Source organism: Haematobia irritans, chromosome 2 (genome assembly GCF_050003625.1).
Source record: "Haematobia irritans isolate KBUSLIRL chromosome 2, ASM5000362v1, whole genome shotgun sequence".
NCBI lineage: Eukaryota > Metazoa > Arthropoda > Insecta > Diptera > Muscidae > Haematobia > Haematobia irritans.
In genome coordinates, this window is record NC_134398.1 from 171,553,849 (window position 1) to 171,625,937 (window position 72,089).

The following is a 72,089-nucleotide window of genomic DNA, read 5'->3' on the forward strand; positions in this document are numbered from 1 at the left end:
CATCTTATTCGATACTCCTTGTTTATGGACTTATAATACTTGTCGGTTTCCAATTTTGGGTACAAATGTCTAAAATTCCAAGAAGTCGTGCGTTCTATATGAGATGGCTATATCAAATCTATGACCTATGTAACAACAAATCTGTTCCAAATTTCAGGACATTACTGCTAATGTTTAAGGCAGCACAGTGATTACAATAGTCATACAAACGGACATCTTTAACCCTGGACAGTCATCCTTCGTCAGAATGATGACGCGTAATTTCATTTTCGATTTAAAATGCTTTTTGGTCGATTGGGAAATGTTAAATTTAAGTTAAACCAATACAACCATTTTATGAATTTTTGTGTTATACTAATTAAAAACAAATTGAATAAGGAAATGAAATCAATTTTGGTTCTCATTTTTGTTCACGATGCAACTTATAGCGTCGTGAAATAAGCCGTAGTCAAAATGACGAAGCATGACGTTTGTGTACAAAAAATAAGGATGACTTTCCAGGGTTAGATCGTCTTAGAATTTCTTCTTAATCAAGAATACATATAATTTATATAATCGTAAATCGATATTTCGATGTGTTACAAATGGATTGGCAAACTTATTATATCTCCCTCGCAATTCTATGCTGTTTGGCAAGACCCTCACTGTATTTTTGTGTCACCCATCCACGAATCGCTAATATTTAGGGAATTCCCTCTATGGGAAATATTCACCAATACATTAATGAATGTATTATTAAGTTATGTAAATAAGACTGCCTTTTCGGAAAATCTCCTCCCATGGTAAAATGAAAATGATGAATTACAGGAAAATTTATTTACTCAACTGGTAGTAAATTCAAATATTGGACATTTAAGAGTGTGACTTTAGGGCCACACAAACAATCGATCAATTTTTAATGATAATGTCAATACCAATCAATTGTTTTTGTTGGCTTTAACGTTTTACTGCATTGTGTTTCTTGTTTGCCGAAGATTTGGTAGGAACACGAGATTTCCAAATCAGTGTCACACTTTACCATGTGATAAATCATGATCATAAAGTAATCACCAAGAGCTTGCTGTAGCCGATTCGAGGGTTATTTAATGACTGTTGCTCAAATTAACTTTCGAAATTTTTAATCGTCCAACAGATTGATAAGAAATCATTTGAATACAATCACATCGATTATTCGATTAGCTATCGAAAACTAAATGGAAAATAAAATTAATAATTAGGCATCATACTTTTTATGCTAAGGCAGAATAAAACTAAGAAAGAGCTAAAGTCCAGGCAAGTCAACTTTATAATACCCTATTTGTAAAATTCACGATACGATATATTGGGTAGTAGAAAAAAGCCTTTTCAAATTTTTTTATAGATGTTGTCGTTTTTCTCCAGTGCTATCAATCACATACCATATGACATGGTAAATGGGTAACAAATTTCAACGCGATCGGATGAAATTTGCTCTTCTACAGAAGTGTTTGTGCACCCAAAGAAGGAATATAATCACCTCAAACATGTTTCAAGAACAAAATGTTATTTTTGGATGGTGTCCATGTAACATGTTTGTCTCAATCATTTTATTTTCTCGGAAATTATGTATCTGATTTCGGCAAACATGTTATGTTCGACGAGAAACCAATTTTTTGCGACAAACATTTTATATTTTTTGCGACAAAATAACATTTTGCTCTTGAAACATGTTTGAGGTGATCATATTCCTTCTCTGCGTGTGCGGTATCAATTGTATAGGTTTGGCGAAAAACCGCATTTCCATATTTAAGAACATTAAAGGGTACATGGTTATGGGAGCTTTATCACAATCTGAACAGAAATGTCTGATATCGGGAGCTATAGTTATAAGGGGCATATTTTTGAAAATTGGGCGAAAAATATATATGGGAGCTATATCTAAATCTGAACCGATTCGGATGATATTTTGCACATATAGTCATTACTATAGAAGATTAGAGTAAGACAAATTTGAGTAAGATCGGTTGATAAATAAGTCCCTTCCCAAATTTGTAAAATTCGGGCGATACATATATATGGCGGCTGTATCTAAATCTGAACCGATTTCGATGAAATTTGGCACACTTAAAGAGTGGCCAATTGGATTAGTTTGTGGCAAATTTGACGCCGATCGATTAATAAATGAACACAATCTGACCCCATTTATCGAAATCGGGCGATACATATATATTGGATACCAAGCGCTAGATATTTTATGGGGTATAAAATCACTATTTCTGGTAGGCACATTTTTTGGCAGATCATAGATATTATACACTGACCACTATGTGGTTTAGGGTATAAATATTTGTTTGTAGTTCAGTTTTATTATTTTTTTTTTCGAAATTTTCCACAGGCCAATGTATTTTCCCTTTTTTAAGTGTGTCTCAAAATTTTTATGAACTAACTGTGCCCAGCAAAAACTGGGTAAGCACTAGTGATGCATTCAGTAATACCGGTAATCAGAAGCATACTACTTGCAGTATTACCCGGGATTTAAAAATAATAACTTACCTGTGTAGACAAAAAGTGATTCTTTCTATTAATCACATCTTGAGGTCTGGGTTCGGCTCTACAGTGGGCACAGTTAATAGTAGCGATAAGTAATGTCAAATTACATTTCAGAAAAAAATTACCAATTAAAAATATACCTTTGTTTTCTAAAGTTGTATAGTACATAATTTATATTACAAAGTAATATCATTGAATAGATCCATGTCGTGGAGCGTGGTATAGTGTGTTGGATTACAAAACAACAGGAGTGAGTTCGCACTTTTTGGGTATCTTTATGGTAAAGATATTATTTTTGGAGAGCTGGTACTTATTTTCCGACTGCTGGTATACTTGCACGGAACTACTTTCCTCCAAAGTCATGTCCGTGTAAAAGTATTACTACTGATATATGTACGAGGAAGTTGTTACCAATTTGGCGCTGCTATACTTGTATTCATACCTGGTAATAGGAGTTTTTGCTGGGTATATATCGAGCGATAAATCAAAAATAAAGTTTTGCGAAGTTTCCTAAAAATTGCTTTAGATTAAAAGGGTATAATAAGTTTGTGCATTTGTACGTAACGCCAAGAAGGAAAAGTCTGAGACCATCGTTTAGTATACCGATCGTCTTAGAATTAAATTCTGATTCGATTTAGCGATGTCCGTCTGTCTGTCTGTCTGTCTGTCCTTCCTTCCGTCCGTCTGTCGGTTCATGTATTTTTGTGCGCAAAGTATAGGTCGCAGTTTAAGTCCGATCGTCCTCAAATTTGGCATAGGGTGGTTTTTTGGGACAAAGACAATCGCTGTTGATTTTGGAAAAAAATCGGTTCAAATTTAGATATAGCTGCCATATATATTTATCCCCGATCTGGTCATAATTGGCGTGTTTATCAACCGATGTTCTTCGAATTCAGTACATCCGAATATTTTATGAGTCTCGAAAAATATCATTTAAATCGGTTCAGATTTAGATATAGCTCCCATATATATCATTCGTCCGATTTACACTCATATGGCCACAGAGGCCAAAGTTTACTACCGATTTTCGTGAAATTTTGCATAAAGAGTAGAATTGACATTCTACCAATGTTTGGTCAATTTGATTGAAATCGGTTCAGATTTAGATATAGCTCCCATATATATCTTTCCCCCGATATGGACTAATACGGCCCCAGAAGCCAGAGTATTACCCCAATTTGGTGGAAATTTTGCACTAGGAGTACAATTAGTAGTATAGTCAAGTGTGCCAAATTTTATTGAAATCGGTTCAGATTTAGATATAGCTCCCATATATATTGTTCGCCCGATTTACACTCATATGACAACAGAGGCCAATCTTTTACTCCGATTTAATTGAAATTGTGCAATTATCAATGTAGCTATGCGTGCCAAATTTGGTTGAAATCGGTTCAGATTTAGATATAGCTCCCATATATATGTTTTTCTGATTTCGACAAAAATGGTCAAAATACCAACATTTTCCTTGTAAAATCGCCACTGCTTAGTCGAAAAGTTGTAAAAATGACTCTAATTTTCCTAAACTTCTAATAGATATATATCGAGCGATAAATCATAAATGAACTTTTGCGAAGTTTCCCTAAAATTTCTTCAGATTTAAATGTTTCCCATATTTTTATACCCTCCACCATAGGATGGGGGTATATTAACTTTGTCATTCCGTTTGTAACACATCGAAATATTGCTCTAAGACCCCATAAAGTATATATATTCTTGGTCGTGGTGAAATTCTGAGTCGATCTAAGCACGTCCGTCCGTCCGTCTGTTGAAATCACGCTAACTTCCGAACGAAACAAGCTATCGACTTGAAAGTTGGCACAAGTAGTTGTTATTGATGTAGGTCGGACGGTATTGATATTGGGCCATATCGGTCCACTTTTACGTATAGCCCCCATATAAAGGGACCCTCAGATTTTTTATTTTTTTTATTTTTTGACTGGTTAAAATTTTAATAGACGATTTTAATGTGTGGAAATTTTGGAAAGGAATTGTTACTAAAATTAAATTACCGAGCTCCTTAATACAGCTTTTTATGCTAAAAGACTACAACTGCAAAAGAAGATTATAAATCTGCAACCTGGAACTAAGAATTGAACTTGATATTCTATGCAGGTAATGTTTAACAAAATTAACTTTTAATTGAACAAAATTAAATTCGAATTATTCTGTTTACTTTCAGAAAAACTAATTTAGCTTACAGGCTGCTGATTTATTGGAAATCTAGGCGCATCTACATATTAGAAGGAACATGCTAACATGGTTATTATTATAAGGAAGATATATTATATAATTTATTTTTTCACCCTATAGTTGTTATTGATAATAGTTATATTTGTAAGTTATGTTAGAACAAAACACAAATGACAAGAACCAAATTTATTTGTTTATTGCATAATTCAAAAAATAATAAAATATTAAATATGTTTTATAAGAAACACATATTTTCTTTTATTTCAAAAGAAAAAAAAAACTAAATACGATTTTGGGGTCGAAATATATAAATTTTTTGATCGAAATTTATAGCCAATTTCAATTAATTATTTAATTGAATGAATCAAATAGTTGATTGATTTTTGCCGCGAAATTAATGAAAATTTTAATTGATTCAATTAAAACTGTGATTGAATTTTATGTTAAAAATCAATCACGTTTTTAATTGATTCAATCACACAATTAATTGATTCCGTGACAAAAGTCAATTAAATTTTTAATTAAAAATCGTGTTGGTTTTCAATCAAAATGGGTGATTGATACTATCGTTTTCGTGATTGAAGACATTTCAATTAAAAAAATGATTGAATCCGCGATTTTCGTGATTGAAATCAAAAATTTGGTGTTAGTAAAGGGTGATTTGTTAAGAGCTTGATAACTTTTTTAAAAAAAAAAACGCATAAAATTTGCAAAATCTCATCGGTTCTTTATTTGAAACGTTAGATTGGTTCATGACATTTACTTTTTGAAGATAATTTCATTTAAATGTTGACCGCGGCTGCGTCTTAGGTGGTCCATTCGGAAAGTCCAATTTTGGGCAACTTTTTCGAGCATTTCGGCCGGAATAGCCCGAATTTCTTCGGAAATGTTGTCTTCCAAAGCTGGAATAGTTGCTGGCTTATTTCTGTAGACTTTAGACTTGACGTAGCCCCACAAAAAATAGTCTAAAGGCGTCAAATCGCATGATCTTGGTGGCCAACTTACCGGTCCATTTCTTGAGATGAATTGTTCTCCGAAGTTTTCCCTCAAAATGGCCATAGAATCGCGAGCTGTGTGGCATGTAGCGCCATCTTGTTGAAACCACATGTCAACCAAGTTCAGTTCTTCCATTTTTGGCAACAAAAAGTTTGTTAGCATCGAACGATAGCGATCGCCATTCACCGTAACGTTGCGTCCAGCATCTTTGAAAAAATACGGTCCAATGATTCCACCAGCGTACAAACCACACCAAACAGTTCATTTTTCGGGATGCATGGGCAGTTCTTGAACGGCTTCTGGTTGCTCTTCACTCCAAATGCGGCAATTTTGCTTATTTACGTAGCCATTCAACCAGAAATGAGCCTCATCGCTGAACAAAATTTGTCGATAAAAAAGCGGATTTTCTGCCAACTTTTCTAGGGCCCATTCACTGAAAATTCGACGTTGTGGCAGATCGTAAGTCTATTCATGATGAAATGTCAAAGCATACTGAGCATCTTTCTCTTTGACACCATGTCTGAAATCCCACGTGATCTGTCAAATACTAATGCATGAAAATCCTAACCTCAAAAGAATCACCCTTTATATGATCTTTAACAACCGTGCCAGAATTGGTCCATATCGGTCCATAATTATATATAGCCCCCATATAAAACGTTCTCCAGATTTGACCTCCGGAGCCTCTTGGAGGAGCAAAATTCATCCGATCCGGTTCAAATTTGGAACGTGGTGTTAGTATATGGCCGATAACAACCATACCAAAATTGATCCATATCGGTCTATAGTTATATATAGCCGATGTCCAATCACACAAAAATTGGTCCATATCGGTTCATAATCATGGTTGCCCCTCGAGCCAAAAATAATCTACCAAAATTTTATTTCTATAGAAAATTTTGTAAAAATTTTATTTCTATAGAAAATTTTGTTAAAATTGTATTCGGTTCATAATCATGGTTGCCACTCGAGGCAAAAATAATCTACCAAGATTTTTTTTTTCTATAAAAATGTTGTCAAAATTTTATTTCTATAGAAAATTTTGTTAAAATTTTATTTCTGTAGAAATTTTTGTCAAAATTTGCTTTCTATGGAAAATTTTGTCAAAATTTTTATTTCTTTAGAAAATTTTGTGAAATTTTTATTTCTATAGAAAATTTTGTTAAAATTTTATTTCTGTAGAAAATTTTGTCAAAATGTGTCTATTTTGTCAAACTGAATTACAAACGTATTTGATCGATCGTTTTTGATTTAATATATACCACGTATGGACTTACATACAATTTAGAAGATGGTGTTAGGAGGTTTTAAGATACCTTCCATCGGCAAGCGTTACCGCAACTTAAGTAATTCGATTGTGGATGGCAGTGTTTAGAAGAAGTTTCTACGCAATCCATGGTGGAGGGTACATAAGCTTCGGCCTGGCGGAACTTACGGCCGTTTTAACTTGTTTTTGTTTAATATATACCCCGTATGGACTAACTTACAATTGAGAAGACGGTGTTAAGAAGTTTTAAGATACCTTGCCATCGGCTAGTGTTACCACAACCCAAGTAATTCGATTGTGGAGGGTACATAAGATTCGGCCTGGCCGAACTTACGGCCGTATATACTTGTTTACTTTGAACAATTTGTAATCGCAACCCAGTACACACTCATCATACACAAACCACCGGGTAATGATCATAAATTTCCGAGTCATAGCACAAAACGAAGTTAATACCGATTGCCATTCAACGAGTATCGATGGGTCATTGAAATTTCCACAAGATAAGAAGCCAACGATGTTTATTTACCCAATCGTTTTTTGGTGCTATGCCTACAACTACCTCTGTTGTCACTAAAAATTACAACAACAAAAACTTTCATTATCGCTATGGGTTTTATGAATGCCTTTTAGTTTTTGTTGCTACTTTTCAATAATAATCGTCCCCTTAGCACTTCTACTTGGGTTATTGTCTTAGATTAACAATAGCAATTATCGAAATTATTAGCACATATGAAATTTTTCTAATAATACAAAAGTGTAAATATCGTTCAGATGTTAACGGGTCTCACTGGCGTCCAGTCCACCGTTTAATAAAAACGAATTTTAAAGCGAAGTATACAGTTTTTTTTCGAACGGTGTGATTCGGAATACAAACAAAAAGTCAATTTCGATATATATTGCTGCGAGAAAACGGTAATTTGAGAAAGTGAAAATACAACTGTTTCTTAGAAGTTGGAATATCCGAAAGGATAAAAAAATATGTTATGTTATTGTGCTTGATTTAAAATACGATTTCATGGGGCACGGAAACCAAAAGTCAAATATGATAAATACAAATCCACATACAAGTTTACACACAAAAACATACTTAACCAATCTGTGTCATTTCCGATATGCCGCAAAAATTCTATGAAATTTGTCATTCATAAGAGAATTCCGAATTGTTGTTAAAATTGTAGTGAAATTGTGAACTATATGGCTACTAAATACGCCCATTATATCTAAATCTAAAATATAAATTTTGCAGTATAAATATAGATTAAAAATTTCATTTTATAATTTAATAAAAATTCTATAGCAATTACATAGAACCATATTTTATCAATCTTAGGATCTGCTAAAATCTCTCAATTTTTACTGGGCAATAACACTTTTTCTCTTTTGTTATTATTTATGTCACTGTTGATCTTCAATATTTGAAATACAAATTTTTTATTTAAAGTTTATTTTAAATTATTTTTTCTCAGTGTACACTATTTGCCAACTTACGCTTTTCCCCCTTTTATTCTTAAAAAAAAAAAATCAGCAAAATGCAAAATTTCTGAAATTATCATCAATTTTTAGATATCGCCTAAATCAGCTCGCATAATTTTGTTCACAGAAAAAAATTTCTAAAACTTAAGTTTATTGCAAAAAAAATGTCATTGTTAAACTGATGCTAAAACTTAAGTTTATTGCAAAAAAAATATTTTATTTTTAAGGAAAATTTTCCCAGACCAATTAAATTTTCTTTATTCCCATTATGTGTCAAAAATGTTGTGAACTACAAGAGGGTATAAAATTCAAAAACTGTACAAATAAATTCAATGTTAACTAAAGCAAAAGAAAATTTTCGTACACTTCTCAAAAATAGTAAGAATGAACTACGGGGCGGTAATCATTTGGAGCCCATGATTTTTTTCTTTAATTTTAATTCATTATTTTTTTATTTTTTTAATTGTTGACTTTTTTCTCTTACTTGCTTGATATAACCTAGACCAAATTTTAAAATTTATTTAAAATTTTATTGTATTACCCAGCAAAAAAAATTGGAAGTTGTTCCATAAACATTTCTTTCAAAGCCCATCCCAGGATCCCCCATCGAGTTTCTTCAACTTTCGATGCAGTCCTTTTGGACAATTCCACAAACATTTCTTCTAAAGCGCATCGTGGGATCCCCAAATGATTTTTTTCCACTTCCGATGCAGTCCTTTTAGACAAGTGCACAAACATTTCTTCTAAAGCGCTTCTTGGGATCCCCCAATGATTTGTTTCTACTTCCGATGCAGTCCTTTTGGACAAGTATTAGAAAGAACGCAATCAGGGTATTTTAAGTGCAAATTTTGGACAATTAAATTAAAAAAAAAAATAGAAAACTAATAAAAATAAAAAAATAGAAAATTAATAAAAAAAAAGTTAAAAAAAAATAATAATAAAAAATAAATTTCATCCCCGCTGGGATTTGAACCTGTGCCGTTTGACTTTTTCGCTTCCATGGAAGTTCTTTTGGGAAGATTTTGCAAATTACGAGAATTTTTAATTTTTTTGTTGATTTGTAATGAAAAAATATATTTATACGAAAATATATGCCGAAAATAAAAAATAAAAACAATGCATAACATAAAAAAATTAATTTTTAGAAAAATATTTGATAAAAAAATTACTTCTCGAGAAGCAATTAGAATGTTATTCCTTGGTGTCGTATTACGATCATATCAAACACATTTGAATTGACCTTTCGACGCTTTATATTCAATGGCGTTTGTGGCTGAGTGTGCTAAGTTCTGTTATGGTGCCAGCAAACCCAGGATCAACCCCTGGTCGGAGCGAAAAAGTTTTTCAAATTGTAAAAATAAGATAATAGGAAAATAATAGTGTAATAAAACATATGGTTGAAAAAAAGTGAAATTGGTTGAAGAAAAAATTTTTTTTCGCTTTTTAAATTTCTTCATTCAAATTAACTTCCAGGGTACAACTTCTAAAGTAATGCAAAGGATCCAAAAAGGGAGTACTTCCGTCCTATGACACGCCCATGCAAAATTCATTGGAGATGATCCAAGTTTGCACTACTTCCGGATCACAGATTGGGGATCCAAACTACTTTTTTGGAAGCTCTTTTTTTGCTGGGTATTTAATATAAACATTTATTGTTATTTAGTTTACTAATACTAATTCTAATTATTACATCTCAATTACAATTAGTGACTTTTTATACCCTTCACCACTACTGTGGTACAGGGTATAATAAGTTTGTGCATTTGTATGTAACGCCAAGAAGGAAAAGTCAGAGACCCATCGTTTAGTATACCGATCGTCTGAGTCGATTTAGCGATGTCCGTCTGTCTGTCTGTCTGTGTGTCTGTCGGTCTTCGCAGTTTAAGTCCGATCATCCTTAAATTTGGCACAGAGTTTTACTTTGGCTCAAAGACAATCGCTATTGATTTTGAAAAAAATCGGTTCAGATTTAGATATAGCTGCCATATATATTTATCACCGATCTGGCCATAATTGACGTATTTATGGACATACTGTCCTAAAATTTCGTACAGCCAAATATGTTGGCGCTCTCGTAAAATGTGTACAATATTAGCCAAATCGGTTCAGATTTGGATATAGCTCCCATATATATCTTTCGTCCAATTTGCGCTTATATAGTCTCTAAAGCAAGAGTTTTGCCCTGATTTGCTTCAAATTTTGCACAAGTAGTATATTTAATAGTATAATTAAGTGTGCCAAATTTTGTTGAAATAGATCCAAATTTAGATATAGTTCCCATATATATATTTCATCCGATTTGGACTTATATGGCCTTATATGGCCGGATATAGCTGCCATATATATTTATCACCGATCTGGCCATAATTGACGTATTTATGGACATACTGTCCTAAAATTTCGTACAGCCAAATATGTTGGCGCTCTCGTAAAATGTGTACAATATTAGCCAAATCGGTTCAGATTTAGATATAGCTCCCATATATATATTTCGTCCGATTTGCGCTTATATCGTCTCTAAAGCAAGAGTTTTGCCCTGATTTGCTTCAAATTTTGTACAAGGAGTATATTTAATAGTATAATTAAGCGTGCCAAATTTGGTAGAAATCGGTTAAAATTTAGATATAGCTCCCATATATATCTTTCGGCCGATTTACACTCATATGACCTCGGAGGCCAAAGTTATTCTCCCGTTTACATGAAATTTTGCAGAGATAGCAGAATTATTATTCTAACTATGCATGCCAAATTTCGTTAAATCCGTTCAGATTTAGATATAGCTCCCATATATACACCCAGAGAAAGAATATGATCATCTCAAACATGTTTCAAGAGCAAAATGTTATTTTTGGATGGTGACCATGTAACATGTTCGCTGCAACCATGTTATTTTCTCCGAAATTATGTATCTGTTTTCGGAAAGCATGTTGCCGAGATAACAACATTTTTGCGACAAACATGTTACATGGTCACCATCCAAAAATAATATTTTGCTCTTGAAACATATTTGAGGTGATCATATTCCTTCTCTGGGTGTAAGTATGCCGGAGTTGGTGAAATATGGTAGAATGTCTCATATTTTAGACCCAATATCAATGGGACTCGATAGTTTCCACAGATAATATATTTAATATGATATTTAAGTGTGTCATCTTGATCTAATTTGTTCAGATTTCAGATAAAGCTTACATATATTTTTTCTTCCGGTTTATACAAAACACCACATTTTACACAAAATTCTGTGATGATTTACTAACAGTGCGTTTCATCCCAGGGCGTTAGCCGATTTAAATTTTAATTCTAGAGATTTTGTAGAAGTACAAAACATTGTCTCCAAATCGGTTAATATATAAATATTTGTATATAGGAATAAAACCCTTCATAATAACTGCCAACAAATTTGAAGGAGTTGAGTTGGTAACACAAATTTTGGTGTACATAGTGGTGAAGGGTATAATATAGTCATCCCCGGCCGACTTTAGACTTTACTTACTTGTTTTTTACTAACATAGTGGACCATCCCAGGGCATTAGCCGACTTAAATTTTAAGTCTATAGATTATAAATTTTGTTCAGATGGAGTCAGATTTAAATGTATGTATTTGGGACAAAAACCTTTATATATAGCACCCAACATATTTGACGGATTTGATATAGTATCGAAAATGTGGATTTACAAAGTGGTGCAGGGTATAACATAGTCGGCCCGCCCGACTTTAGATTTCCTTACTTGTTGTTTTTTTTATGTAATTTCCACGCCTATCAATGGTTTGATATGATAATGATATCTTCATATTACAAAATACGTTATCGTATTCCATAATAACACACTTGTGTGAATAATGTAGAAAGTTATAAAAAAAAAAAACCAAAAAAAAAAAATGAAGCCATCGCATTTACCTCCAAAAACTGTAGGTGTTAAACCACATACCATAAGGACGGACATGCAAACCGTTACACCAATGTAGAGCAATTGTACGAGAAACTATTCCATGATCTTCCCAGCAATTATTTTCGTCTTATATGCACATATTTTAGTAAATCTCTCAGCCTAGATAATTGATATCTTAATTTGAACAAACAAAATCTTCGTCGAATACATAACAATAGCCCTTAACACTAATTAAACATCATTAATACATGAATTCGAATTAAGGACTCACATCATACACACGCCCAACACTGATTGTGTTACCTTTTGTAAGCATGAAATAATACTTGCGATAAATCGTAAAACTGAAATGAAAACAATCAAGCAAACAATCAAATGACATTAAATATTGATTAGAACATAATGACCGACCATTGATTGCAACATCGTCGTTATCGTTCATACATTAAGGCCCAGCAATCAAGAACCATTCAATACCCAACACCTTGATTGTATGCTTATACAATGAATGATTCCCATTACCGCTTTTAAAAGAACCAAAGTTGTTTAACGATGACTATTTTACCAGATAAGATAAGATCCCCTTCCAGTAGATAATGTTTTCAGTGTTTGTTAATCAAGAATTTAAAGAAACCTGAAGACTTCATTCAAATATGAATTGAATTGTTTGTGGTTACTTTATTGTCGCAAGATAATATTTTTTCATTCGCCTTTGGATGCCACTAAGTTACAAATACATCTTTCAGGTGTGATCTAAAATCTAAATCAAGTCTGCCACCAGAGATGTGATAATGTTTAGGATAAGTAAAGCGATAACTTGTTATGTAAGGTTCAAATATAGTAATGAACTGATTCAATGTTTAACTCAATTAAAGTGATGGTTACAACCACTTGGAGAAGCTTTCAATACGCTCAGAAATGTCGCCAATACACTCAGAAATGGCTGAGAATGTTTAAGTGTTCGATCGAAACTGGGATTGAATGGTCATGTGAATTTTGTATGCCAGGCGGGCATGAATCAAAGTTGCCACTCGGCACAAAAAAAACTACCAACCAAAAAAATTGTACTTTGTTAAAATTTTATGGTGTTTCTTTTCTGAAAAAAGTGCTTTGCCTTCATTTTGTCTGTACAGAATGCGCATTTTTAAAACCTAAAAAAATGCTATCATTTCAGCGGGCAGAAAAGAATTCAAAGAAGGAAACAGGGCAATCGCAGCACTCTCGTTTGTTGGCAGTGCTGAAAATGCCCGTAATTTGCCTCTAATGGTGGCGCTATTTTCACAACAGAATTAGAAGCCTTTTCGCACTTTTGCCTGTTTTTTTAGAAAAGAATCTAAAGAGTAAATTTTCCGGGCAAAATGCAAAAAAAGTGTGCATTTTTTACAAGAAAAGAAAACGCCATTAGTTTTATAGAATTTTGTTTTAATTTTATTTGTTTAGAAAATTTTAAAAGTTTTATTTCTATAGAAAATTTTATTAAAATTTTATTTCTATAGAAAATTTTATTAAAATTTCATTTCTATAAAAAATATTATTAAAATTTTATTTCTATAGAAAATTTTATTAAAATTTTATTTCTTTTTTGGATTATTTGTTTGGCTTGAGGTCATGGACTAAGCCAAACAAATAATCCCAAAATTGTAAAATTCTAAAGGTCAACTAACAAAACTAAACAAAATTTTATTTCTATAGAAAATTTTTAGAAATTTCATTTGTAAAGAAAATTTTGTCAAAAATTTATTTCTATAGAAAATTTTGTCAACATTTTATTTTTATAGAAAATTTTGTCAAAAATTTATTTCTATAGAAATTTTGTCCAATTTTTATTTCTATTCAAAATTTTGCCAAAATTATATTTCTATGGAAAATTTTGTAAACAATTTTATTTCTATAGAAAATTTTGTCAAAGTTGAATGTCTATAGAAAATTTTGTCGAAATTGTATTTCTAAAGAAATTTTTGTCAAAATTTTATTTTTATGGAAAATTTGTGAAGTACATACCTTTTAGTTTGAGAAGACAATTTTTAATTTCTTCAAAATTTTATTTCTGTAAAAAATTTTATAACAATTTTATTTCAAAAATAAATTTATAAATAATTTATATATAATTTTTCAAAATTTGAATTGTATAGAAAATTTTGTCACAATTTTATTTCTATAGAAAATTTTGTCAAAAATTTATGTCTATAGAAAATTTTGTACAAACTTTATATCTATAGAAAATGTTGTCAAATTGTGTTTGTATTGAAAATTTTGTCAAAATTTGTGAAGTACATACCTTTTAGTTAGTTTCCTGCTTCGACTGAAAACCATCTCAGTAATGCTGGTGACATTTCTGAGGGTTTCAAAGCTTCTCTAAGTGGTTTAACTGCAATGTGGAACGCCGTTCGGACTCGGCTATAAAAAGGAAGTCCCTTGTCATTGAGCTTAACATGGAATCGGGCAGCACTCAGTGATAAGAGAGAAGTTCACCAATGTGGTATCCCAAAGAACTGAATAGTCTAAGTGAGCCTGATACATCGGGCTGCCACCCGACCTAACCTACCTATTAGTTCGAGAGGAAAATTTTACAAAATCTATAAAAACATCAGGAATTATACCAAGATACCAGTGCGCTGGAATTCATGGCAACCGTGGCATGAATTCCAATGCATCATATGATAATAGTTGATAAAGAACTCCCATAGAGAATTGTTTAAAAGCATTCCTAAAATATCCCAGTACACAAAACTTGCAAAAATTGGTTTGGATCTCCAACTTGTCATCTGGATGTAGTGCCAATTTCGTTCACTTCCAATGGATTTTACATTGACTTTTCACAGTAAAGAAGTGCCCCGTTTACACATCTTTCAAATTGTGTTAGAAATTGCCATTTGAATGACGAAATTTAAAAACAATTTTGGTTAAAAATTTTTTTTGCATTGCGGCCATGCTTTAATAATCGGAGGAACTTACATAACGGTTGGCTGATAAGTTCCCGGTCTGACACATAGATGGCGTTGCTAGTATTAAATGCATATTATTTTTATATAGTACCAACCTTCAAATGATTCGTGTCAAAATTTGACGTCTGTAAGTCAATTAGTTTGTGAGATTTTGTGAAACAACTTTTGTTATTGTGAAAAAAAATGGAAAAAAGGAATTTCGTGTTTTGATAAAATACTGTTTTCTGAAGGGAAAAAAATACAGCGGAAGCAAAAACTTGGCTTGATAATGAGTTTCCGGACTCTGCCCCAGGGAAATCAACAATAATTGATAGGTATGCAAAATTCAAGCGTGGTGAAATGAGCACGGAGGACGGTGAACGCAGCGAACGCCCGAAAGAGGTGGTTACCGACGAAAACATCAAAAAAAATCCACAAAATAATTTTGAATGACCGTAAAATGAAGATAATCGAGATAGCAGAGGCCTTAAAGATATCAAAGGAACGTGTTGGTCATATCATTCATCAATATTTGGATATGCGGAAGCTCTGTGCAAAATGGGTGCCGCGCGAGCTCACATTTGACCAAAAACAACAACGTGTTGATGATTCTGAGCGGTGTTTGCAGCTGTTAACTCATAATACACTCGAGTTTTTCCGTCGATATGTGACAATGGGTGAAACATGGCTCCATCACTACACTCCTGAGTCCAATCGACAGTCGGCTGAGTGGACAGCGACCGGTGAACCGTCTCCGAAGCGTTGAAAGACTCAAAAGTCCGCTGGCAAAGTAATGGCTTCTGTTTTTTGGGATGCGCATGGAATAATTCTTATCGATTATCTTGAGAAGGGAAAAACCATCAACAGTGACAATTATATGGTGTTATTGGAACGTTTGAAGGTCGAAGTCGCGGCAAAACGGCCCCATATGAAGAAGAAAAAAGTGTTGTTCCACCAAGACACCGCACCGTGCCACAAGTCATTGAGAACGATGGCAAAAATTCATGAATTGGGCTTCGAATTGCTTCCCCACCCACCGTATTCTCCAGGTCTGGCCCCCAGTGACTTTTTCTTGTTCTCAGACCTCAAAAGGATGCTCGCAGGGAAAAATTTTGGCTGCAATGAAGAGGTGATCGCCGAAACTGAGACCTATTTTGAGGCAAAACCGAAGGAGTACTACCAAAATGGTATCAAAAAATTGGAAAAATAAAAACGAATTTTGACAAAAAAAATGCGTTTTTCTTTAATAGACCGGGGACTTATCAGTCAACCTGTTAAATTTGAACCGATTTGGAATAAAGTATTTCCAGTTTGTTTGATCATAAAAAGCTCAATTTGAAACGGCTTCTTATCGGTGAAAACCTGATTCGGTAACTGACAAGTGCCGTTGATGCAATTCCTTGGCACTTTCCAGTCTAAATTTTTGTTTTGTGCATCGGGGAGCTCTTGCACTTTTTTCAACTTCAATGACTTTAGTACATGATCATTTTTCAATATGTGTTGCATCCGTTCTTGCGGATGTTCAGGTCACGAGCAAGTTTTGTACCATAGGATTTCGATAAAATCTGGTCTTCATTTTGTGGATAATTTTAGGTGTTATTACCGTTTTTTTTTTTTTTTTCTTTTGCACGCAATGCAACAACAACGAACAATGATACAAGAAACAAGCGACTTTTTCACATTTAAATGCTGGAGGGCTTTAACCAAAGCATACCAGTGGTTTTCCAGCCAAATATTTATAATGTATGCCATCACGCTGAAATTCCATCACGAATTGAATTGAATGCAACATATCAAAATGCTTTTGTAAGCTTGTATACAATAAAATGAATTGTTACTGGAATAAAGCGGTCAACTGTCAAACGATTGGTTTAGAAATGTTGGCAACCTGAAGTTAGTTGCAACACATTTCAGCCACGCTGTATGCAGTACCCAGCAAAAGTTCTTCTCAAGGCACAACTTTAAAAGAACTTCCAAAAATTCTCTCCCAAAGATGTTCTTTATTTTAACTGCATAGGAAGTTCATTTGAGTCAATTTTTTTATAACTCGCTGTTTTCATATTTTTAATGGGAAATTTATATATTTATTTTTTTTTTTTTTTTGTATAGCTGATGGCCTTAGCAGCCAATGCTACTTTTCCCTTTTTTATCATACATTTACTGTATGATTAAAATAAACAATAAATAAATAAATAATATTTTTTGTGTTTGAAATAGGTTATAAACAGATTAAGAATTAATAAAATGGTACAAATTATTTAAAATTAGCCGAAAAAAATGCTGAATCCTTTGTAGAAAAATTTAAAATTTTTGAAAATATTTGATTACAAAAGTTCCAGACAAGCGTTATAATGCATTAAAAATCATAAAAAAATTAAAAATTATTTATTTGTCAAAATATCACAAAATTTCTTAATTCATATCCAAAACACTGAATTCGCTTCACACCTTAAGAAGTGATGCAAATTCAGTGCAGCGACTGTCGAAATGGTGGACATCCGTCCACCACGCCCATGCTAAATTCATCGCTTCTGCGTCAATTTGGCACCACTTCCGGATCAAAAGAAAAAAAACATTTTCACAACTTTTTTAGCGACGCTTTTCGCTAAACATATGCGGTATGCTTACACACAGAGTGCAGCTGCCCAGCAAAAAAATTTGGAAGTTCTTCCAAAGGCACAACTTTAAAAGCACTTCCAGAAGATGCACTCCCAATGATGTTCTTTATTTTAACTACCCAGGAAGTTCTTTTAATTCGATTTTTTATAACTTGGTTTTTTCATACTTTTAATGGGTAATTTTAACTTTTTTGTTTGATGCCAAACGTTCCACACAAGCGTAAGAATGCATTAAAACTCATAAACAAAATTTTAAAAATTACTTATTTGTGAAATATCACAAAATTTCTTAATTCACATCCAAAACATTGAATTCGGATCACACCTAAAGAAGTGATGCAAATTCAGTGCAACGGCTGTTGAAATGGAGGACTTCCGTCCTATGACAAGCCCATGTTAAATTCATCGCTTCTGCGTCAATTTTGCATCACTTCCGGATCCAAAAAGAACATTTTCATTACTTTTTTGGTGACGCTTTTTTTGCTGGGTGGGTATAAAAAGGATTCATTATTTAATAATGATAAAAGAATACTAATTTCCGAAAAGGTTTTAAAATTGAATGGTCTAAATATAATAGTTTGATATATAACTACTGATAATTCTGCCTTAACTACAACATATGAATGTTTTGTATTTGTATTTGACATTGAAGTTAATCAAATCACAGTTTATACCCCACATCAGTCTATACCACATAGTGTTTTATCCCATTTCTCTAAATTTAACTCACCACTATTAATTACCTTAAAATCAGTAGTGCATACTCCGATAAATATCATTTTATAAAGATAACAATGCTACATTAATTAAAAGTAAATAAATAAAATCTCATTAAAATTCTTATGCGATATCAATGAAAATAATCATAATAAAAATATTTTTATCTCACTCGAAAATATTCACTCATCGTCATTTATAGCAAAGAAAAAAATCACATACCACAAATTTTTAATACCCCTGGAGGTCCAATATCAATATCATAAGCTTAACTTGTCAAATTAAAATCGCTTTTAAATGAATATTGAGACTGGTGTGAGGGCGATGGTGAAAGCTATGAATAAAAGCTCCTGTAAATAAAGTTTAATCATAAATAATATTTAAATCCATTGAAATGGTATTTTATATATATTTTTGTTTGCTGTTATATCTGCTTCCATCAATGCATTTCAATGACATTAAAGAGACATTTTTGTTGTGTCTTTATCGAATGCTGAATGCCGTTGCATTTAATGATGCTGAATGGATACTCTTGAAATGTATGAGTAGTGGCAGTCGTTAAAACTGCAATTTAAGTATACAATAAACGGATGAATAGCATTGAAACTTTGGAAAATGTTAAAAATATAATAAGTTGAAATGAAAAAAATATAAACGACTGAAAATTCGGCTGGGCTGAACCTTAAATATCCATCACCTGCAATCAAATGTTATAGTTGCCTTTGGAAAACCAACGTTGTAGCAAGCTACTTAATAATATATAGAATTTTAGATAAAACAATTTTGATAAAGAATTTTGATAAAACAAGCTCCATTAAAGAAGATCTTTTCAAATCGAGATCGACATCATTTAAAACAGCTATTCACGTACAAGTCAAAATTCTAGTTTCAAATCCAAATTAAAAAAAATACTTCAACATGAGAAATATTTTCTCATTAAACAAAACACAAGGTCGTGGGTTTGATTCCTGCTTCAACCGAACACCAAAAAAGTTTTTCAGCGGTGGATTATCCCACCTCAGTAATGCTGGTGACATTTCTGAGGGTTTCAAAGTTTCTCTAAGTGGTTTCACTGCAATGTGGAACGCCGTTCGGACTCGGATATAAAAAGGAGGTCCCTTGTCATTGAGCTTAACATGGAATCGGGCAGCACTCAGTGATAAGAGAGAAGTTCACCAATGTGGTATCACAATGGACTGAATAGTCTAAGTGAGCCCGATACATCGGGCTGCCACCTAACCTACGGGGTAGACAAAAAGAAGACCGATTAAATACGTATATTATTCAGTTCTTGATCGGTATATATAGGGGAGCCCATAAATAATTGTGAACCGATATGAACTGTTGCGTGGTATTTAGAGAGCCAGAATTGATATATGAGGAGTCGGTTTATGTGGGGCTACATACAATTGTGAACCGATATGGATTAATTTGTGTGTGATGGGATCCATATGAACTAAGTTTGGCTCTCCAAACCAATTTGCACCAATTTTTGCATGAGCGTTAGAGGCCACATATCAACACCACGTACCAAATTTCAACTGAATCCGATTAAATTAGCTTCTCCAAGAGGCTCCTGAGTTCAAATCTGAGGATCGGTTTACATGGGGGCTATATATAATTATGGACCGATTTGGACCAATTTTTGCATGAATGTTAGAGGCCATATACAACCAGCACGTACCGAATTTCAACTGAATCCGATTAAATTTGCTTCTCCAAGAGGCTCCGGAGTTCAAATCTGGGGATAGGTTTACATGGGGGCTATATATAATTATGGACCGATATGAAGCAATTTTTGCATGGTTGTTATAGTCCATATACTTACACCACGTATCAAATTTCAGCCGGATTGGGTGAAATTTGCTCCTCCAAGAAGCTCCGTAGTTCAAATCTGGGGATCGGTTTACATGGGGGCTATATATAATTATGGATCGATTTGGAGCAATTTTTGCATGGATGTTAGAGGCCATATACAAACAGCACGTACCGAATTTCAACTAGATCGGATAAAATTTGTTCCTCCAAGAGGCTTTGGAAGTCGAATCTGGGGATCGTTAGAGACCATTAACACTGAAAAAAAAGCATACTCGGTTCCAAAGATTTTGTCTTTACTATAAAAAATTTGGTATTGATTCCGAGCCAAAAAAGCGGAGAATACAAGTAAGGATACTTTTAAGACACAATTCTCTTTTAAATTTAGGTTTTGTGTACTTGCTTCTAGGAAACAAATTTTAATTTTTCGCTTTCTCAGCTTTTTTCTTCATATGCTATCAAAGTCCTTTAAAAACTAGTTAACGGCAACTTTATTTTCCAAATTAGGACTCGACTTCCAGTAGAAATTATGCTATGTTTGAAGTAAAAAACTTCTTTAAAATAAAGTTTTGAAAAACATGTCCTATATTTGAACGTTTCTTTGTAGTCAAGATGCAAAAAGACAATTTCATTAAATTTAAAGAATTTTTCTGAATTATTAAAGTAAAGTTGACCTTAGCCTATAAATTTTTTCTTTCATGTTACGATACCCATTTTTAAGTCAAATCACTTAATTATAAGGACAATATGACTTCATTGAAAAGTTTATCGACTTTTGGACAAGGAAAATAACTTTATTTTAGAGAAATGCGTCTTCTATGCTAAGCAAAATTTGTATTCGTATTTTAAAGACATGAAATCTTTAACCTCACGACAATATTCTTTTCAGTGTACTAACACCACGTACAAAATTTCAACCGGATCGGATTCTCTAAGAGGCTCCGCAAGACAAATCCGTGGGTCCGTTTATATGGGAGCTATACGTAAATGTGGTCCGATATGGCCCATTAGCAATACCATCTGACCTACATCAATAACAACTACTTGTGCCAAGTTTCAAGTCGATAGCATGTTTCGTTCGGAAGTTAGCGTGATTTCCACAGACGGACGGTCATCGCTAGATCGACTCAGAATGTCACTATAACCCAGGATATATATATACTTTATAGGGTCTTAGACCAATATTTCTATGGGACAAAATTAATATACCCCTCATCCTATAGTGGAGGGTATAAAAAAGATTCAAAATAATCAAAATAAGTCTTAGCCTATATAGGAAGTTTTTTTATACTGTTAATTTCAAATTTCCCTTATTTCCAACACTTACGAGTTTAACGGAAGGACGTATGATTCAAAAATTCGTGCCCTAAAATTAAAGAAAAATATTTTCGAAACACTCCTGTGGTGAAGGGTATATACGCCAAGAAGGGGATTTAAATTCTGAGTCGATGTACGCCTGATTTGGGGAAATATGGCAGAATATTTCATATTTTATACCAATTTTCACTGTGAATAGATTTAACGTTATATTTAAGTGTGTCGAATGTCATACACTTCAGGTCATATTTAGATAAAGCCACCATATATACATTTTTCCGGTTTAGGCAAATTTGGCCCAAAATACCCACATTTTACACAAAATTTTGTGATGGTTTCCCTATATTTTAGTCAAATTCTACACACTGTAATGCCAGATTTTCCACAGAATGATTGAGATTTAGATGTGTAGATGTCGCCGGATTTGGCTAAATAATATCTAACAACCCATAATTTACCACCTATCTTGAATAAATCTAGCCAATATCTTTGTAAAATTGCCACTGCCACTCTAGCAAAAATTTTAAAAACACTATCGCCTAATACCTCATTCACAATATATTTCAAAAATCCACTTTAACTAGATGTTAACAGTCATTTGCCTTATAATAAATTTGTGCATTTGTATGTAACGCCAAGAAGGAAAAGTCTGAGACCCATCGTTTAGTATACCGATCGTCTTAGAATTAAATTCTGAGTCGATTTAGCGATGTCTGTCTGTTTGTCTGTCTGTCCGTCTGTCTGTCTGTCTGTCTGTCCGTCTGTCTGTCTGTCTGTCTGTTGGTGTATTTTTGTGTGCAAAGTACAGATCGCAGTTTTAGTCCGATTGTCCTAAAATTTGGTATGGGGTCCTGTTTCGGCTCAAAGACGATCCCTATTGATTTTGGAAAAAATTGTTTCAGGTTAGATATAGCTGCCATATATATTTTTCACCGATCTGGTCATAATTGGCGTGTATACCAACCGATCTTCCTCAAATTCCGTACATCCGAATATTTTATGAGTCTCGAAAAACTTGCAAAATATCAGCCAAATCGGTTCAGATTTAGATATAGCTCCCATATATAGCTTTCGCCCGATTTACACTCATTTGCCCACAGAGGCCAATTTTTTGCTCCGATTTAGTTGAAATTTTGCATACGGAGTAGAATTAGCATTGTAACTATGCGTGCCAAATTTGGTTGAAATCGGTTCAGATTTGGATATATCTCCCATATATAGCTTTCGCCCGATTTACACTCATATGACCACAGAGGCCAATTTTTAACTCCGATTTAGTTGAAATTTTGCACAGGGAGTAGAATTAGCATTGTTGCTATACGTGCCAAATTTGGTTGAAATCGGTTCAGATTTAGATATATCTCCCATATATAGCTTTCGCCCGATTTACACTCATATGACAACAGCGTCCAATTTTTAACTCCGATTTAGTTGAAATTTTGCACAGGGAATAGAATTAGCATTGTTGCTATGCGTGCCAAATTTGGTTGAAATCGGTTCAGATTTAGATATAGCTCCCATATATATGTTTTTCTGATTTCGACAAAAACCAACATTTTCCTTGTAAAATCGCCACTGATTACTCGAAAATTTGTAAAAATGACTCTAATTTTCCTAAACATCTATTACATATATATCGAGCGATAAATCATAAATAATCTTTTGCGAAGTTTCCCTAAAATTGCTTCAGATTTAAATGTTTCGCATATTTTTTTACTAACATTGTGTTCCACCCTAGTGCATTAGCCGACTTAAACTTTGAGTCTATAGATTTTGCAGAAGTCTATCAAATTCTGTCCAAATCGAGTGATATTTAAATGTATGTATTTGGGACAAACCTCTATATATAGCACCCAACACATTTGACGGATGTGATATGGTATCGAAAATTTAAATTTACAAAGTGGTGCAGGATATAATATAGTCGGCCCCGCCCGACTTTAGACTTTCCTTACTTGTTTTTTACTAACATTGTGTTCCACCCTAGTGCATTAGCCGACTTAAACTTTGAGTCTATAGATTTTGCAGAAGTCTATCAAATTCTGTCCAAATCGAGTGATATTTAAATGTATGTATTTGGGACAAACCTCTATATATAGCACCCAACACATTTGACGGATGTGATATGGTATCGAAAATTTAAATTTACAAAGTGGTGCAGGATATAATATAGTCGGCCCCGCCCGACTTTAGACTTTCCTTATTTGTTTTTTAATAGATTTCGAGCCTAAGGTATAAGCTTGAAATTAAAATAACTATCTTAATAAAGGTTACAATTTTTTTTAATTAAAACATCCTTGCAATAATTATGAAATTTTGAAATTATGCAATTGCAAACGTGGGTTATGTAAGGTACGGTATATTTTACCTTTATAAAGATTTACTCAGTCTACAAGCCTATCGGAATGCCGGTTTACAGATATATGACCATCATAAATTAGGAAGAGCGACCTTCTTTTTAAAAATTGGGAGCCCTTTAGAATCTGGGCTAAAACCTACGACTATGTATGTCCCACAAGTCAACTATTACTACTTGGTACCATAGTCATTCACATTATACTTCCAAAAACCAATTTAACTAGATTTCAACTGTCATTTGCCATATAAAATCCTCTTTATATATAAAAAATATTGTAAAAAAAAATTCACGGGAATTCCCGCACTTAATTCCCGGGAAAGCGGGAACGAAAAATTAGCAAATTCCCGGGATCCAGTTCCCGGGAAAAAAACACTAGTGCATTTGGCTAATATTTTTTAAGTACAGACTTCGTTTTTTTTTCTGATTGTAGATAGCATATATCGAAAATATGTTGAGGAAATCAAACCAATAATAGCCGAAAGTGAATTGACTGTGTCTCAGAGTTAAGGTTCTTATCAAGAAAAAAAAGAAAATCTTTATAACCCAGAAAATGTGTATACGATTTAACATGTTTTATCGTGAGAACAAATATCAAGGTTAAATAAAGAAAAAATAAATTATATGACAATAAATACATAATTACCTATATCAACTAGAGATGTGTACGTGAGTATATGTTTTTCCCACGCTCGCAAACGGGTCTGGTTGCAAATATTACATATTCGCTCACCAAATTCGCCTCCCGTTAACTCCACTGACATGTGGTTTAAGATTGAGTTACATACTATGCGTTAATGCGTCCGATGATTGAAGAGTTCAATATTCCTTTAAAAGCAACAACTTGATTAGAGTGCTTCAAAGTGAAAATATCAACCCTTCCATCAACGGACGCATCAACGCATTGTATATAACTCAACCTTTATAGTTGAAAAACACATGTCGTACAAATCAAGCTCTAGAATTTCATGCAACGAAACGATGGATATCATCTCACGGTAGCACTCCGAATTTACAGTTACGTTACGATTCGCAATATCTTTGAAGAAGTACAGTCCAATGATGCCAATAAAATTCAATAATTTGCATGCGGTGTTTATTTGAAAGACGATTTGGGGTTAAATTATACATCAAACTGAAGATGTTTGACAGTTAAACAAAACATGAAACCAGCGTCAGCTATTTAAACCAGTGTGGCCAAAACGAAAATATCTTAAAATTCACCCATTACAGCACTGTAGGGTATTATCTGCACTACAAAAGTTGCATACAAATTCACATTTAGTATGGCGATTAAAGCTGTTCTACACGCAAAAAATAATTCTTTCCTCCCAAACGAAATTTTAGACAAACAAAGTTCGTTTCTCATTTGCTTTTCGTTGAAAGGAAGTGTATTTAGAAGAAAAGTATATACTTCTTGTGATAAACGTTTATTCTTTTCCAGGATGTAAAAACAATTTCATAAAGACTTACTGAAAAAAAAAATTTTCTGGCTAATTGCATTTACCCTCACATCTTTCTCACTTCCACGAAGTTTTTTAGTTCTTTAACACCTTTTTCTGTAATACAAACAATGTAGAAGAAATTATACGATTTTATACATTTTTAATTTTTTTTACCTTTCGCCTGGACGGAGAATCGAACCGCGGACCATGCAATTTGTAAGCCAACACACTATCTACTGAGCTATGTAGCTGTTATTGTCATCAATAGACAATTACCCATATAAGTTATATTTATATAGCATAGCTTGCGGCGCCCACGTGCCGATTAAACAAAGTTTATTTCACAGAAAAATACATTTAGTCGGGCACCATGGAGCAGTGGTTGCTACGTCTGACTTGCATGCCAAGGGTCGTGGGTTCGATCCCTGCTTCGACCAATGTTTTTTTTACATATATTCCAGATATGTTAGGAAGATTCCGAAAAAATTTTCAACATTACATTGTAGTATATTAAATTTTGAACTGTAAAATGTGTCTTATTAAAGACCTAAAGTCAGAAAAGAATAGTGTTTGATATAAACGAAATGGACTATGTTGTTGGTTCAAAAATAACTTTTTTTATTAAAAAAAATTAACATTTTGTAACAAACGAATTTTTTGGTGATAAAAGTGTATACTTTTCGAAGCAATTCAAAAAACTCTAACAAAAGAAAAACGTTTTCGGTACACGTTTTCCAAACGTTTTTTTTCTTTACGTGTATCATCAAAAATGCCCATTTTTACTTTTTCGCTATAAAAATCGTCAAAACGACGATGAATCAACAATAGTGCCTATAGATTATGTTAGTTATAGTGGCAGCACTTATATTAAAACTCATTTATTGATTCCATTGTTACACCACAAGTGGTGAAATCTTATAATTCTAATTTGTATACCAGACGGATGCTAACTATTGTATCTTGGTCACCAGAGCTATTGAGTAATATGGTAAAGTATAAAATCTCAGCTAAATCTTGAAAGCTTCGTCACCTTATACTAGATTTTTATGAGTTGCCATGCTTTCAAGTCACGGCTACATCTCTAATATCAACAAGTCACGAGTTTTTTGATACCCTAATAATAGCAATCATACGTTTTATGTTGTTCTTGTTGTTATTTAATGATAATCGAATGTCTCCAAATATTAAAAATTATCGCTAATGAAAATAATTCCTATTATAACATTTAAATGGCACTTGTAGCAATCATGAACCGGTAATGTGTTCATTTTATTATTGTTTTGTTTTTCTAACGAGCAAAAATTTAATTTTCTAGCCCCTCATATGATCAGTCACGTGATTTACGTCACAGTTGTAGACCATTTTATTGATATACAACATCGTAATCAATCAATTATGATAGGAGTGAGTTTGCTTATCAAATGGTTAGTTAGGGCCATGATAACCTCGACACTTTCACATAAGCTTTAGCCACTTGCAGGTGATAAGGATTAACGGTATCTTTGTGCTAAAACTGACTACAAATCCATTTTAGATTATGTGACATTAAACGTTAAAATATAAGTTAATAAATAAGACATTAGGTATGTGATTTATATGAAAATCGTAAATTATTTTTTATCAACCTTTCGTGGAGGAATTTGTCACTTGTCTACATTGCATGCTGGTGAAACATTTTTCTTTTTTGACTAATGTATTGAAAAGTGCAATCTACACCATGTGTTGTTTTTGATGGTCAAATTTCCATTAATTTCATTTGTGGAATTTTTCGTTGAATTAGAATTATCGGAGTAGATTTGTCATTTTAGTTGAACTACGAACTATAACACAAATGTTTGTGTTTGGTATGCAGATATGTAAGTATAATTATAAGGATTGTTAGAAGTTTAAAATAATTTATGCTATATGAAATATGTTGAATAATATTCATTTTTGTTTAAAGCACTCAGAAAGGCAATATAGCGGGGATTACTGTACCGATCGTCACGTTTGATCTACATGTCTGGGACCTACAAGTCACCTTTGAAATCCAATGTATAAAAAATACCCTTATTTGCCATTCCTAAATGTCCTCTTGGGATTGTTCTTCTTGAATGTTTTTTTAATACCTATAACTGTATAAGATAATTTTTTTTATATATTTCCCAAAAATATCAACTTTATTAAAAAATATACAAGTCTTAAATTAACTACAAACTATTTGGTTTTGTTTAAAGTAATTTTTATACCCTCCACCATAAGATGGGGGGTATATTAACTTTATCATTCCGTTTGTAACACATCGAAATATTGCTCTAAGACCCCATAAAGTATATATATTCTGGGTCATTGTGAAATTCTGAGTCGATCTGAGCATGGCCGTCCGCCCGTCCGTCTGTTGAAATCACGCTAACTTCCGAACGAAACAAGCTATCGACTTAAAACTTTGCACAAGTAGTTGTTATTGATGTAGGTCGGATGGTATTGCAAATGGGCCATATCGGTCTATTTTAACGTATAGCCCCCATATAAACGGACCTCCAAATTTGGCTTGCGAATCCTCTAAGAGAAGCAAATTTCATCCGATCCGGCTGAAATTTGGTACATGATGTTAGTATATGGTCTCTAACAACCATGCAAAAATTGGTCCATATAGCCCCCATATAAACGGACCCCCAAATTTGGCTTGCGAATCCTCTAAGAGAAGCAAATTTCATCCGATCCGGCTGAAATTTGGTACATGGTGTTAGTATATGGTCTCTAACAACCATGCAAAAATTGGTCCACATCGGTCCACTTTTACGTATAGCCCCCATATAAACGGACCCCCAACTTTGGCTTGCGAATCCTCTAAGAGAAGCAAATTTCATCCGATCCGGCTGAAATTTGGTACATGATGTTAGTATATGGTCTCTAACAACCATGCAAAAATTGGTCCATATAGCCCCCATATAAACGGACCCCCAAATTTGGCTTGCGAATCCTCTAAGAGAAGCAAATTTCATCCGATCCGGCTGAAATTTGGTACATGGTGTAAGTATGTGGTCTCTAACAACCATGCAAAAATTGGTCCATATCGGTCCATAATTATATATAGCCCCCATATAAACCGATCACCAGATTTGACCTCCGGAGCCTCTTGGAAGACCAAAATTCATCTGATTCAGTTGAAATTTGGTACGTGGTGTTAATATATGGCCTCAAACACCCATGCAAAAATTGGTCGAAATCGGTCCATAATTATATATAGACCCTATATAAACCGATCCCCAGATTTGACCTCCGGAGCCTCTTGGAAGAGCAAAATTCATCCGATTCGGTTGAAATTGGGTACCTGAAGTTAGTATATGGTATACAACAACAATTCAGGAATTGGTTCATATCAGTCCATAATTATATATAGCCCCCATATAAACCGATCCCCAGATTTGACCTCAGATGCCTTTTGGAGAAGCAAAATTCATCCGATCTGGTTGAAATTTGGTACGTGGTGGTAGTATATGATATTTAACAACTATGCCAAAAGTGGTCCATATCAGTCAATAACCATATATAGCCCCCCTATAAACCGATCCCGAGATTTGGTTTTTGAGCCTCTTGGAGGACCAAATTTCATACGAGTCAGCTGAAATTTGGTACATTGTGCTAGTATATAGCTGTTAACAACCATGCCTAACTAGGTCCATATCGGTCTATAGTTATATATAGCCCTCAGATAAATCGATCCCCAATCACACAAAAATTGGTCCATATCAGGTTCATAATTGTATATAGCCCCCATATAAGCGACCCCCATATTTCAATTCTGGCTCTCTACGTATTGTCTAATATATACCACGTATGGAATAACTCACAATTTAGAAAACGATGTTAAGAAGTTTTAAGATATCACAACCCAAGTAATTCGATTGTCGATGACAGTCTTTCGTAGAAGTTTCTACGCAATCCATGGTGGAGGGTACATAAGATTCGGTCTGGCCGAAAGTACGGCCGTATATACTTGTTAATTTTAGCTTGGCTCATAGCTAAAATTCCTCTTTCAAAATTTTATTTTCAAAATCCTCATAATCTTCCACGTCAAACATACTGCTTCCAGCAAAATTCGAAATTGGAATATTTATGTAAAAAATGAAGTTATTCTCCAATGAATTCTCAATGTGATTAGATGACGCTACTTAAGCTTGAGGGATTCAGAAGAAGGCGGGAAGCTTTTATGATTAGCATATAGCTGGGAGGGAACTGAATATGAACCCGAAGAAGTCAGATATATTATCTTTACCACAATGACAAAAAAGATAACCAGCTCCAAGGTCTTTAAACATAAGGTGGCTGCCCGATTTGTTGTCAGGCTCACTTAGACTATTCAGTCCATTGTCTTTATTTAAATTATTTTAGATTTGATTCCGAGCCAAATAACATAGAAATTGTAATTTGAGTTCATTTTAGATGTAATTCACTTTTAGATTTATATTTTGCGTACTTGGCACTGGAACATACATCTTACTTTATTAATTTTAAAGCCCTTCAATGTAGGATGAATATAAACTAATTTAGTAGGATGGGAATATAGTGATTTAGTCATTCCGTTTGTAACGGACGATGCCCGTCTGTCCGTCCGAAATAATGTATGGGCATCAAACTTGGCACAAGTAGTTGTTATTGATTTAGATCAGATGGTATTGCAAATAGGCCATATCGGGTATCTTTTAGATATAAATCCCATATAAACCGATCACCAGATTTGTCTTCCGGACCCACCTGAAAAACAAATTTCATCTTATCCGAATAAAATTATTTACTCACGCACACTCACGCACGAAAACGTCGGGACTCACGAAAAATATCGTGACGAAAAATATCGAATAATTTGATGATTAATTTACCTTACCGAAGTGTCTGATAACATGAGCATTATTAAAATCGAGAGTGTTATTAAACTCTTAACATCTCAGGTGTCACTAAAATTATAATTGAATTTAACTCTTAAGCGTTTTATGTTGGTGGGTAGTAATAAGTTCGTGAGTGTAATTCGTTATTCACGCACACTCACGAAGATATTATTTTCGTGACTCACATTCACGCACGACATTTTGGTTTGTTAGTCACGCTCACGCACACTCACGCTGTTGTTATGAGCGTGACTCACGACAATTTCGTGTCACGTGCACACCTCTAGGCTATATATACGAGTCTACCAAAAATGACAGATTTTTTACTGTTTGGTAGATTGGTAGAATTCTTGATGTTTTGGAAGATTTTGCAAAATATTCCTCTCCAACTTTGAAATGCTTCATAAATTTTCTATAGAAATAACATTTTGACAAAAGTTTCTACAGAAAAAAATTCTGAAGGAATTTTCTATAGAAATTAAATTTTGACAAAATTTTCTATATAAAATTTTCTATATATTTCTATATATAAAATTTTCTATATATAAATGTTGACAACATTTTCTATAGAAATAAAATTTTGACAAAATTTTCTATGGCAATAAAATTTTGGTATATTATTTTTGGCTCTTAAAGGCTCAGCAAGCCAAATCTGGGGATCGGTTTATATGGGTGCTATATATAATTATGAACCGATGTGAACCAATTTTCCAAATTTCAGCCGGATCGGAAAAGAGGCTCCGCAAGCCAAATCTGGGGGTCCGTTTATATGGGGCTATACGTAAAAGTGATCCGAAAGAAAAGATGATAAAGTTAATATACTCCCATCCTATGGTGAAGGGTACAAAAATTGTAAAACAAAAATATAAAAATAAAAAAATGTCGATTGTGCGAAATCTTTAATAGATTTTCTCTGTCATATTTTTGAAATTTTAACTAAAATATAGTAATATCCTTGAACTAAAGCAAAGTTAAAAAGACTTTAGTGGCCTCAAGAATTCATTCTGTTTTGAATGAGCATAAGATTCGGCCTAACGATCTCACTGTGGTACTCGTGATACAAATATACACAAATATTCTCATATACAACTGTTAAGCTAATTCTCCTCAATTAACCAAGCCCTCGTATATCGTCACATATCAAGACATCTAAATTTAATAGCCGTAGGCTAACAAAATAATCCTTACAATGAAAAATTGAATAGCTTGACTGACCACACACACTCTCATTCAGCCATTTACAATTGATTGAAAATTTCCTGATTTCCTCATCCTTCCTTCACCATCAACAACTTTATTATTAATGCATGCTACACATCCGTCCACTATTATCCGCTTAATATTGATTTTCTTTTTCGTTTTTATATTTTCCTATTTCAGTGATAAATTCCACAAATCGCCGCCATGGGTGATATGTTTCGCAGTGAAGAAATGGCTTTATGCCAACTCTTCATACAGCCAGAGGCGGCCTATGCTTCCATAGCGGAATTGGGTGAATTGGGATGTGTGCAATTTCGTGATGTGAGTATGAGTATAAGGAGAAGAGCAGAGAAAGATATGAGTGGACTTGAGCATTTGCTGTCCAGGCTGTTAGCTAATATTCCGACAAATCAATCATCAAATATAAGTGATTTTGATGATTATGAGATGGCAGGGAGCCAAAATGAATTTGCTAGCAAGCAGAGGGCATAAGAGAAGGGTTAACGGTGGGAGAAGCTTTCCTATATGATTGAGGGATTGTAATCATTTGTGTTTTACTAGAGGCTTATTATTAATATCAGATGTCTTAATTTATCTGTCCCTCTTTTTTCTCACTCTCTCTCTTTGTTTAGCTCAATACCGAGGTGAGTGCTTTTCAACGTAAATTCGTTACCGAAGTCAGACGTTGTGATGAATTAGAACGACGTATCCGTTATGTGGAAAGTGAATTACGCAAAGATAACATTGTCTTGCCTAAACTCAAGGAAGAAGATGAACCCTTGGCTCCCAATCCCAGAGAGATAATTGACTTGGAAGCCCATTTGGAATCAATTGAGACGGAATTGCGAGAACTCAGCCAGAATTCGGTTAATTTAAATGCCAATTTCAATGACATGACTGAATTGAAAGCTGTCTTGGAAAGTACTGAGTTTTTTTTCGATGATAAAGAAGTCATGAATTTAGATAGTAGTCGATTCCAAGATGCCAATGAGATGACAACACAACAGCAGAGGGGCCAATTAGGTTTTATAGCTGGTGTTATTAAGTTGGAGAAATTTTTCGCTTTTGAGAGAATGTTATGGCGTATTTCTCGGGGCAACGTCTTTCTCAAACGTAGCGATTTAAGCGGTATGCTTAAGGACCCCGAAACAGGCCACCCTGTCCTGAAGACTGTATTTGTGGCTTTCTTCCAAGGTGACCAGCTAAAGCAGAGAATTAAGAAAATTTGTACTGCCTTTCATGCTGCCATCTATCCTTGTCCCAGTGCCCATAATGAGCGTATGGATATGTTGAGAGATGTCTCAACACGTTTGGAAGACTTAAAAATGGTTTTGAATAGCACAGCGGATCATCGTAATCGAGTGTTGGTAGGGGCTTCTCGTAATCTACCCACCTGGACCATAAGTGTCAAGAAAATGAAGGCCATTTATCATACTCTGAATATGTTCAATGTGGATGTATCCAATAAATGTTTGATTGGTGAAGGATGGGTACCCCAACAAGATTTCCAGGTGGTAAGCAATGCCTTGACTTTGGGCTCGAAGAGGGTAGAGAGTACCATACCCTCATTTGTGAATGTGATTGAGACCAATGAACAACCACCAACCTTCACAAGGACCAATAAATTTACCAATGGTTTCCAAAACCTTATCGACTCGTATGGTGTAGCCTCCTATCGAGAGGCCAATCCGGCTTTGTATACCTGCATAACATTCCCCTTCCTATTTGCTGTGATGTTTGGTGATATGGGCCATGGTTTGATTTTGGTTCTCTTTGCCCTATACCTGGTGATCAAGGAGAAAGAGTTGCGCCGTATCAAGGGAGAAATTTTCAATATTTTCTTTGGTGGCCGTTACATTATCCTACTCATGGGTCTATTCTCTCTCTACACTGGTTTCGTATACAATGATGTCTTCTCCAAGTCCATGAATATATTTGGTTCCAGTTGGTCAATACGCTATAATACCACCACCGTCACCGGGAATCCCTATTTACAATTGGATCCCAAATATCATGTCCAGGGCGTGTACCCTATTGGTTTGGATCCCATATGGCAATTGGCCGATAATAAAATCATTTTCCTAAATACCTACAAAATGAAATTGTCCATTATTTTTGGAGTCCTCCATATGATTTTTGGTGTCGTTATGTCCTTGGTCAACTACACGTTCTTCAAGAAGGGTGTCAACATCATCATGGATTTCATTCCTCAGATTATATTTTTGGTCCTGCTCTTTGGTTATATGGTCTTTATGATGTTCTTCAAGTTCGTTAAATATTCAGGACAAGCCGATGAGTTACCTCTTAAGCCCGGATGTGCTCCATCCATTTTGATTCTCTTCATCAATATGATGTTGTTCAAAAGCCAAGAGCCTTTGGAGGGATGTGAAGAGTTTATGTTCGAAGGCCAGAATATGTTGCAGACGATTTTCGTGATTATCGCCGTTATTTGCATACCATGGATGTTGTTGGGTAAACCCATTTACTTTATGGTCACGCGTAAAAAGTCTCCTCATGCCAGTGGAGATGTGGAGAATGCAGCCAAATCGGCTCCCCCAGCTGCAGCAGGTGGTCATGGAGGCCATGGTGGTGCAGATGAACCCATGGGAGAGATATTCATACAACAGGCTATTCACACAATCGAATATGTCCTGAGTACCATTTCGCATACTGCTTCGTATTTACGTTTGTGGGCTTTGTCTTTGGCCCATGCTCGTAAGTTTCAATGGACAAAGAACCCCAAAAAACTGGGGAAAGCGAATTAAATTTTTATTTTAATTTTTTTTTTGTTTTTGTTTTCCAGAATTATCTGAGGTTTTATGGACCATGATTATGTCCATGGGTTTCTCTATGCCCGGCTATGGTGGCGCTGTATTCCTCTATATCATTTTTGGTGCCTGGGCTGGTTTGACTTTTGGCATCTTAGTTTTGATTGAGGGTCTTTCGGCCTTTTTGCATACCTTACGTTTACATTGGTGAGTATTAGGGAAAAGTCCCTTGGGTACTGAAAAAATTGGTTTTTGGGGTATAACTGGTATCATTTTCTCTTTTACTTTTAGGGTTGAGTTCATGAGCAAGTTCTATGAGGGTCTTGGTTATGCCTTCCAGCCTTTCTCTTTCAAACATATTTTGGAGGAAGGCGATGATAACTAAAGAGCAAACGTTTCTAAATCATGCAAATAATCCATGTATTCTATTGATCAAGAATGGGATATAAAGTAAATCAATTTGAAATTGAAATGTTCGATATTAAATTCCAAAATAAAAATAATATTTATATACCTAAAATTTATTTCTAAAACTTCACAAAGTTATTTTTTATGAGATATCTGAAGTATTTAAGAAATTGGTTGACCTTTCGCATAACAAGTTCACTATATGATCATGAATGGTGATAAAAGAGGGTTTAGTAAGAATGAGCGAGGCTATATGTTGTCAGTATATACCAGGGGACTATTTGAGGAAAAGATATAGATCCCGGGCTAAGTCAAATGAATGGTAGATGGCGATGGAAAATTCCGCTCCGAACCAAAGAGTTGGCCGCAATCCTAAAGCAAGCCCTCGATGTTTGTAAACAACTACAATTAACAATTGTATAAAAAAAGGCAGTCCAGTAATTAATGAGGTTAATAGAAACGAGGGTGGCCAGTATAAGAGATTCTGGGACGAGGAGCGGAAAATTCCTCTCCGAACCAAAGAGATGGCCGCAGTCGACAATACGATGTCCTAAAGAAAGCCCTCGTTATTTGTATACAGCTACAATTAAAAATTTTATAACAAGTATATACGGCCGTAAGTTCGACCTGGCCGAATCTTATGTACCCTCCACCATGGATTGCGTAGAAACTTCTACGAAAGACTGTCATCCACAGTCGAATTACTTGGGTTGTGCACCCAAAAAAGGAATATGATCACCTCAAACATGTTTTAAGAGCAAAATGTTATTTTTGGGTGGTGAACATGTAACATGGTTTTCGCAACCATGTTATTTTCTCGGAAGTCATGTATCTGATTTCGGCAAGCAGATTATATTTGACGAGAAAAAAACATTTTAGTGACAAACATGTTACATGGTCACCACACTAAAATAAAATTTTGCATGTTTGAGGTGATCATATTCCTTCTCTGCGTGTGGTATCTTAAAACTTCTTAACATCGTTTTCTAAATTGTGAGTTAGTCCATACGTGGTGTATATTAGACAAAAAAGTTATGCATAGGTAAGTCTACAAATAATTACGAATCGATATGGACTTTTGCACGGTACGTGAAGAACCAGAATTGAAATATGGGGCTCGCTTATATGGGGGCTTCAATTATGAACTTGATATGAACCAATTTTTGTGTGATTGGGGATCGATTTATCTGAGGGCTATATATAACGATAGACCGATATGGACCTAGTTAAGCATGGTTGTTAACGGCCATATATTAGCACAATGTACCCAATTACAACTGACTCGGATGACATTTGCTCCTCCAAGTGGGTCCAAAACCAAATCTCGGGATGGGTTTATATGGGGCTAGGTTAGGTTGCATACACAAGGTCGTGGGTTCGATTCCTGCTTCGACCGAACACCAAAAAAGTTTTCCAGCGGTGGAGTATCCCACCTCAGTAATGCTGGTGACATTTCTGAGGGTTTCAAAGCTTCTCTAAGTGGTTTCACTGCAAGGCGGAACTCCGTTCGGACTCGGCTATAAAAAGGAGGTCCCTTGTCATTGAGCTTAACATGGAATCGGGCAGCACTGATAAGAGAGAAGTTCACCAATGTTGTATCACAATGGACTGAATAGTCTAAGTGAGCCTAATACATCGGGCTGCCACCTAACCTAACCTATGGTTGTTGGATACCATATACTAACATCACGTACCAAATTTCAAAATTTGGTCAATATAAACTTGACGTATTTCTTTCAATTTTGCATTTAAAAAACACCCCTCTGAACACCCCTCATTTTAAAGGTGTGTGTGTGTAGAATGTTGCTCCTATTTTGATTTTGGAATTCACTCTTCAGTTGTCAAAATGCCGTCCAAGCAAGAAGAGCAGCGTATCAAAATTTTGCTCGCGCATCGCGAAAATCCGAGCTACTCGAACGCAAAGCTGGCAAAATCGCTAAAAGTTGCCAAATCAACCGTTACAAATGTAATTAAAGTGTTTGGGGAACGTTTGTCGACAGCCAGGAAGTCTGGATCGGGGGGAAATCGAAAACCGAAAGCCGCTGAGACGACAAAGAGAGTTGCCGGTAGTTTCACGCGAAACCCTAACATCTCTCTCCGAGATGCCGCAAATAAGCTGGGTGTATCGTCTACAACCGTGCATCGAGCAGCTTCCGGGACAGGAGTTTTATACGGCAAAAGGAAGGGGAAAGGTAGCAGATATATTCAAGCACATAAAACTGTCAAAGTTCGCAAAGAAATATCTGGTTTGGCAAGCCATCTGTACCTGTGGCTTGAAAAGCAGCATTTTCATAGCTTCCGGGACTGTCAACCAAGAAATTTACGTGAAAGAGTGTTTGAATAAACGTCTGCAGCCTTTCCTGAAGAAACACGGTTGTTCCGTACTGGCCGGATTTGGCAACTTGCCATTACGGTAAAAAGGCCATGGAGTGGAGTGGTACGCCTAAACGATTTCACCGATTTACACGCGTTTTCCCTTGACCAAATTTTGACTGTATCACCCTTTACTCTTCCAAGGGGCTCCGGAGGTCAAATCTGGGGATCGGTTTATATGGGGGCTATATATAGTTATGGACCGATTTCGATCAATTTTTGAATGGGTGCTTGAGGCCATATATTAACACCACGTACCAAATTCCAACTGAATCAGATGAATTTTGGTCTTCCAAAAGGCTCCGGAAGTCAAATCTGGGGATCGGTTTATATGGGGGCTATATATAATTACGGACCGATGTGGACCAATTTTTGCATGGTTATTAGAGACCATATAATAACACCATGTACCAAATTTCAGCCAGATCGGATGAAATTTGCTTCTCTTAGAGGCTCCGCAAGCCAAATCTGGGGATCGGTTTATATGGGGGCAATATATAATTATGGACCGATGTGGACCGGTGGCACACCTTCACCCGAGGGTCCAAATTTTCGATGACGTTGAGGCATAATGGAGGTTCTATGCCGTTAATGTGCCCAATTATCTCATCCTTTAGCTCTTGAATTGTTGCTGGCTTATCGACGTACACCTTTTCTTTCAAATAACCCCAAAGAAAACCCCAAATCACATGATCTTGGCGGCCAATTGACATCGCCATTACGTGAGATAGCACTCAAAAGAGCCATTGTTTCGTTAGCTGTGTGGCAAGTGGCACCGTTCTGCTGAAACCACATATCGTCCACATCCATATCTTCCAATTCGGGCCATAAAAAGTTCGTTGTCATCTCACGATAACGAACACCATTCACAGTAACTGCCTGACCAGCATCATTTGGAAAAAATACGGCCCGATGATGCCGCCAGCCCATAAACCGCACCAAACAGTCACTCTTTGTGGGTGCATTGGTTTTTCGACAATCACTCTTGGATTCTCATTCGCCCAAATGCGGCAAATCTGTTTATTTACGAATCCACTGAGGTGAAAATGTGCCTCATCACCGAAGATGATTTTCTTCGAAAATTGATCATCCACTGTTGTCATTTCTTGGAACCATTCTGCCCATTTACGACGTCCATGGTTCAAATTGAGTAAGTCTGAAATAGAAAAATGTCAAATAAAATTCGGAAAAAAACTTGGCGTTTAGGTGTGGTTCACATCCAACATCGGCCCTTACAATTTAACCACCCTTTACTAACACCATGTACCAAATTTCAGCCGGATCGGATGAAATTTGCTTCTCTTAGAGGATTCGCAAGCCAAATCTGGGGGTCCGTTTTTATGCGGGCTATACGTAAAAGTGGACCGATATGGCCCATTTGCAATACCATCCGACCTAAATCAATAACAACTATTTGTGCCAAGTTTCAAGTCGATAGCTTGTTTCGTTCGGAAGTTAGCGTGATTTCAACAGACGGACGGACATGCTTAGATGGAGTCAGAATTTCACCACGACCCAGAATATATATATATATATATATATATATATATATATATATATATATATATATATATATATATATATATATATATATATATATATATATATATATATATATATATATATATATATATATATATATATATATATATATATATATATATATATATATATATATATATATATATATATATATATATATATATATATATATATATATATATATATATATATATATATATATATATATATATATATATATATATACTTTATGGGGTCTTAGAGCAATCTTTCTATGTGTTACAAACGGAATGACAAAGTTAATACACCCTCAGTCTATGGTGGAGGGTATAAAAACTATCAAAAACTAAATAAGAATTTATTCTGACTTTTTTATCTAACATATTTATATTCCATATGAACTAACATACAATTTAGAGGGCAATGTTTAACTGTTACCACAACCCAAATAATTCGATTGTGAATTACAGGCTTTAATAGATGTTACTACGCAATCCATGATGGAGGATACATAAGATTCGTCAATATAGTTTTTCGACTTTTTTTTGACAAAAACTCTATTAGTCGATTTTGGAAATTTGCAACCCTATTTTTATCTGAAAAGAAGGAAGTGTGTTAAAGCCACTTCAATTTTTTGTTTTTCTCAAATTATTACGTTAGTATACATTTTACAAAGAAGCCCTATGTTTTCGTCTTATATGTCCCTATTTTACATTTCCGCAATAAACTAAGGACCTTTCCCTTCAAAATTGAATAGAAGAGTTTTATAAAGAACACTACAACCAACAGCCAATTTATTTAGCACAAATTTGTGTAATGTCAAAGCAACTCATTCGTGACTAATCTCCATGAAGTGGAATTCTTCAAATGAAAGGAAGCCAAATATATCAAGACTTACTGGCTATTACATTTATGAGCCTAAATGTCCTTAAGCCTGTATTCAAATCAAAAAATGAAAAACGAAATCCTGTTTTATTCTGTCACTCAGCAATGTTGCTTAAGGAGCTTTGAAGTTTCCTTTAAAATGTTAAGGACATGAGACGATTCAATTTTACGTATTTCACAGTTTTTTTTTTTCGTCAAGGAAATATTAAATTATGTGCCTCTTAATTTCAGAGTAATAAATTTTATGAGGAAACGCCTACTGCATGAATGGTGGTTTATGGTCGATCCATTATTGTTGTGGGTATTTGGGGGATAGGGAACTTGGAACTAACAGCAGTATAATGGAATTCAGTTGCTTCTGACAACCATTGTGGCATACAAAAAAAAAGAAGCAATGAATTCTTTTCAAAATTCCTTTGACCAAACAATTGAGCATTGAAAAACGTGGAAGTTCATTGCCACAGTGTCACCCACACGAGTTATCCGTAGAAATATTGATGGAGGAAACAAAGCGCTAGTCTAAATGGGGGAAGAGATAGGATTTTTTATTTTACTCCCTTTCCTCTTGGCCAAGAATAATGGTTGCACTTAAAATTGGGCAAGTCCTTGAGACATGTTAAAGTTCTTTTTGTTTGGGTTGTCTTCAGATGGACGGATGATTGGTCATTTTTATGGTCCTCTCTGTCATCATATATGATTTTGGATTTCAAATCACAACTTGTTTTTCCATTTCGTTTTGCTTGTAAAATATTTCTGATTTGCAAAGTCTTTGATTTGGCCATGTACGACAAACAATAGTTATTTCTTACAATTTGTGGTTCTTGTCTTGTTTTGTCAATTGGATTTTTGATCCCTATCAGTAATTTAGCATCAATTGTTGTTGCTGTTTACATTCTTTGGCTGCTCCACACTCTTTCTAAGATCACGATAATTTGGACATGTCCACTGGAGGTAATATGATTTGCTATCTTGGTCATTGGCCTCTTGTCAATTCTCTCAAATGTCAAAAAGGGACACATATTATGGGCTATTGGATTAGTTTGGCTGTTTGATAAATGAACATTTTGGAAGTCAAAAACCTTATGGACTTCTATGAAAATAGAATGGCAAGTTTCGTAAAATAAGTTAATTTTGTTTCATTGACTGCATATGCGTTGAAATGCAGGCATAGTTCGGGCTTGGCAATATTGACCATTCAATAAAGATTTCGTTGTCGCAAAAATCATGGGCTCCTTGAAATTAGGACTTTTTTTACGCACCAACGCAGTATGGTGATAAGGACGAAATAAATTTATTTCTCAGTTTTTAACACATCCTTGGTCAAGATGAAATTCTAAGACAATCTAACGATATCCTTCTTTTTGTTCGCCTGTCTGTTCCAATCACGCCACAGCCTTCAATAATAAAGCTATTGTGCTGAAATTTCGCAAGAATGTTAGGCCAAGCTATGTTGGTAAAAAGTTTGATATAAATATACCGCCGATTTGGTTTTTTGAGCTTTTAGACAACTGCAATTGAAATCTTAGATGATATAAATATATATGGCAGCTATATATATTTATATCATCTTCCCTGTATATACCGGTTCGTAGTTATTTCTTCCCTATATATACCGGTCAAGAACTGAATATATACGTTTTGAATCGACCTTTCTTTTGTCTACTATATATCCCGCATGGACTTACTTACAATTTAGAAGATGATGTTAAGAAGTTTTAAGATGCCTTGCCATCGGCCGCAACCAAAGTAATTTAATTGTGGATGACCGTTTTTAGTAGAAATTTCTACGCAATCCATGGTGGAGGGTACATAAGATTCGGCCTGGCCGAACTTACGGCCGTATATACTTATTTGGGTTACAATGGTTTAAATTTTTTTTTTAATATTACTGAAAAATTTGTTAATTACTTAAGACTATAATATAATATCTTATTAATGTATAATTGTGTTACAGCTCCATGCTTTATTTTGTAATTTTGTTGTTATTATTTATTTTAATAAAACAACATTTTTTCGACATGGAGAATTCACTGAAATGTGGTCCGCTGGGTTTATATTGGGTTTAAATCAGACCAGTTTTAGGTATAGTCCCCATATAAACCATTGTTCAGATTTGATTTCCGAAACCCCTTGCAGGAACAAATTTCATGGATAGCATTTCAGTTTCTAAAATATTTGCACCGCTGCAAGAAATGTTATTTGTACGCAAACTTAAATGTATTTTTTTTTAACATCTGACTTACATGAATTTGTCACAACTAATAAATATCCAGGAAATGGAATTTTTAATGGACTAAGAAAATTTCTTGAAGTATTTTTCATGAGACATTTCTAAAAAAAAAAAAAACAAGTAAGTAAAGTCTAAAGTCGGGCGGGGCCGACTATATTATACCCTTCACCACTATGTAGACCAAAAATTTGTGTTACCATTTCAACTCCTTCAAATTTGTTGGGAGTTTTTATGAAGGCTTTTATTAGAAATATTTATATAATTTATATACAATATGGAGAAAATTTTTTGTACTTCTATAAAATCTCTAGAATTAAAATTTAAATCGGCTGACACCCTGGGATGAAACACAATGTTAGTTACAAAATATGGGAAATATAAAGCTAGAGCAATTTTAATGCAATTGTACGAAATAATATTTACGATTTATCGAGAAATACGTATTCGAGATAAAGGAAAATTTAAGTAATATTTAAAATTTTTGCTACAGTGGCGCTTTAACAAGGATATTGGTTAAATCTCGGCATTATATGTGGTCAATTGTGGGTTGTGATATATTATTCGGCCTAGTTTATTTAAAACTCGACCGTTTTGTGGAAAGTGTGGTATTACAGTGTGAAATATGACTACGAAATCTGAACCAATTAGATCAAAAAGCATATTAAATATATTCTCTGTGGAAACTATCGAGTCAACTGAAGGAAACTCCCATTGAAAATGGGTCTAAAGTATGAAATATTCTACTCAACTCTGGCGTATATATACAAAATTTGAAGCAAATCAGGCTTCAACTCTGGCTTTTGTGCAAATCGGACGAAATATATATATGGGAGCTATATCTAAATCTGAACCGAGTTCAAACAAATTTGGCACAGTTAACCATACTATTAAAGGCACTCCTTTTGGAAAATTTGAAGCAAATCAGGGTAAAATTCTGGCTTTAGAGGGCATATAAGTGCAAATCAGACAAAAGGTATATATGGGAGCTATATCTAAATCTGAACCGATTTCAACCAAATTTGGCACAGTTAACCATATTATTAAACGCACACTTTGTGTGAATTTTGAATCAAATCAGGGCAAAATTCTGGCTTTTGAAGCCATATAAGAGCAAATCGGACGAAAGATATATATGGGAACTATATCTAAATCTGAACCGATTTTAACCAAATTTGGCACAGTTAACCTTATTATAAAGCGTACACTGTGTGCAAATTTTGAATCAAATCAGGGCACAATTCTGGTTTTTGAAGCCATATAAGTGCAAATCGGACGGAAGATATATATGGGAGCTATATCTAAGTCTGAACCGATTTTAACCGAATTTGGCACAGTTAACAATATTATTAAACGTACTCCTTGTGCTAAATTTGAAGCAAATCAGGGTAAAATTCTGGCTTTTGAAGCCATATAAGTGCAAATCGGACGAAAGATATATATGGGAGCTATATCTAAATCTGAACCGATTTAGCTGATGTTTTGCAGGTGTGAATCGACGGAAAATAAAACAGTGTCATTAAATTTAATAGCACAAAGTAAAATAATTCATTTATTGATTAATTAATTGATTATTGGCTCAAAGAAATTAAGACAAAATATTTAAAGTGTTTTCAGTTTCGCTAATCACCGTCGACTGACTTTACTTCATCTTTCTTCTCCTCCTATCCATCAACAGAGTTGCATATCACTCGGTAGGGACGTGCATATAATAGGTGTTTTCACATTCGGCCTTTCCTGACGATCTAGGCGGCCTCGCCAGATGTTTCGTCATCATCCTCTTCAAACGGTGGCAAACAACACCAAGGCTTCATTTTATCGGAAGAATATACCGAACAGTAATGTCGGCGTTTACGGTTTGAATTTGGTAGATCCTCGATTACGTAGCGATCGTTAGCTAAAACCTTCGTTATTTGAAATGGTCCCTTAAAGCGTGGTTCGAGTTTTCTTGATGAGCCTGTACTTCCAGGTTCATTCTCTACAAGGACCAGGTCACCAGTTTTGTAGCTTGTTGGCGTTTTATGATCAGCGTCGTACCGTTGTTTTGCATATGCCCGTCTTTGTTGTATATTAGCGGAAGCCTCTTCCCGTATCTTTTGCAATTGCTCGTCATCAATTGACGTTTCGTTGTGTAGAGCTAAGACAATTTTATTCTTCAAAATATCACGAGGGGTATATCCAAACAATAATTCATTGGGTGATTTCATCGTTGTTTGATTTTTATTCGAATTCATAGACCATTGAATATTTCTTAGATGTTCATCCCATCGTTTATCTTCGTTTGACGTCGGCAATAACATATCCAGAATAGTGCGATTAGCACGCTCGACTTGCCCGTTGGCCCTGGGCGTTCTGACTGCATTTAAGATATGAGTAATGTCATTATCGTGGCAATACGACTCGAAATCCTTAGACGTAAAAGCCGTACCTCGATCTGAGATAATACGAGTAGGTACGCCAAAATAACTGCTAACATCTTTCAAAATCTCAAGTACGTGTTTCGTAGCCGTATTCTTGACAGGTCGTATGATGACATATTTAGTAAAAGAGTCGATTAAAACCAAAATATGCTCATTTCTCCTAACGCTCTTGGGAAACGGACCCAAATGGTCCAAATGTATCGTGTGAAATGGTATAGGTTCGCATTCGCCAAAATGGTACTCACCCTCTTGTTTACCGCCTGGTCGCTTATTGTATGCGCACTCAATACAAGATTTTACATACGATTTAACGAAATTACGCATACGAGCAAACCAAAAATTCTTCTGCAACCGCTCAATTGTTTTGTCCACACCAATATGGCCTACACAATCGTGATGATTTTGGACCAGCTTCCAACGAAGTGATTTAGGAACTACCCACAATAACTGACCTGATGACTTACGAAATAGTCGCTGATGTTCTACGGCATAATCCTTCTTGACTTCGTTATCACCCATGTTGATTCTTTCGACGATTTTCTGTAAATCGGGGTCTTGCATTTGCATAGCGTACAACCAATCATTATCATCGATTTCGGTTTTCATAATACGCATTGTAGCCGTATCCGGTTCTTGACATGTATTAGTTGGTGCTCGACTCAGAGCGTCGACGTGATCCATTTGAATTCCTTTTCGATGTTCCAACATGATTTCAAAATCTTGAACCTTCAACCACCATCGCGCTATTCGAGGGATAAGCTCACGTTTCTGCATAACTGTGGTGATGGCGTTACAATCGGTTATCACTTTAATTTGTTTACCGTAGATATAATACTTGAATCTCTCTAGGCTCTCAACCACAGCCAACGTCTCAATAGCTATGGAAAACTTGTTCGGCTGAAGTTGTAGCACGGCTATAATAGGCTATCGGCTTAAGATCATCTCCTTCTCTCTGTAGCAGTACACTGGCCAGACCTACAGCACTCGCATCAGTGTGTAATTCATGTTCTGCGTCAACTCGATATGGCACGATTACAGGATGTGAAATCAAACGTTGTTTTAATTCCTCGAAAGCCATCTGTTGATCTTCTTGCCACTGGAATTTAGCCTCTTTTCGCAACAATTTACGCAACGGTTCGGATATGATGGCAAATGCAGGCACAAATTTTCGAAAATAGCCACAAAGACCCAAAAATCTTCGCACATCAGTAATATTCGACGGAACACTAAATTCGGCAATGGATTTTGTCTTCACCTCACCGGGACTTACGCCTTCGCTGTGTAGCTCGTGGCCTAAATACTGAACTGTCGCCTTGAGAAAGTCACATTTCCTCAAATTAAGCGTCAAATTTAATTTCCTTAAAACTTCAAAAACACGCTCAAGTTTCTCGAACATCTCGCTCGTTGTCTCACTGGCTACGACTATATCGTCCATGTAATGGTACATATCTCCGGGTCGTGTCTCACTCTTTACGCGAGCCATGAGGCGTTGAAAAACTGCCGGGGCGTTCTTCAACCCGAAAGGCATGCAGTTAAATTCGTATAGTCCATCCGGAGTAATAAATGCCGTATACTTTCGACTGTCAGACTCTATCGGTATCTGATAGTAACCACTATTCAAATCGAGTACACTAAAAAGTTTGTATTTCAAAACCTCTTGAAGTTGTTCTTCGATATTTGGAGTTGGAAAGTTCTCCTTAACTGTAAACCGATTTAGACGTCTGTAATCGACACAGAGTCTGTCACTACCGTCTTTTTTCTTTACAAGCACTATCGGACTAGCATATTCGGAATGCGATTCTGATATTATACCACTTTCCAGGAGATCCTTGACCATACCCGACACTATTTCCCGTTTAGGTTCCGGAATACGATACGGTTTCTGCGTGATCGCTTCACCTGCTGTCAACTCAATTCTCATCTCCAATACATTTGTCTGTCCGATTTCGTTTACGTTATTAGAAAACACATCACTAAATTTATTTAGAATTTCCATTAATCTCATTCGTGTTTCAACATCGTCGGTACCGCAACGTATTTGAGCCTCGTCAATTCTCTTAACCATTTGGACTTTTGCCTCCTCAAATTTCACTGATCGACAGCGAAGTACCGCACGAATGTCATTGTTTACAAAAATGTCACTTCCGAGTAAAATATCCGTAGTTAATTCACTATCTGATATCACGTATAAGTCAATTTCCAGGTCTATTTCATCCATTCTCATACAAACAGTAATTTTTTCATTCAATTCACCGGTGCCACCACATATTCCGTTTATCCGCATCGAGCATTTCTTCGAAGCGCCAATTTGTCCAGCCTTAGAACGACGTACCATGCTTATTTCACTACCGGTATCGAGAAATGCAGTATATTTTCCTCCATTTATCAGCACTGTCTTTGCGTCTTTATCACCCGATTCGACTCTCGTGGCTAGCTTTATTGTTTTTCCACAATCTTGAGGCTCGTTTCGCGGGTGTACCTTATTACAGTCTTTGCAACGTGATCGTTTCTGCGGCTCTGTACACTTACTCGAAATATGACCGGTAATTCCACAATTATAACACACGATTTGATTCGATTTTTCAACTGTCTTCTTCGCGCCCGTTTCAATCTTATTGGTAGGAATGTCCTTACGTATCTGGCGATCACTGTTAAAATTCTTTAAATTGCTTAAATAAGACTCGAGAGTCTCCCGCATTTCCTTCATAGAATTAAAACGCATTGCGGCAATAGCGATTTGCAATTCACGATATTTTAATCCTTCTCGCGTATATTTGACCACAGATGCTTCGTCTAAATTATACCGTCTTCCTAGCGCACTCATTCGGAAACAATAATCGGTTACCCGTTCAGCTTGTTGTCTCACAGCACTGCTCATTTTGTAGTGGATGTCCGCTGCGTCGAGTTGGGAACCAAATTCTGCCATCAAAGCGCTTGAAAAATCCGCCCATGAGACATAAATGTCAGATGAAGCATCCAACCACAATTTTGATGCACCTTTCAGCTTACCATACACTGCTAGAAGAACGCCTTTATCGTCCCATCGATATGCGTGAATCGATTTATTAATCCGATCAATAAATTGCTCAACAGAAAACAATGAATCTTTTGATGGGTCATATTCTGGAATGGTGTCAGCAATATCCTTAACGTTATAACTTCGCATCATCATACCGTCGTTAGTTGGATTTGACTGTCTCGTTGTATTTTCTGCAGCCACCTCAATACCACCAACATCCACCGGTGTATTATTCGCGTTGCTGTTGCCACTTTGCAACAACGCCATCATCCCCTGCATCATGTTACGTAGGTCATCTATTTGTTGCTGCATGACGCTAGCCTCGTTTACGCCCTTAATTTCGTTTTCATTCATCACGTCCAGTCCGTTTGCATCCACAAACTCGTCCTCCGAAATAATTTCGTCCTCCAAATTCACTTTGTTTTTACCAACAGCAACAACCTCCTTCTTGTCCAAAACTTGCATCAGCCGTTTTATTAACTCTTGCCTATCTCCCGTCGTAGGCAAACCAAGTCGTCGTAGTCTCTCTCTTAAACTCGTTGTACGTAAATTCGAAATAATCATTTAGCCGCTACCGTCTGTTTTTTTCTACACCGTTCGTAAACACACATAAAATTTTACCAATTTTCTACTCGTTACAATTCGTATACGTTAAAAATTCAAAATTTCTCGCCCGTATTTTTGTATGTCTCACGCACATACACACACCAATACATTTGCTCGTTGTCTATTCGTTTGTCTCACCGAAACTATGACATGATCATAATGACCGATGCAGACACTTAATTCACGTTTTGCCGTCCTTAATTACGTTCTTATTCTCGCTTCTGCCTACGTTCATTCATAGAAGTGCTGTGACTTTAACACACACACAACCATGCCAATACATTTGGTTGGCCTCGTAAAGTTATGAAAGCACACACACGTTCACGCGACGATCATAACTCTGTCAATTCATTCGTCGTTTTCCATACAAAACAAAAACTCACAACCGCACATTACAACTTTAATTTCATTATGTACGCGAATTCAATCTCACTTCTGAACTGTGAATCGACGGAAAATAAAACAGTGTCATTAAATTTAATAGCACAAAGTAAAATAATTCATTTATTGATTAATTAATTGATTATTGGCTCAAAGAAATTAAGACAAAATATTTAAAGTGTTTTCAGTTTCGCTAATCACCGTCGACTGACTTTACTTCATCTTTCTTCTCCTTCTATCCATCAACAGAGTTGCATATCACTCGGTAGGGACGTGCATATAATAGGTGTTTTCACACAGGTTTTACGTGACCGACAAAACATTAAGATGTACAAAATTTGAAGAGATCGGTTCATAAATACGTGAATTATGATCAAATCGGTGATATATGGCAGCTATATCTAAATCTGAACCGATTTTTTCCAAAATCAATAGCGATTGTCTTTGACCCGAAGAAAGACCCCTTGCAAAAATTGAGGACGATCGGACTTAAATTGTGAGCTAAACTTTGTGCACAAAATTACATATACAGACAGACGGACGGACGGATAGACAGACAGACGGACATCGCTAAATCGACTCAGAATTTAATTCTAAGCCGATCGGTATACTAAAAGATGGGTCTATGACTATTATTTCTTGGCGTTACATACAAATGCACAAACTTATTATACCCTGTACCACAGTAGTGGTGAAGGGTATAAATATCAAGCAGAAAAAATCATAGACTATGTCCATCAAAAATTAAAGATTACTACATAAAATATACTGCCACTTTGGAAAGTAAATGTTCACGTTATTAAGAGCATCTCTTTGGGAAAAGACAACAATATAAGTAAAATAAGTTTTATTGAAATCAACTGGGATAAAAGGAATACCAAAGACAACGACAGTAAAAAGGAATTATTTTATGAACTTGGGTTGCTTGTGCAACCACAACCTATCAGTCCATCGTTTGAATTTTTAAAATAGGGATGCAGGTTGGCGACTCAAACCGGTAAAGGTGAAATAATTGAAAAACGTGGTATCTGTTTATATTTCAGGTAATTGATTATGCAAAAAAAAATGTTCCAAAAATTTGTATAAAATATTTGGAACATAAAACGAAAATTACGTAGCAAAAAATATTATTTAAAACCATATTTCTTAATAACTACTTATTATATTATTATTATTATTTTTTTTTTTTGCATATACTAAGGGGTTGTAAAATGATTGCAACTAGGCTGTATACGAGATATTGTTTCCTGTTTTCTTTAAAATAGAGAATTTTCTCATTTTTTCCTGAGAATTTAGCTCTTTCATACCATATCCGTAACTAAATCCCTTGCTCTATCTATCTTAAGCTTGTAATTTGGTGTGTAATGGCATGAAATATCAAAATATACTTCAAGTCAATGTCCCCACCATGTCGAAAGCTATTGAAAATGCCTTACTCGCAAATTTCGCATAAATCACGAAATGCCTTTTTTGTGTGCCCACTAAAGATCACAGTAGCGTAAAATTGAAATATCGTGATTTCAGCTTTTTTCCTTCTTCTAGCGTAGGTATTACTTCAAGTCAATGGAGAGGAGACGATAGAATTAATGCTGCATTCCCCAAAAAACGAAATGGAAATAACACAAAAAGAAAATAAGGCGAAGCATTTTTTTATAGAACGGAAACATTATTGCTCTAAAATAAATTATGACAACAATTCAAGCATCACAAGACCGCGTGTCCATATACCTTCAAACAAAAGTAAGGGTAAGATTAAATATTGAGAAAAGTTAGCCCTTAACATCGACCGCATTAATACCCGTCTTAATGACAACTCCAAGCAACAGTAAAATAAAGGTTGGATTGTGCCTCATGAATACTTTTATTTTCAACGGCGGTGTGGGTGTGAAAATTTTAAAATATAATAAAATCATACTGTAAATGGGACGGTGAATGGGACGATGAATGGATTACCTTAGGATATTTCCAGAGTGCAAATGGCTAGATATGGTTTTTTGGTCAAATAAAATGCATACACCGAAAAAAATATTGTCTATGCTGACACATTTCTCTGATATAAAGTTTTTTCCCTTGAAAAAATATCGAAAAAAATATTGTCTATGCTGACACATTTCTCTGATATAAAGTTTTTTCCCTTGTCCTTACAATTAAGTGATTCGACTTAAAATTGGATATTCACCTGAAGGAAAAAAAATTTGTTTGAAAATAATATTAGAAACAAATTTTTTGTATATGTTTAGCTCAATGACAAGCGACCTACATTTTATAGCCGAGTCCGCTTAGAGAAGCTTTGAAAGACAGAAATGTCACCAGCAATAAAGGGGGGGGGGGGGGATAATCCACCTCTGAAAAATTTTTCGTGTTCAGTCAAGACAGTGATTGAACCCACGACCCTTTCTTTGTATGCAAAGCGGTGGCTCGCTTACTGTCAGACCCAATAATGTGTATATATTTCTGGGGTGATGAAATTCTGAGCCGACCTGGCGATTTCGATCCATTCTTCTGTTAAAACCACTCTAACTTGTTATTGGTGTAGGTCGTATTGTCTCTTGGAGAACGTCGGTATATGCCTTCTAAAAACCACGTCAAAAATTGCTCCATATCGGTCTATAATTCCATATACACTCCACCGGTACCTGAGTTATGGTGGCCGATCGAAGAGGTAAATGTTCAGCCAAACCCTTTCATGCAGGAGGGAACAAAGGATTCGCTGTGGGCAAATTATCGAGTCTCATTTTCGATATGCATCACACATATGCATCGTAAGTGTAAACAAGTATATACGGCCGTAAGTTCGGCCAGGCCGAATCTTATGTACCCTCCACCATGGATTGTGTAGGAACTTCTACTAAAGGCTGTCATCCACAATCGAATTACTTGGGTTGCGATAACACTTGCCGATGGCAAGGTATCGTAAAACTTTTTAACACTGTCTTCTAAATTGTAAGTTAGCCCATACGGGGTATATATTAAACAAAAAAAGGCCGATTAAATACATATATAATATAGTTTGACGAAATTTTCTATAGAAATGAAAACTTGACAAAATTTTCTATAGAAATAAAATTTTGACAAAATTTTCTATAGAAATAAAAACTTGACAAAATTTTCTATAGAAATAAAATGTTGACAAAATTTTCTATGGAAGTAAAATGTTGACAAAATTTTGTATAGAAATAAAATGTTGACAAAATTTTCTACAGAAATAAATTTTTTACAAAATTTTCTATAAAAATAAAATTTTGACAAAACTTTCTATGGAAATAAAATTTTGACAAACATTTCTATAGAAATAAACGTTTGACAAAACTTTCTATAGAAAGGAAATTTTGACACAACTTTCTATAGTAATAAAATTTGACAAAATTTTCTATGGAAATAAAGTTTTGGTAGATTATTTTTGGCGATATGGACCAATTTTTGTGTAATAAGTCATCGGCAATATATAACTAAAGACCGATATTGACCAATTTTTACATGGCTGTTAGAGGCCATATATTGACAAAATGTACCAAATTTCAACCGCATCGGATGACTTTTGCTATATATAATTATGGACCGATATGGACCAATTTTTGCATGGTTGTTAGATACCATATACTAACACCATGTACCAAATTACAACTGGATCGGATGAATTTCGCTCCTCCAAGAGGCTCCTGAGGTCAAATCTGGGGATCGGTTTATATGGGAGCTATATATAATTATGAACCGATATGGACCAATTTTTGTATGATTGTTAGAGACTATATACTAACACCACGTACTAAATTTCATTTTGCTCCTCCAAGAGGCTCCGTAGTTCAAATCTGGGGATCGGTTTATATGGGAGCTATATATAATTATGAACCAATATGGACCAATTTTTGCATGGTTGTTAGAGGCCGTATACTAACATCAGGTACCAAATTTCAACAGGATCGGATGAATTTTGCCCCTCCAAGAGGCTCCGGAGGTCAAATCTGGGGATCGGTTTATATGGGGGCTATATATAATTATGGACCGATATGGACCAATTTTTGCATGGTTCTTAGAGACCGTATACTAACATCAGGTACCACATTTCAACCGGATCGGATGAATTTTTCCCCTCCAAGAGACTCCGGAGGTCAAATCTGGGGATCGGTTTATATGGGGGCTATATATAATTATAGACCGACATGGACCAATTTTTGCATGAGTGTTAGAGACCGTATACTAAGACCACGTACTAAATTTCAACCGGATCGGATGAATTTTGCTCCTCCAAGAGGCTCCGGAGGTCAAATCTGGGGATCGGTTTATATGGGAGCTATATATAATTATGGACCGATATGGACCAATTTTTGCATAGTGGTTAGAGGCCGTATACTAACATCATGTACCAAATTTCAACCGGATCGGATGAATTTTGCTGCTCCGGGAGGCTCCCCAAGCCAAATTTGGGGATCGGTTTATATGGGGGCTATACGTAAACGTGGTCCGATATGGCCGATTTTCAATATCATCCGACCTACATCAATAACAACTACTTGTGCAAAGTTTCAAGTCGATAGCTTGTTTCGTTCGGAAGTTAGCGTGATTTCCACAGACGGACGGACAGCCGGACAGACGGACAGACGGACGGACATGCTTAGATCGACTCAGAATTTCACCACGACCCAGAATATATATACTTTATGGGGTCTTAGAGCAATATTTCGATGTGTTACAAACGGAATGACGAAGTTAATATACCCCCATCCTATGGTGGTGGGTATAAAAAAGTAACAAACGTCGCAAACTCAAAATATTTCAATCACGTCATATAAGGAATTTAAATAATTATATACGGCAATAAGTTCGGCCAGGCCGAATTTTATGTACCCTCCGCCATGGATTGCGTACAAACTTCTACTAAAGGCTGCAAACCGCAATCAAATTACATGGGTTGTGGTAACACTTGCCTATGTCAAGGTAGGGAGTCTATAAATACACGAACGAAACAGACTGTTTTTCATATATTTGGGTGTAAAAATTATATGTTTGGAATTCAAATTTTTAACCACAATATTTTTAAGTGCAAGCATATAATGTTCATAAACTAGCATAACATGTTTGGGACATATATGTTAATATATTACAACATATTATGTTTGGGACATAAAATGTTTGTAAATATAATATGCTTGAATAATTGAAAAATCCACCCAAATCTTAAAAATTGAATTTTTTATATGAAAAACTTATTTTGGTCATATCTCCTAAACTAAGCGTCCTAGAGCGAAAAGGACGATAATTCGTGATCATATCGGTCGTTAAAATTGAAAATCCACTCAAATCCTAAAAAATGTAAATTTTTATATGAAAGACTTCTTTTGGCCATATCTCCTTAAATATGCGCCTTAGAGCGAAAAGGACGATAATTCGTGACCACCCTCAAAAAATTGAAAAATCCACCCAAATCCTAAAAAATTTTCACTTGTTATATGAAAAACTTCTTTTGGCCATATCTCCTAAACTAAGCGTCCTAGAGCGAAAAGGACGATAATTCGTGACCACCCTCAAATAATTCAAAAATCCACCAAATCCAAAAAAAATTGAAATTTTTATATGAAAAACTTCTTTTGGCCATATCTCCTAAACTAAGCATCCTAGAGCGAAAAGGACGATAATTCGTGACCACCCTCAAAAAATTGAAAAATCCACCCAAATCCTAATAAATTTAATTCTTATATGAAAAACTTGTTTTGGACATATTAGGAGATATGGCCAAAACAAGTCTTTCATATAAAAATTTACATTTTTTAGGATTTGAGTGGATTTTTCGCCTAAGAGCGAAAAGGACAATAATTCGTGACCACCATCAAAAAATTGAAAAATCCACCCAAAACCTAAAAAAAATTGAAATTTTTATATTAAAAACTTATTTTGGCCATATCTCTTTAAATATGCGTCCTAGAGCGAAAAGGACGATAATTCGTGACCACCCTCAAAAAATTCAAAAATCCACCCAAAACCTAAAAAAAATTGAAATTTTTATATTAAAAACTTCTTTTGGCCATATCTCCTTAAATATGCGTCCTAGAGCGAAAAGGACGATAATTCGTGACCACCCTCAAAAAATTCAAAAATCCACCCAAATCCTAAAAAAATTGAAATTTTTATATGAAAAACTTCTTTTGGCCATATCTCCTAAACTAAGCGTCCTAGAGCGAAAAGGACAATAATTCGCGACCACCCTCAAAAAATTGAAAAAACCACCCAAATCCTAAAAAAATTGAAATTTTTATATGAACAACTTCTTTTGGCCATATATCCTAAACTAAGCGTCCTAGAGCGAAAAGGACAATAATTTGTGACCTCAAAAAATTGAAAAATCCACTCAAATCCTAAAAAAATTGAAATTTTTATATTCAAAACTTCTTTTGGCCACATCTCCTTAAATATGCGTCCTAGAGCGAAAAGGACAATAATTCGTGACCACCCTCAAAAAATTCAAAAATCCACCCAAATCCTTAAAAAAATTTAAATTTTTATATGAAAAACTTCGTGACCACCCTCAAAAAATTGAAAAATCCACCCAAAACCTAAAAAAATTGAAATTTTTATATGAAAAATTTCTTTTGGCCATATCTCCTTAAATATACGTCCTACAGCAAAAAGGACGATAATTCGTGACCACCATCAAAAAATTGAAAAATCCACCCAAATCCTAAAAAATTTTTACTTTTTATATGAAAAACTTCTTTTGGCCATATCTCCCAAACTAAGCGTCCTAGAGCGAAAAGGACGATAATTCGTGACCACCCTCAAAAAATTCAAAAATCCACCCAAATCCTAAAAAAAAATTAATTTTTATATGAAAAACTTATTTTGGCCATATCTCCTTAAATATGCGTCCTAGAGCGAAAAGGACGATAATTCGTGACCACCCTCAAAAAATTGAAAAATCCACCCAAATCCTAAAAAATTTAAATTTTTATATGAAAAACTTCTTTTGGCCATATCTCCTAAACTAAGCGTCCTAGAGCGAAAAGGACGATAATTCGTGACCACCCTCAAAAAATCCACCCAAATCCTAAAAAAATTGAAATTTTTATATGAAAAACTTCTTTTGGCCATATCTCCTAAACTAGGCGTCCTAGAGCGAAAAGGACGATAATTCGTGACCACCCTCAAAAAATTCAAAAATCCACCCAAATCCTTAAAAAAATTGAAATTTTTATATGAAAAACTTCTTTTGGCCATATCTCCTTAAATATGCGTCCTAGAGCGAAAAGGACTTTAATTCGTGACCAACCCCAAAAAATTGAAAAATCCACCCAAAACCTAAAAAAATTTAATTTTTATATGAAAAACTTCTTTTGGCCATATCTCCTTAAATATGCGTCCTAGAGCGAAAAGGGCGATAATTCGTGACCACCCTCAAAAAATTTAAAAATCCACCCAAATCCTAAAAAATTTTTACTTTTTATATGAAAAACTTCTTTTGGCCATATGTCCTAAACTAAGCGTCCTAGAGCTAAAAGGACGATAATTCGTGACCACTCTCAAAAAATTCAAAAATCCACCCAAATCCTAAAAAAATTGAAATTTTTATATGAAAAACTTCTTTTGGCCATATCTCCTAAACTAAGCGTCCTAGAGCGAAAAGGACGATAATTCGTGACCACCCTCAAAAAATTGAAAAATCCACCCAAATCCTAAAAAAAAATTAATTTTTATATGAAAAACTTATTTTGGCCATATCTCCTTAAATATGCGTCCTAGAGCGAAAAGGACGATAATTCGTGACCACCCTCAAAAAATTAAAAAATCCACCCAAATCCTAAAAAATTTTTACTTTTTATATGAAAAACTTCTTTTGGCCATATCTCCTAAACTAAGCGTCCTAGAGCGAAAAGGACGATGATTCGTGACCACCCTCAAAAAATTGAAAAATCCACCCAAATCCTAAAAAAAATTAATTTTTATATGAAAAACTTATTTTGGCCATATCTCCTTAAATATGCGTCCTAGAGCGAAAAGGACGATAATTCGTGACCACCCTCAAAAAATTGAAAAATCCACCCAAATCCTAAAAATTTTTACTTTTTATATGAAAAACTTCTTTTGGCCATATATCCTAAACTAAGCGTCCTAGAGCGAAAAGGACGATAATTCGTGACCACTCTCAAAAATCCACACAAATCCTAAAAAAATTTAAATTTTCATATGAAAAACTTTTGGCCATATCTCCTAAACTAAGCGTCCTAGAGCGAAAAGGACGATAATTCGTGACCATCCTCAAAAAATTGAAAAATCCACCCAAATCCTAAAAAAAAATTAATTTTTATATGAAAAACTTATTTTGGCCATATCTCCTTAAATATGCGTCCTAGAGCGAAAAGGACGATAATTCGTGACCACCCTCAAAAAATTGAAAAATCCACCCAAATCCTAAAAATTTTTACTTTTTATATGAAAAACTTCTTTCGGCCATATATCCTAAACTAAGCGTCCTAGAGCGAAAAGGACGATAATTCGTGACCACTCTCAAAAATCCACCCAAAACTTAAAAAAATTGAAATTTTTATATGAAAAACTTCTTTTGGCCATATCTCCTTAAATATGCGTCCTAGAGCGAAAAGGACGATAATTCGTGACCACCATCAAAAAATTGAAAAATCCAACCAAAACCTAAAAAAATTGAAATTTTTATATGAAAAACTTATTTTGGCCATATCTCCTTAAATATGCGTCCTAGAGCGAAAAGGACGATAATTCGTGACCACCCTCAAAAAATTGAAAAATCCACCCAAATCCTAAAAAATTTTTACTTTTTATATGAAAAACTTCTTTTGGCCATATCTCCTAAACTAAGCGTCCTAGAGCGAAAAGGACGATAATTCGTGACCACTCTCAAAAATCCACACAAATCCTAAAAAAATTGAAATTTTTATATGAAAAACTTCTTTTGGCCATATCTCCTAAACTAAGCGTCCTAGAGCGAAAAGGACGATAATTCGTGACCACCCTCAAAAAATTCAAAAATCCACCCAAATCCTAAAAAAATTGAAATTTTTATATGAAAAACTTCTTTTGGCCATATCTCCTAAACTAAGCGTCCTAGAGCGAAAAGGACGATAATTCGTGACCACCCCCAAAAAATTCAAAAATCCACCCAAATCCTAAAAAAATTGAAATTTTTATATGAAAAACTTCTTTTGGCCATATCTCCTAAACTAAGCGTCCTAGAGCGAAAAGGACGATGATTCGTGACCACCCTCAAAAAATTGAAAAATCCACCCAAATCCTAAAAAAATTAATTTTTATATGAAAAACTTATTTTGGCCATATCTCCTTAAATATGCGTCCTAGAGCGAAAAGGACGATAATTCGTGACCACCCTCAAAAAATTGAAAAATCCACCCAAATCCTAAAAATTTTTACTTTTTATATGAAAAACTTCTTTTGGCCATATATCCTAAACTAAGCGTCCTAGAGCGAAAAGGACGATAATTCGTGACCACTCTCAAAAATCCACACAAATCCTAAAAAAATTGAAATTTTTATATGAAAAACTTCTTTTGGCCATATCTCCTAAACTAAGCGTCCTAGAGCGAAAAGGACGATAATTCGTGACCACCCTCAAAAAATTGAAAAATCCACCCAAATCCTAAAAAAAATTAATTTTTATATGAAAAACTTATTTTGGCCATATCTCCTTAAATATGCGTCCTAGAGCGAAAAGGACGATAATTCGTGACCACCCTCAAAAAATTGAAAAATCCACCCAAATCCTAAAAATTTTTACTTTTTATATGAAAAACTTCTTTTGGCCATATATCCTAAACTAAGCGTCCTAGAGCGAAAAGGACGATAATTCGTGACCACTCTCAAAAATCCACCCAAAACTTAAAAAAATTGAAATTTTTATATGAAAAACTTCTTTTGGCCATATCTCCTTAAATATGCGTCCTAGAGCGAAAAGGACGATAATTCGTGACCACCATCAAAAAATTGAAAAATCCAACCAAAACCTAAAAAAATTGAAATTTTTATATGGAAAACTTATTTTGGCCATATCTCCTTAAATATGCGTCCTAGAGCGAAAAGGACGATAATTCGTGACCACCCTCAAAAAATTTAAAAATCCACCCAAATCCTAAAAAATTTTTACTTTTTATATGAAAAACTTCTTTTGGCCATATCTCCTAAACTAAGCGTCCTAGAGCGAAAAGGACGATAATTCGTGACCACTCTCAAAAATCCACACAAATCCTAAAAAAATTGAAATTTTTATATGAAAAACTTCTTTTGGCCATACCTCCTAAACTAAGCGTCCTAGAGCGAAAAGGACGATAATTCGTGACCACCCTCAAAAAATTCAAAAATCCACCCAAATCCTAAAAAAATTGAAATTTTTATATGAAAAACTTCTTTTGGCCATATCTCCTAAACTAGAGCGAAAAGGACGATAATTCGTGACCACCCCCAAAAAATTCAAAAATCCACCCAAATCCTAAAAAAATTGAAATTTTTATATGAAAAACTTCTTTTGGCCATATCTCCTTAAATATGCGTCCTAGAGCGAAAAGGACGATAATTCGTGACCACCATCAAAAAATTGAAAAATCCAACCAAAACCTAAAAAAATTGAAATTTTTATATGAAAAACTTCTTTTGGCCATATCTCCTAAACTAAGCGTCCTAGAGCGAAAAGGACTTTAATTCGTGACCACCCCCAAAAAATTGAAAAATCCACCCAAATCCTAAAAAATTTTTACTTTTTATATGAAAAACTTCTTTTGGCCATATCTCCTAAACTAAGCGTCCTAGAGCTAAAAGGACGATAATTCGTGACCACTCTCAAAAAATTCAAAAATCCAACCAAATCCTAAAAAAATTGAAATTTTTATATGAAAAACTTCTTTTGGCCATATCTCCTAAACTAAGCGTCCTAGAGCGAAAAGGACGATAATTCGTGAACACCCTCAAAAAATTGAAAAATCCACCCAAATCCTAAAAAAATTAATTTTTATATGAAAAACTTATTTTGGCCATATCTCCTTAAATATGCGTCCTAGAGCGAAAAGGACGATAATTCGTGACCACCCTCAAAAAATTGAAAAATCCACCCAAATCCTAAAAATTTTTACTTTTTATATGAAAAACTTCTTTTGGCCATATATCCTAAACTAAGCGTCCTAGAGCGAAAAGGACGATAATTCGTGACCACTCTCAAAAATCCACCCAAAACTTAAAAAAATTGAAATTTTTATATGAAAAACTTCTTTTGGCCATATCTCCTTAAATATGCGTCCTAGAGCGAAAAGGACGATAATTCGTGACCACCATCAAAAAATTGAAAAATCCAACCAAAACCTAAAAAAATTGAAATTTTTATATGAAAAACTTATTTTGGCCATATCTCCTTAAATATGCGTCCTAGAGCGAAAAGGACGATAATTCGTGACCACCCTCAAAAAATTGAAAAATCCACCCAAATCCTAAAAAATTTTTACTTTTTATATGAAAAACTTCTTTTGGCCATATCTCCTAAACTAATCGTCCTAGAGCGAAAAGGACGATAATTCGTGACCACTCTCAAAAATCCACACAAATCCTAAAAAAATGAAATTTTTATATGAAAAACTTCTTTTGGCCATACCTCCTAAACTAAGCGTCCTAGAGCGAAAAGGACGATAATTCGTGACCACCCTCAAAAAATTCAAAAATCCACCCAAGTCCTAAAAAAATTGAAATTTTTATATGAAAAACTTCTTTTGGCCATATCTCCTAAACTAGAGCGAAAAGGACGATAATTCGTGACCACCCCCAAAAAATTCAAAAATCCACCCAAATCCTAAAAAAATTGAAATTTTTATATGAAAAACTTCTTTTGGCCATATCTCCTTAAATATGCGTCCTAGAGCGAAAAGGACGATAATTCGTGACCACCATCAAAAAATTGAAAAATCCAACCAAAACCTAAAAAAATTGAAATTTTTATATGAAAAACTTCTTTTGGCCATATCTCCTAAACTAAGCGTCCTAGAGCGAAAAGGACTTTAATTCGTGACCACCCCCAAAAAATTGAAAAATCCACCCAAATCCTAAAAAATTTTTACTTTTTATATGAAAAACTTCTTTTGGCCATATCTCCTAAACTAAGCGTCCTAGAGCTAAAAGGACGATAATTCGTGACCACTCTCAAAAAATTCAAAAATCCAACCAAATCCTAAAAAAATTGAAATTTTTATATGAAAAACTTCTTTTGGCCATATCTCCTAAACTAAGCGTCCTTGAGCGAAAAGGACGATAATTCGTGAACACCCTCAAAAAATTGAAAAATCCACCCAAATCCTAAAAAAAAATTAATTTTTATATGAAAAACTTATTTTGGCCATATCTCCTAAACTAAGCGTCCTAGAGCGAAAAGGACGATAATTCGTGACCACCCTCAAAAAATTCAAAAATCCACCCAAATCCTAAAAAAATTTAAATTTTTATATGAAAAACTTCTTTTGGCCATATCTCCTAAACTAAGCGTCCTAGAGCGAAAAGGACGATAATTCGTGACCACCCTCAAAAAATTAAAAAATCCACCCAAATCCTAAAAAATTTGAAATTTTTATATGAAAAACTTCTTTTGGCCATATCTCCTAAACTAAGCGTCCTAGAGCGAAAAGGACGATAATTCGTGACCACCCTCAAAAAATTAAAAAATCCACCCAAATCCTAAAAAATTTGAAATTTTTATATGAAAAACTTCTTTTGGCCATATCTCCTAAACTAAGCGTCCTAGAGCGAAAAGGACAATAATTCGTGACCACTCTCAAAAATCCACCCAAATCCTAAAAAAATTGAAATTTTTATATGAAAAACTTCTTTTGGCCATATCTCCTAAACTAAGCGTCCTAGAGCGAAAAGGACGATAATTCGTGACCACCCTCAAAAAATTCAAAAATCCACCCAAATCCTTAAAAAAATTGAAATTTTTATATGAAAAACTTCTTTTGGCCATATCTCCTTAAATATGCGTCCTAGAGCGAAAAGGACTTTAATTCGTGACCACCCCCAAAAAATTGAAAAATCCACCCAAAACTTAAAAAAATTTAAATTTTTATATGAAAAACTTCTTTTGGCCATATCTCCTTAAATATGCGTCCTAGAGCGAAAAGGACGATAATTCGTGACCACCATCAAAAAATTGAAAAATCCAACCAAAACCTAAAAAAATTTAAATTTTTATATGAAAAACTTCTTTTGGCCATATCTCCTAAACTAAGCGTCCTAGAACGAAAAGGACTTTAATTCGTGACCACCCCCAAAAAATTGAAAAATCCACCCAAAACCTAAAAAAAAATTAATTTTTATATGAAAAACTTCTTTTGGCCATATCTCCTTAAATATGCGTCCTAGAGCGAAAAGGACGATAATTCGTGACCACCCTCAAAAAATTGAAAAATCCACCCAAAACCTAAAAAAATTTTAATTTTTATATGAAAAACTTCTTTTGGCCATATCTCCTTAAATATGCGTCCTAGAGCGAAAAGGACGATAATTCGTGACCACCCTCAAAAAATTGAAAAATCCACCCAAAACCTAAAAAAATTTTTACTTTTTATATGAAAAACTTCTTTTGGCCATATCTCCTAAACTAAGCGTCCTAGAGCTAAAAGGACGATAATTCGTGACCACTCTCAAAAAATTCAAAAATCCACCCAAATCTTAAAAAAATTGAAATTTTTATATGAAAAACTTCTTTTGGCCATATCTCCTAAACTAAGCGTCCTAGAGCGAAAAGGACGATAATTCGTGACCACCCTCAAAAAATTGAAAAATCCACCCAAATCCTAAAAAAAATTAATTTTTATATGAAAAACTTATTTTGGCCATATCTCCTTAAATATGCGTCCTAGAGCGAAAAGGACGATAATTCGTGACCACCCTCAAAAAATTGAAAAATCCATCCAAATCCTAAACAATTTTTACTTTTTATATGAAAAACTTCTTTTGGCCATATATCCTAAACTAAGCGTCCTAGAGCGAAAAGGACGATAATTCGTGACCACCCTCAAAAAATTGAAAAATCCACCCAAATCCTAAAAAATTTTTACTTTTTATATGAAAAACTTCTTTTGGCCATATCTCCTAAACTAAGCGTCCTAGAGCGAAAAGGACGATAATTCGTGACCACTCTCAAAAATCCACACAAATCCTATAAAAATTGAAATTTTTATATGAAAAACTTCTTTTGGCCATATCTCCTAAACTAAGCGTCCTAGAGCGAAAAGGACGATAATTCGTGACCACTCTCAAAAATCCACACAAATCCTATAAAAATTGAAATTTTTATATGAAAAACTTCTTTTGGCCATATCTCCTAAACTAAGCGTCCTAGAGCGAAAAGGACGATAATTCGTGACCACTCTCAAAAAATTCAAAAATCCACCCAAATCCTAAAAAAATTGAAATTTTTATATGAAAAACTTCTTTTGGCCATATCTCCTAAACTAAGCGTCCTAGAGCGAAAAGGACGATAATTCGTGAACACCCTCAAAAAATTGAAAAATCCACCCAAATCCTAAAAAAATTAATTTTTATATGAAAAACTTATTTTGGCCATATCTCCTAAACTAAGCGTCCTAGAGCGAAAAGGACGATAAATTTTTATATGAAAAACTTATTTTGGCCATATCTCCTTAAATATGCGTCCTAGAGCGAAAAGGACGATAATTCGTGACCACCCTCAAAAAATTGAAAAATCCACCCAAATCCTAAAAAAATTTTACTTTTTATATGAAAAACTTCTTTTGGCCATATCTCCTAAACTAAGCGTCCTAGAGCGAAAAGGACGATAATTCGTGACCACTCTCAAAAATCCACACAAATCCTATAAAAATTGAAATTTTTATATGAAAAACTTCTTTTGGCCATATCTCCTAAACTAAGCGTCCTAGAGCGAAAAGGACTTTAATTCGTGACCACCCCCAAAAATTTGAAAAATCCACCCTAATCTTAACAAATTTTTACTTTTTATATGAAAAACTTCTTTTGGCCATATCTCCTAAACTAAGCGTCCTAGAGCTAAAAGGACGATAATTCATGACCACTCTCAAAAAATTCAAAAATCCACCCAAATCCTAAAAAAATTGAAATTTTTATATGAAAAACTTCTTTTGGCCATATCTCCTAAACTAAGCGTCCTAGAGCGAAAAGGACGATAATTCGTGACCACCCTCAAAAAATTCAAAAATCCACCCAAATCCTAAAAAAATTGAAATTTTTATATGAAAAACTTCTTTTGGCCATATCTCCTTAAATATGCGTCCTAGAGCGAAAAGGACTTTAATTCGTGACCACCCCCAAAAAATTGAAAAATCCACCCAAAACTTAAAAAAATTGAAATTTTTATATGAAAAACTTCTTTTGGCCATATCTCCTTAAATATGCATCCTAGAGCGAAAAGGACGATAATTCGTGACCACCATCAAAAAATTGAAAAATCCAACCAAAACCTAAAAAAATTGAAATTTTTATATGAAAAACTTCTTTTGGCCATATCTCCTAAACTAAGCGTCCTAGAACGAAAAGGACTTTAATTCGTGACCACCCCCAAAAAATTTAAAAATCCACCCAAAACCTAAAAAAATTTTAATTTTTATATGAAAAACTTCTTTTGGTCATATCTCCTTAAATATAAGTCGTAGAGCGAAAAGGACGATAAATCCTAAAAAATATTTACTTTTTATATGAAAAACTTCTTTTGGTCATATCTCCTAAACTAAGCGTCCTAGAGCGAAAAGGACTTTAATTCGTGACCACCCCCAAAAAATTGAAAAATCCACCCAAAACCTAAAAAAATTTTAATTTTTATATGAAAAACTTCTTTTGGCCATATCTCCTTAAATATGCGTCCTAGAGCTAAAAGGACGATAATTCGTGACCACTCTCGAAAAATTCAAAAATCCACCCAAATCCTAAAAAAATTGAAATTTTTATATGAAAAACTTCTTTTGGCCATATCTCCTAAACTAAGCGTCCTAGAACGAAAAGGACTTTAATTCGTGACCACCCCCAAAAAATCGAAAAATCCACCCAAAACCTAAAAAAAATTTAATTTTTATATGAAAAACTACTTTTGGCCATATCTCCTTAAATATGCGTCCTAGAGCGAAAAGGACGATAATTCGTGACCACCCTCAAAAAATTGAAAAATCTACCCAAATCCTAAAAAATTTTTACTTTTTATATGAAAAACTTCTTTTGGCCATATCTCCTTAAATATGCGTCCTAGAGCGAAAAGGACTTTAATTCGTGACCACCCCCAAAAAATTGAAAAATCCAACCAAAAACTAAAAAAATTGAAATTTTTATATGAAAAACTTCTTTTGGCCATATCTCCTAAACTAAGCGTCCTAGAGCGAAAAGGACTTTAATTCGTGACCACCCCCAAAAAATTGAAAAATCCACCCAAATCCTAAAAAATTTTTACTTTTTATATGAAAAACTTCTTTTGGCCATATCTCCTAAACTAAGCGTCCTAGAGCTAAAAGGACGATAATTCGTGACCACTCTCAAAAAATTCAAAAATCCACCCAAATCCTAAAAAAAATGAAATTTTTATATGAAAAACTTCTTTTGGCCATATCTCCTAAACTAAGCGTCCTAGAGCGAAAAGGACGATAATTCGTGAACACCCTCAAAAAATTGAAAAATCCACCCAAATCCTAAAAAAATTAATTTTTATATGAAAAACTTATTTTGGCCATATCTCCTAAACTAAGCGTCCTAGAGCGAAAAGGACGATAATTCGTGACCACCCTCAAAAAATTCAAAAATCCACCCAAATCCTCAAAAAATTGAAATTTTTATATGAAAAACTTCTTTTGGCCATATCTCCTAAACTAAGCGTCCTAGAGCGAAAAGGACTTTAATTCGTGACCACTCTCAAAAAATTCAAAAATCCACCCAAATCCTAAAAAAATTTAAATTTTTATATGAAAAAATTCTTTTGGCCATATCTCCTAAACTAAGCGTCCTAGAGCGAAAAGGACGATAATTCGTGACCACCCTCAAAAAATTCAAAAATCCACCCAAATCCTAAAAAAATTGAAATTTTTATATGAAAAACTTCTTTTGGCCATATCTCCTAAACTAAGCGTCCTAGAGCGAAAAGGACGATAATTCGTGACCACCCTCAAAAAATTCAAAAATCCACCCAAATCCTAAAAAAATTGAAATTTTTATATGAAAAACTTCTTTTGGCCATATCTCCTTAAATATGCGTCCTAGAGCGAAAAGGACTTTAATTCGTGACCACCCCCAAAAAATTGAAAAATCCACCCAAAACTTAAAAAAATTGAAATTTTTATATTAAAAACTTCTTTTGGCCATATCTCCTAAACTAAGCGTCCTAGAGCGAAAAGGACGATAATTCGTGACCACCCTCAAAAAATTCAAAAATCCACCCAAATCCTAAAAAAATTGAAATTTTTATATGAAAAACTTCTTTTGGCCATATCTCCTAAACTAAGCGTCCTAGAGCAAAAAGGACGATAATTCGTGACCACCCTCAAAAAATTCAAAAATCCACCCAAATCCTACAAAAATTGAAATTTTTATATGAAAAACTTCTTTTGGCCATATCTCCTTAAATATGCGTCCTAGAGCGAAAAGGACGATAATTCGTGACCACCCCCAAAAAATTGAAAAATCCAACCAAAACCTAAAAAAATTGAAATTTTTATATGAAAAACTTCTTTTGGCCATATCTCCTAAACTAAGCGTCCTAGAGCGAAAAGGACTTTAATTCGTGACCACCCTCAAAAAAAATTGAAAAATCCACCCAAAACCTAAAAAAATTTTAATTTTTATATGAAAAACTTTTTTTGGCCATATCTCCTAAACTAAGCGTCCTAGATCGAAAAGGACGATAATTCGTGACCACCATCAAAAAATTGAAAAATCCAATCAAAACCTAAAAAAATTGAAATTTTTATATGAAAAACTTCTTTTGGCCATATCTCCTAAACTAAGCGTCCTAGAGCGAAAAGGACGATAATTCGTGACCACCCTCAAAAATTCAAAAATCCACCCAAATCCTAAAAAAATTGAAATTTTTATATGAAAAACTTCTTTTGGCCATATCTCCTTAAATATGCGTCCTAGAGCGAAAAGGACTTTAATTCGTGACCACCCCCAAAAAATTGAAAAATCCACCCAAAACTTAAAAAAATTGAAATTTTTATATGAAAAACTTCTTTTGGCCATATCTCCTTAAATATGCATCCTAGAGCGAAAAGGACGATAATTCGTGACCACCATCAAAAAATTGAAAAATCCAACCAAAACCTAAAAAAATTGAAATTTTTATATGAAAAACTTCTTTTGGCCATATCTCCTAAACTAAGCGTCCTAGAGCGAAAAGGACTTTAATTCGTGACCACCCCCAAAAAATTGAAAAATCCACCCAAAACCTAAAAAAAATTTAATTTTTATATGAAAAACTTCTTTTGGCCATATCTCCTTAAATATGCGTCCTAGAGCGAAAAGGACGATAATTCGTGACCACCCTCAAAAAATTGAAAAATCCACCCAAATCCTAAAAAATGTTTACTTTTTATATGAAAAACTTCTTTTGGCCATATCTCCTAAACTAAGCGTCCTAGAGCGAAAAGGACTTTAATTCGTGACCACCCCCAAAAAATTGAAAAATCAACCCAAAACCTAAAAAAAATTTAATTTTTATATGAAAAACTTCTTTTGGCCATATCTCCTTAAATATGCGTCCTAGAGCGAAAAGGACGATAATTCGTGACCACCCTCAAAAAATTGAAAAATCCACCCAAATCCTAAAAAATTTTTACTTTTTATATGAAAAACTTCTTTTGGCCATATCTCCTAAACTAAACGTCCTAGAGCGAAAAGGACGATAATTCGTGACCACCCTCAAAAAATTCAAAAATCCACCCAAATCCTAAAAAAATTGAAATTTTTATATGAAAAACTTCTTTTGGCCATATCTCCTTAAATATGCGTCCTAGAGCGAAAAGGACGATAATTCGTGACCACCATCAAAAAATTGAAAAATCCACCCAAAACTTAAAAAAATTGAAATTTTTATATTAAAAACTTCTTTTGGCCATATCTCCTAAACTAAGCGTCCTAGAGCGAAAAGGACGATAATTCGTGACCACCCTCAAAAAATTCAAAAATCCACCCAAATCCTAAAAAAATTGAAATTTTTATATGAAAAACTTCTTTTGGCCATATCTCCTAAACTAAGCGTCCTAGAGCAAAAAGGACGATAATTCGTGACCACCCTCAAAAAATTCAAAAATCCACCCAAATCCTACAAAAATTGAAATTTTTATATGAAAAACTTCTTTTGGCCATATCTCCTTAAATATGCGTCCTAGAGCGAAAAGGACGATAATTCGTGACCACCCCCAAAAAATTGAAAAATCCAACCAAAACCTAAAAAAATTGAAATTTTTATATGAAAAACTTCTTTTGGCCATATCTCCTAAACTAAGCGTCCTAGAGCGAAAAGGACTTTAATTCGTGACCACCCCCAAAAAATTGAAAACTCCACCCAAAACTTAAAAAAATTGAAATTTTTATATGAAAAACTTCTTTTGGCCATATCTCCTTAAATATGCGTCCTAGAGCGAAAAGGACGATAATTCGTGACCACCCTCAAAAAATTCAAAAATCCACCCAAATATTAAAAAATTTTTACTTTTTATATGAAAAACTTCTTTTGGCCATATCTCCTTAAATATGCGTCCTAGAGCGAAAAGGACGATAATTCGTGACCACCATCAAAAAATTGAAAAATCCAACCAAAACCTAAAAAAATTGAAATTTTTATATGAAAAACTTCTTTTGGCCATATCTCCTAAACTAAGCGTCCTAGAACGAAAAGGACTTTAATTCGTGACCACCCCACCCAAATCCTAAAAAACTTTTACTTTTTATATGAAAAACTTCTTTTGGCCATATCTCCTAAACTAAGCGTCCTAGAGCGAAAAGGACTTTAATTCGTGACCACCCCCAAAAAATTGAAAAATCCACCCAAAACCTAAAAAAATTTTAATTTTTATATGAAAAACTTTTTTTGGCCATATCTCCTAAACTAAGCGTCCTAGAGCGAAAAGGACGATAATTCGTGACCACCCTCAAAAAATTGAAAAATCCACCCAAATCCTAAAAAAATTTAAATTTTTATATGAAAAACTTCTTTTGGCCATATCTCCTAAACTAAGCGTCATAGAGCAAAAAGGACGATAATTCGTGACCACTCTCAAAAAATTCAAAAATCCACCCAAATCCTAAAAAAATTGAAATTTTTATATGAAAAACTTCTTTTGGCCATATCTCCTAAACTAAGCGTCCTAGAGCGAAAAGGATGATAATTCGTGACCACCCTCAAAAAATTCAAAAATCCACCCAAATCCTAAAAAAATTTAAATTTTTATATGAAAAACTTCTTTTGGCCATATCTCCTTAAATATGCGTCCTAGAGCGAAAAGGACGATAATTCGTGACCACCATCAAAAAATTGAAAAATCCAACCAAAACCTAAAAAAATTGAAATTTTTATATGAAAAACTTCTTTTGGCCATATCTCCTAAACTAAGCGTCCTAGAGCGAAAAGGACGATAATTCGTGACCACCCTCAAAAAATTGAAAAATCCACCCAAATCCTAAAAAAATTTTACTTTTTATATGAAAAACTTCTTTTGGCCATATCTCCTAAACTAAGCGTCCTAGAGCTAAAAGGACGATAATTCGTGACCACTCTCAAAAAATTCAAAAATCCACCCAAATCCTAAAAAAAATTGAAATTTTTATATGAAAAACTTCTTTTGGCCATATCTCCTAAACTAAGTGTCCTAGAGCGAAAAGGACGATAATTCGTGACCACTCTCAAAAATCCACCCAAATCCTAAAAAAATTGAAATTTTTATATGAAAAACTTCTTTTGGCCATATCTCCTTAAATATGCGTCCTAGAGCGAAAAGGACGATAATTCGTGACCACCCTCAAAAAATTGAAAAATCCACCCAAATCCTAAAAAATGTTTACTTTTTATAGAGCGAAAATGACTTTAATTCGTGACCACCCCCACAAAATTAAAAAATCCACCCAAAACCTAAAAAAATTTTATTTTTTATATGAAAAACTTCTTTTGGCCATATCTCCTTAAATATGCGTATTAGAGCGAAAAGGACGATAATTCGTGACCACCCTCAAAAAATTGAAAAATCCACCCAAATCCCAAAAAATTTTTACTTTTTATATGAAAAACTTCTTTTGGCCATATCTCCTAAACTAAGCGTCCTAGAGCTAAAAGGACGATAATTCGTGACCACTCTCAAAAAATTCAAAAATCCACCCAAATCCTAAAAAAAAATTAATTTTTATATGAAAAACTTATTTGGCCATATCTCCTTAAATATGCGTCCTAGAGCGAAAAGGACGATAATTCGTGACCACCCTCAAAAAATTGAAAAATCCACCCAAATCCTAAAAAATTTTTACTTTTTATATGAAAAACTTCTTTTGGCCATATCTCCTAAACTAAGCGTCCTAGAGCGAAAAGGACGATAATTCGTGACCACCCTCAAAAAATTCAAAAATCCACCCAAATCCTAAAAAAATTGAAATTTTTATATGAAAAACTTCTTTTGGCCATATCTCCTAAACTAAGCGTCCTAGAGCGAAAAGGACGATAATTCGTGACCACCCTCAAAAAATTCAAAAATCCACCCAAATCCTAAAAAAATTGAAATTTTTATATGAAAAACTTCTTTTGGCCATATCTCCTAAACTAAGCGTCCTAGAGCTAAAAGGACGATAATTCGTGACCACCCTCAAAAAATTCAAAAATCCACCCAAATCCTAAAAAAATTGAAATTTTTATATGAAAAACTTCTTTTGGCCATATCTCCTTAAATATGCGTCCTAGAGCGAAAAGGACTTTAATTCGTGACCACCCCCAAAAAATTGAAAAATCCACCCAAAACTTAAAAAAATTGAAATTTTTATATGAAAAACTTCTTTTGGCCATATCTCCTTAAATATGCGTCCTAGAGCGAAAAGGACGATAATTCGTGACCACCATCAAAAAATTGAAAAATCCAACCAAAACCTAAAAAAATTGAAATTTTTATATGAAAAACTTCTTTTGGCCATATCTCCTAAACTAAGCGTCCTAGAACGAAAAGGACTTTAATTCGTGACCACCCCCAAAAAATTGAAAAATCCACCCAAAACCTAAAAAAAATTTAATTTTTATATGAAAAACTTCTTTTGGCCATATCTCCTTAAATATGCGTCCTAGAGCGAAAAAGACGATAATTCGTGACCACCCTCAAAAAATTGAAAATCCACCCAAATCCTAAAAAATTTTTACTTTTTATATGAAAAACTTCTTGTGGCCATATCTCCTAAACTAAGCGTCCTAGAGCGAAAAGGACTTTAATTCGTGACCACCCCCAAAAAATTGCAAAATCCACCCAAAACCTAAAAAAATTTTAATTTTTATATGAAAAACTTCTTTTGGCCATATCTCCTTAAATATGCGTCCTAGAGCGAAAAGGACGATAATTCGTGACCACCCTCAAAAAATTGAAAAATCCACCCAAATCCTAAAAAATTTTTACTTTTTATATGAAAAACTTCTTTTGGCCATATCTCGTAAACTAAGCGTCCTTGAGCTAAAAGGACGATAATTCGTGACCACTCTCAAAAAATTCAAAAATCCACCCAAATCCTAAAAAAATTGAAATTTTTATATGAAAAACTTCTTTTGGCCATATCTCCTAAACTAAGCGTCCTAGAGCGAAAAGGACGATAATTCGTGACCACCCTCAAAAAATTGAAAAATCCACCCAAATCCTAAAAAATTTTTACTTTTTATATGAAAAACTTCTTTTGGCCATATCTCCTAAACTAAGCGTCCTAGAGCGAAAAGGACGATAATTCGTGACCACTCTCAAAAATCCACCCAAACCCTAAAAAAATTGAAATTTTTATATGAAAAACTCCTTTTGGCCACATCTCCGAAACTAAGCGTCCTAGAGCGAAAAGGACTTTAATTCGTGACCACCCCCAAAAAATTGAAAAATCCACCCAAAACTTAAAAAAATTGAAATTTTTATATGAAAAACTTCTTTTGGCCATATCTCCTTAAATATGCGTCCTAGAGCGAAAAAGACGATAATTCGTGACCACCCTCAAAAAATTGAAAAATCCACCCAAATCCTAAAAAATTTTTACTTTTTATATGAAAAACTTCTTTTGGCCATATCTCCTAAACTAAGCGTCCTAGAGCGAAAAGGACTTTAATTCGTGACCACCCCCAAAAAATTGCAAAATCCACCCAAAACCTAAAAAAATTTTAATTTTTATATGAAAAACTTCTTTTGGCCATATCTCCTTAAATATGCGTCCTAGAGCGAAAAGGACGATAATTCGTGACCACCCTCAAAAAATTGAAAAATCCACCCAAATCCTAAAAAATTTTTACTTTTTATATGAAAAACTTCTTTTGGCTATATCTCCTAAACTAAGCGTCCTAGAGCGAAAAGGACGATAATTCGTGACCACCCTCAAAAAATTCAAATATCCACCTAAATCCTAAAAAAATTGAAATTTTTATATGAAAAACTTCTTTTGGCCATATCTCCTTAAATATGCGTCTTAGAGCGAAAAGGACTTTAATCCGTGACCACCCCCAAAAAATTGAAAAATCCACCCAAAACTTAAAAAAATTGAAATTTTTATATGAAAAACTTCTTTTGGCCATATCTCCTTAAATATGCGTCCTAGAGCGAAAAGGACGATAATTCGTGACCACCATCAAAAAATTGAAAAATCCAACCAAAACCTAAAAAATTTTTACTTTTTATATGAAAAACTTCTTTTGGCCATA

General features: G+C 34.4%; 1 protein-coding gene across 1 annotated transcript; it reads left to right on the top strand.

Moving 5' to 3' along the window:
- Window positions 1-7,717: 7,717 nt before the first annotated feature.
- On the top strand, window positions 7,718-34,876 carry LOC142226692 (V-type proton ATPase 116 kDa subunit a 1-like). Its single transcript, XM_075296815.1, has 5 exons — window positions 7,718-7,876; window positions 31,769-31,909; window positions 32,221-34,303; window positions 34,392-34,563; window positions 34,648-34,876. The coding sequence occupies exons 2-5, from the start codon at window positions 31,793-31,795 to the stop codon at window positions 34,739-34,741; spliced, it is 2,466 nt and encodes an 821-aa protein (XP_075152930.1). The 5' UTR covers window positions 7,718-7,876; window positions 31,769-31,792; the 3' UTR covers window positions 34,742-34,876.
- Window positions 34,877-72,089: the final 37,213 nt, after the last annotated feature.

Bases quoted from the DNA above. Each gene is read 5' to 3' on its own strand.
- LOC142226692 (XM_075296815.1), top strand. From the start codon at position 31,793: ATGGGTGATATGTTTCGCAGTGAAGAAATGGCTTTATGCCAACTCTTC. The intron at 31,910-32,220 runs GTGAGTATGAGT...CTCTTTGTTTAG, and splicing joins GATGTGTGCAATTTCGTGAT to CTCAATACCGAGGTGAGTGC. The intron at 34,304-34,391 runs GTAAGTTTCAAT...TTTGTTTTCCAG, and splicing joins TTTGTCTTTGGCCCATGCTC to AATTATCTGAGGTTTTATGG.